At 47.4% G+C, this 71,524-nt stretch overlaps 4 protein-coding genes and 1 long non-coding RNA gene across 7 annotated transcripts in view; 4 read left to right on the plus strand and 1 right to left on the minus strand.

The window, feature by feature from the left end:
* Positions 1 to 733, plus strand: part of LOC125507762 (bidirectional sugar transporter SWEET17-like) — a 3,917-nt gene extending 3,184 nt beyond the window's left edge. Inside the window, exons 5-6 of the mRNA XM_048672254.1 lie at positions 126 to 245; positions 325 to 733. Coding sequence (XP_048528211.1) covers positions 126 to 245; positions 325 to 507 — 303 coding nt within the window. The 3' untranslated portion in view covers positions 508 to 733. The remainder of the gene's footprint in view (positions 1 to 125; positions 246 to 324) is intronic.
* A 4,579-nt stretch (positions 734 to 5,312) lies between these two features.
* LOC125555575 (peroxidase 2-like) lies at positions 5,313 to 6,965 on the plus strand. Its single transcript, XM_048718481.1, has 2 exons — positions 5,313 to 5,562; positions 5,998 to 6,965. Exons 1-2 carry the CDS (start codon positions 5,371 to 5,373, stop codon positions 6,826 to 6,828), a joined length of 1,023 nt encoding a protein of 340 aa, XP_048574438.1. The 5' UTR covers positions 5,313 to 5,370; the 3' UTR covers positions 6,829 to 6,965.
* A 17,905-nt stretch (positions 6,966 to 24,870) lies between these two features.
* Positions 24,871 to 27,731, plus strand: LOC125555576 (peroxidase 5-like). The gene is made up of 2 exons (XM_048718482.1): positions 24,871 to 25,102; positions 26,740 to 27,731. The coding sequence occupies exons 1-2, from the start codon at positions 24,911 to 24,913 to the stop codon at positions 27,568 to 27,570; spliced, it is 1,023 nt and encodes a 340-aa protein (XP_048574439.1). The 5' UTR covers positions 24,871 to 24,910; the 3' UTR covers positions 27,571 to 27,731.
* An 11,790-nt stretch (positions 27,732 to 39,521) lies between these two features.
* On the plus strand, positions 39,522 to 40,403 carry LOC125555577. Its single transcript, XR_007304764.1, has 3 exons — positions 39,522 to 39,626; positions 39,721 to 39,810; positions 40,157 to 40,403. It is a non-coding gene; the product is annotated as an uncharacterized LOC125555577 (long non-coding RNA).
* Positions 40,404 to 53,980: 13,577 nt separating this feature from the next.
* LOC125507763 (DNA-binding protein HEXBP-like) lies at positions 53,981 to 63,685 on the minus strand. 3 transcript variants are annotated; one of them, XR_007282973.1, is made up of 6 exons: positions 63,462 to 63,685; positions 60,847 to 62,492; positions 57,247 to 57,445; positions 57,015 to 57,096; positions 56,752 to 56,917; positions 53,981 to 56,662 (listed from the first exon to the last, which is right to left on the minus strand). XR_007282973.1 is itself a non-coding variant. In XM_048672255.1 (2 exons), exon 2 carries the CDS (start codon positions 62,471 to 62,473, stop codon positions 61,391 to 61,393), a length of 1,083 nt encoding a protein of 360 aa, XP_048528212.1. In that variant the 5' UTR covers positions 62,474 to 62,492; positions 63,462 to 63,685; the 3' UTR covers positions 60,745 to 61,390. The 3 variants fall into 3 exon arrangements, 1 of the variants encoding a protein (XP_048528212.1); XR_007282974.1 differs by lacking the exon at positions 57,015 to 57,096; XM_048672255.1 differs by lacking the exons at positions 53,981 to 56,662; positions 56,752 to 56,917; positions 57,015 to 57,096; positions 57,247 to 57,445 and having other exon boundaries at positions 60,745 to 62,492.
* Positions 63,686 to 71,524: the final 7,839 nt, after the last annotated feature.

Here is a 71,524-nt window from a genome sequence, read left to right on the forward strand (position 1 = left end):
TCGATTGAGAAGGCAGGCTGGCCGGCTGCTGTTTTCGTGGGCCTGATTGCCACGCCCTTTAGTTGCTGCTCCGCTAATTAGTTTCATGTTCCTGAACAACGTGTGTAAATTTGTGGCGGGAACAGAGAAGGGTGATCGCCTCGAGGAGCGTGGAGTACATGCCCTTCTTCCTCTCCTTCTTCCTCTTCCTCAACGGAGGCGTCTGGGCCATGTATGCCATACTCGACAAAGATGTCTTCCTCGGGGTAAGTCTTACACTTATTGGGGTTAATGAAAATGGAAGAGTGTTAGTGATCTTTAAGTGGGATGTTAATGAAAATGCAGGTCCCAAATGGGATAGGTTGCTTCTTGGGAGGTATCCAGCTGGTTATCTACGCGGTGTATAGGAACAGTAAGGTCGGCTGTCAGTCTCAGGGCACTCACGAAGCATCATACGATGCTTCGACATCTCTTCTGTCCTCCTATGCCGGCACACATGGCCAGAACGATGTATCCACTCATGTTTAGTGATTTCGAACGATGTGCCGAAATATTACTACTATAGTGATTGTGTAAAATTATGTAATTTTTCGTAGAGTGAAGTCCAATTTTTACCTCTACTTGATATTTGTAAAGCTAGCTAGGTAAGTTTTCATCTGAATACCCTATTTAACAAAAGTTTTGCAAGTTTGTATCCCAATTACCGAAAGTTTTCCCTGTTTTTGTCTCATTAAAGTTTATATTTTAAGAGTGATCTGCTATGTGGGCCTTAGCGGTTTGGTATATGGCGTGATAGATAGCGGTTTTCCTCCTTGTATATTTTCCCCGCGCATGGATCGATTCGCGTCCATAAGCTAAGTTGTACTCATTCCAAACACCCACATGCAACTATTTAGCGGAACCAATTGAACGATGCAGTGCGTTTGTACAGCTGACGACCATTAGAAAAAATCATGTCTGACTAAGCTATTCGGCTTGTTCGTGTGAAGAACATTGTTGTATAAAAAACGATGGCATGACATGTCACGCGTACATGGCAACAGGACACATGGTTGCTCTCAAAACATTATAAAGGATATAACTGGTAAAACTTTCCTTAAATGAGGTAATTCGGATGATACCAAATTAGCATAAAAATGTCAAAGTAGAGGGTAAAAATCAGAATCACTCTTTTTCTTTCATATGATCATGCATAAATTTTTTGAACATCTTTACTAATGCAACAAATAATGTACATAAAGATGTACATTGCAACATCTTTTTTAAAAAACCGGAATACTTCTCTATTCCATTAACCAGAACAACCAGCTAAATCGTTGGTAACCAGACTACAAGCGAAGTCCGGGACCCCATCCGCCCATACAGTTGAGGACGCAAGCTCTAGGCTAGCACCAAATGTGCTAAAGAATCAGCTACTTTATTACAAGCCCGTGGGCAACGCAAAATACTAAAACGAGCAAAATTCAAACTGGCAAAACATTTAATCTCCCTGAAAGTTGCACCATGTGCAGCTCGGTCATGTTTCTTACCCTGAACAGCTCGCAATAACAGCAAGGAATTGGTTTCCACTTGGATGGTGTTACATTGCAACATCTTTAGTACTCCCTCCATTTTTATATACAAGGCCACTATGGAATATACATTTTGCATCTATACAAGGCCACGAACAGTAATCGAGGCAAAGTTAATGATATTTTCTCGTACTAACAACATGTTTAATACTTGCATGCATGCAGTCATAATGATAGCCAACTACTTCCTCCACTCAGTTTCTTTGCATGCATGTGGAGTATTAATGATCCCAGTAAACAAGAAAAAAAGTTGACTTGTAAAGCAAACATTAAATTTTACATTGGTACTTGTAATCTGAGTTTGTGGCCTTGTATACAAAAATGGAGGGAGTAATGTTAATTTAACCACATTGTTTTTTTTTAGAATTGCCAATACTTTATTGATCAATGTGGATGTTCATGGGAATACAAGAGAAATTAGCCACAAGTGGCCACCCTGATCAAGCAAAGAGGAGTATTTAGCCACATTGTTTTTTTAGGAGTATTTAGCCACATTGTTGCATCTTGCTCTTTGCGAGCAATACACATCGCGGGCCTGAAGTCCTTCTCACCTAGTCCGGCACATTATAATGGAGGGGATATGACTCGCCTGCTGTGAGCTCAATGTAGCGCTCGCCTCAGACACCCCTAAGCAGGCCCACCCAGTTCGGGACCGCTGGTTCTGCAGGGCAGGGTCTTTTATTATTCTATTATTTAAACTTATATTGCTAAACTAGAAAAATATTTTTACAAATTTCAAAAAAAATGTTGATTGCATGTTCAATTTTTTTATATGATGACTGTTTGCATAATTTTAAAAAACGTCCATAGAATTAAAAATATATACATTATGTTTTAAAATGTTGACGTGTTTTGAAACAATGTTTGTGACATTTTAGAAAAACATTTTGTACCATTCAGAAAAATGTGCGTAACATTTAAAAATGATCATGTGTTTGGAAAAATCCTGATGACATTTTGAAAAATGTTACGATATAAAAAATGTTCACTTGTTCAAAATATGGTGCATACCATTCAATAAAATGTATGCATCATTTAAAATATGTTCACGTGATTTAAATATATTTTCTTGATTCATAAAATGGTTATATGATATAATTTTTTTTGACTTGGTTCTAAACAATGCTTCATGCCTTTAAAAAGATGTACGATGTTTTTTGAAAAATGTTTAACATGTCTTTTTAAAATATTTAAAATATATAATTGGAAAATATACATCTTGTATTATAAAAATGTTCAGAATGTAAAACAAATATGCATTGATAAAAGTAGACATTATTTGAAAAAGGGGAAAATAACCAAAAAAGAAACAAGAAAAGGTAGAAAAAATATGTAAACTACCCCAGCTAAGAACAAGGGGAAACGGAAGAAAAATAGAAAATATAAAATGAAAAAAAGAAAACAGAAAGTTCAAACAGAAAAAAGAATTAAGAAAAGAGAAAAAGGGAAACCTATGCATAGCACACCAAGCTGAAAGATACCGACACGCCAAAAATCAGAACGGCGTCACCTGCGCACAGGACAAATGCTTGCTGGGTTTGGCCGTTGCGGGATTGCTGAAGGCGAGACAGAGTTCTGTCCCGTGGTAATGATAAACAGTTCCGTGCTACTACGGTAGGCCTCCCTAAAATGAAATATTTCCCCTCGCAAAAAAAACAAAATGAAATAAGTCTCCCAGTTTTTAACAAGGGTTAGTTCAAAACTGCAACACTCATTATGGATAAGAGGTAGTACTACAGTCTACAGTAGGCATTTTTTCTAATTTTCTTTTGTCTCCCTTTTTCTCTATAATAGTCGAGTGCATTTGTTTTTCGTTTCTTACTTTTCCATTAAGTTTTGAACAATTAATTTACAAAAAATGATTTTTAATCTATATAGTAATTGTCTCTTCGAAAAAGATATCAACCTATTTGTTAAAAATGCATGAAAGCCTTTATTGAAGGTTTACGAAAAAATGTTCACCGCCTATTAATAATATGCGTGTTGTGTTTAGAAAAATTGTTTGTCACATATTATGGAAACGTTTGTCGCGCATTAAAATTAGTTGAGCCTGTTTAAAATAAGGTTCATTGTGTATTTAAAAAATTCATCACATGTTAATAAATTTCATCTGTATTGAAAATCAGTACATTGTGTTTTAAAAAAGTCACCGTGTACTAAAAAAGTGCTCACCTCGTAATAAAAAACTGTTCTTCATGTATATAAAAAACATTTAGTGTCTACTGCACAAAAAATGTTCACCTTGTACTGAGAAAGCTTCGTCGTGCATTTAAATAATATCAATCACATTAGAAAATGTTGAGTGCGTACTAATTTTTTTATCATGGTTCCAAAAAGGTTTTCGATGCATTTAAAAATGTGCATAACATATTTCAGAAAATGTTCTGCGTGTATTACCGAAAATGGTCATCGTGTGTTTTAAGAGCATTCCATTTTAGTTTTTACTTAAGAAAAATACATAAACCTTTCCTAAAATGTGTGATTATTTAAATCATGAATACTTTTTACAAATGCACAGAAAAATTATTTAATATAGTGAACTATTTTTCAACTCTATATGAACATTTTGTGAAGTGTGTAAACACATTATGAATTACCTGTATATTTCCAAATACCAGTCGTCAATTCTTATTACATGTTAAACATTTTTAGTAACATGCTGATTTTTAAATATATGATGAATATGTTTGAAATATATGGTGCACAATTTCGTAACATGTGACAATTTTTTAAATAGACGATGATTTTTTCTAAAGTGACACAAGGGAAAATTTTGAACTACAGGAGAAATATTTTCAGTATACCATAAAAAATACACCTGATAAATGTTTAGTGCACAACCAACATTTTTATATACACAATGAAATTTTAGAAAAACATGATGAATACTTTTTAAATACACAACACATATTTTTGAATATCCGATTAATAATTGTATAAAAGAATAACAGTTTTTAATAGACATGTATGCACCTTTCAGAAATATACATGACCATTTTTTATATCCGTGAACTTTTTCCACATGGCTAGAAGCGATGTATCCACTTTGAAAAAACATGTGTTATGGTTGCCTTGTGGCACTATTTGCGTTATTGTCATGCACATTTTTTTTAATTGTGTGCAACCCACCCCAATGGCACGCATTTTATGTGGCGTGTGCGATGATGCCCCCCTCCCCCGATCGCACATCAACCCGCGCCGATGGTTCGTTGAACCGTGGATGATGACCTAAACTAACTAGTGTAAGTTTGGATATGTCCAAGTCAGACATGTTCTGATACCTAACTAGCCTAATCCCTCCTCCAGTTCTATAAATATCATATAGTAGTACTCCCTCCTTAAATAAATATAAGACAGTGATCTAAACGTTCTTATATTTGTTTACAGAGGGAGTAATAGGCAACGTAGCTGCAGATATATATCGGACTCAGTTAGTTGCCTCCAACATGGCAGCGACTACTCACGTAACCGTTGCACATAATGGAAACTGCACCCCCAGCACGATCAATTAGAAAAACACGAAAGGCAAGCAAAATTCCTTGCAACTTGGCACTCCATTGACCAGTGTAGAGTAACGACACCACGCGTGCTGTAACCGGCCTGTATTTCCGGTCAAATGCCCTGCTTGCATCCAGCAGCAAGAACAAATAATGCCATCTTGCCGATCGATCTTCATGAGTGGATGCAAGCTAAGCATAGGAGCTAGAGTATTATACATGATCGTCGGTGCGCTGTGCTGCTATTTATACCCCTCCACCTTAAGCTATCTATAAGCACACGCACCACAGCAGCAGTTTATCTTAGCAAATATCGGATTAAGATGGCCAAGGTTAACGCCGGCGCCGCCCTGCTGTCTCTGTGCCTGCTGCTGGCCTGTTCTGCGGGAGGCACAAAGGCCGCCTACGTGGACGTGGAGGGCACCGTGAGGACAGAAGTAGAGAAGGCCATCAAGAGCAACCCCGGCATCGGCGCCGCCCTCGTCCGGCTGGTGTTCCACGACTGCTGGGTCAATGTAAGTTGCCATCAAAAGTTGATCGCCTAATTTGTGTGCCTGTTACTATTGCCTCATTTGATAAAAGAGTAAATTTTATACTAAATCAGTGACGGGTAATATGGATGAAAGGGAGTGCCATGCATGCGTAATGCATCCACTTTAAACATCATGTTACACATTGAAACATGTAAAGAAAACTAATGTAACACTTTAAAAGAATGGGATTGGCGGATTGCTAAATCTCAGTGGATGCTATATTTGTTAGATTTTTCGTGGAGATTATAATTTTCTCTTCTCCTTTATTGTATGTCGTATCACTAGAATGAGATTTGATTAAAAGAAGACAAAAAATCTCAAAATCAGAATCTCAAAGCAATGGACAGTGGATCCATGCACGGTACATATCAATTCTTCATTTTGACATGCATGCATGCACGTGTTAATGACGTGCAGGGTTGCGATGGATCGGTGCTCTTGGACAAGACGCCATACGGTACCAACACCGAGAAGAAGGCGATCAACAACATCGGCCTGGACGGCTTCAACCTCATCGACACCATCAAGTACAAGCTGGGCGACGGCGTCTCCTGCGCCGACATCGTCGTCTTCGCCGCGCGAGATGCGGCCAGGTACCTGAGTAATGGCAAGATCGCCTACTCCGTCCCCTCGGGGCGCAAGGACGGCATCAACTCGTCGGCCGCCGCCGCAGACGCCGTCCTCCCGCAATCCACCTTCGAGTTCCAGCAGCTCGTGGACAACTTCGACAAGAAGAAGTTCACCCCGAGGGAGCTCGTCATCCTCTCCGGCGCGCACTCCATCGGCGTCTCGCACCTCTCGTCCTTCCAAGACCGCCTCAACAAATCAACCGCGACCCCGATCGACGACAACTACAAACAGGCTCTTGTCGCAGACGTCGAGGCCCAGAAGAAGAGCCAAAATACACCAGATCCGATTGAGAAGAACAACATCCGCGACATGAGCTCGAGCTTCCAGACCACCGCCGGGTACGACCCCACAGGGGTGAACACCGCGGCCAAGGGCGCCCTGGACAACAGCTACTACCACGCCAACCTGCAGAACAGGGTGCTCTTCAAGTCCGACTGGGTTATGCGCACCGACACCGACGCCGGGAACGCTATGGCCGAGTACATGGATAACGCCACCAAGTGGAACAACGACTTCGCCGCCGCCATGGTCAAGCTCAGCAAGCTCCCGGCCGAGAGTAGTACCCGTTACGAGATAAGGAAGAACTGTAGAGTCACCAACCAGAACTACTATTACTAGAAGCAACGGCATCACCTACAGGTGCCATGGATGCAATGATTTGTATTTTGAAGGCTCTGTTCCATGCCTAATTTGTAATACCGCAATACTCACTGCAAAATAAAATGACAATAAAATAATACACATGCTTACATACATTTTCTTCTCGTCCTAGATTTCTAGTTAGATGCTGTTCTACTCCTGCTGAGAAAGATGCAGGGGGCCGATATCGTTAAATACACAGGAGTTCTTGGGTGCTCCATCCCCTAATGAATATCAATTTTAAATTAAGCATGGAATTTGAGGATCTCAAACATGGGTGTCCAATCTATTCCCGTGTGAAGTTTTGTGAAAAAGTACTATGAAATGTATCCATGGCAAAGAAAATAGTCCGACCTACAATCCATACAAACAGTTTTTCCCTTTCCATACATAGATTTTTTTTTGACTTTTTTGTGAGAATACATTTCCTGAGTTATTTTTATGAAACTTCACACGGGAGTAGTTCGGGCACCCAGATTTGATATCCCAAAATTTCAGTGTTTCTTGAATTTTTCTGGTTTGTTTTCTGAATTTAATACTCATATAGGGGGCGGAGCACCCGAGTGCTCCAAATCCTCTTCCACAAATATCTTGTTACTTTGCACATTTTATGTTTATGAACTAATGTCTTTCACCATGGTGAGAAAGTGTTCTTCTTATGGTGCAGTTATACATGAAATATCAATCCAGTTTCCATTTCCTGTAATTTCCGTCATGAGTTTAGGACCTTGAATGTTGAGGCTCATAGTCTTGCAAAACATGCTCTAGCTTTAGGGGTTGGCTGTCATGTGTGGTTAGGTCATCCTGGAAACCTTGCCTTCGCCCCGATCATGGTGATGCCTGAGTAATAGAGTTTGCATGTTTACCTAAAAAAAAGGAAATTCCGCACAATAACCTTGAAACAACACAAATTTTGACAAAAGAATAAACGGTGAGAAAATTTACTTCTACAATTTTTATACAATGGAAACAGCTTACATATAGCTAAAGTGAGTCCTAGCTATAAATGTTCTTTTCTAGAACGGAGGCTTGAGACGAACCTAACTTTGAATTTAAAAAGCCAACAACCAGCTAGAAATTACAACAAACAACACGCCACAATGAGCGAACCATACAAAGGGGCTGACTGGATAGCTTACAACGCATCGCACATTAAAAGCACCAAGGTAAAATTAAGATCAAAAGCACCAATGTAAAATTAAGAAAGGCGAGCACAACAAGCAAAGGAAGCAGGACGAGGATTAGCCATTGATACATAGACACAGTTGTTGAAAGTAACGTGGTGCCTTTTATCCTTAAAACATAGTACTAAGTAGTATCTTGCTAAAATCAAGGAATTGAGCTAGATTTCAGTCAGCTGAATTTTTGTTTTGTGGTCAATCGATTTTCTGGCCCTTGGATTGTGCTTTAAGATTTGTGTAGTTTTTCTTTTTTCGGTCATGTTTTGCTGGTGGTATTGGGCTGTTTGGATTCGATTGACACCTATTTTGCATCAGTCGATTTCGCTCTTGGGCTGAATATTGGTGTGTGCATGCTTTTTTCCCATGTGTTTGCTTTTGTTTTCTGCACGTGTAGAATTTTTTTTCAGTTCATTTTTTTTTCTTTACGTAAATTTTCGGATGTCGAGTGCGTGAAAATATATACATGCAAGTACTACATCTACAAATTACATTACAGTACGGAAACTTCACTCTTATATATTTATTCTACCTATTATAAAAAGTGCATTTTGTGCTAATTGTGTGGAAATTTTTGTTTTTTTATTTTCTTTATTCTTTAAGGGTAATACCAATGCTAATTGTTTTGTGCTTTTTTTTGTTAATTAAATACATTTTGCTATTATTATGTGTATGTATGCATGAAAGTACTATAAAATATGTTTGTAAATTATACTAGACTGCTAAAATTGCATTATTATATGTGTATTCGCTGCATATTACAAAAGGTGCAATTTCATTGCAAAGTTGTGTGGAAGTTTTTTCTTTATTTCTTTCTTCTTAAGAGTAATTCCAATGTCGTTAATTTATTCCCTCTTAGAAAACTTTATTAGTTTTATTATGTTTAGTTTTTAATTCATTTCCTGGTTTAAGGAAGATACCAATGCCATTTATTCGTTACTTGTTTAAAAACTTCATTTTTATGTACAATTCACTATTATATGTTTATTCTTAGATAACTAAAAAACCGCAATTTATGTGTAAATTGTGTGCAAATTGCATCATTATTATTTTTGAATTCCTTTCTTCTTAAAGGGTGGTACCAATGCCACTATACTTCACTTCTTATTAGAAAAAAATTGCTTTTATCTTTGTGTTTGTAAGTAAGTATACACACAAGTATGATACACCATGTGTGTAAATTATAGTAGAAAGCAAAAATTGCACTGTATATGCTTATTTTTGGCATATTAGAAAAGTGCAATTTTAGGGCATACTTGTGTGCAAGTTATTTTTTAGTTTTCTTTCTTCTTAAAGGGTTTCATTCTTCCATAGAAAACTTCATTATTTTGTTTTTTGGTTTTATTTTTGTTTATTATTTTCTTTCTTCTTAAAGGCTTTCATTCCTCCCTAGAAAACTTCATTATTTGTAACCATTAGATCTGCATCTAACGACTGTGAGGTAAATTGTGGTCTTTTTGCAACAATAGGTCACTTCTCTGCTTCAGTTTGCAGAAAACCCCTTAGTATCTTGAAACCAACCATATCTCTCCCTTACCTCATCAAAACAACCCGATGAATATATTTTGAGTGAAACATAATATATTTTTTGTGATATATGTATATCAAAACTACAGTGTTTTTTCTAAATTTGTGAACAAGTATTATTCTACTTTGAATCCGTTACAACACACGGGCACATTGTTAGTCCAACATTAATTAATCATGGGACTAGCTAGTGGTGCACGTACATGTATTACTATGCACCACTTACATGGGTTTCTCTTTTTTTAATTCTTTCTTTTAGTCTAAAACACATGACCTGGCGAAGTGACTCATGTAAACATACTCATCCAACTTTATAATTAATGGCGACAAAATTTCATCAAACACCTGGACGTCTCGGTTCTTCGGAAAAGCTCCCTCGCCTGTGTTAGACTGCATATATACGTAGTCTGTGTATTAATATTGTAACATTGTATTGTACCTCTTGATACCTCTATATAATGAAAGAGCCACACCCCATTTAGGGTGTCGAGCAAATTCCCAACATATTATGTTTTACATGGTATCAGACTAGGGTTTCGATGTCTTCCGCTGCTCCCGCCGCCGCCGCCACCGGTGCGCCGTATTCCGTCGCTGCCACCGCCGTCGCGCCGACCCTCGCTCCTATGTCACCGTTCCTCGCTTCTCGGCCCCTTGCGTCGGCCTACGGAGCCCTGCCGCCGACCGAGTCCCCGATCGGATCGAATCCGTCGGCCAACTCCTCTGCTGAGTTCGCTGCGCCGCCGTCTCATGGCGTTGCCATGCAGCCGCCCTACGGCGTCGTCGCGCAGACGCCCAGTGGCGTCAGTCCTGCCTTGTATGGTGCGCCGCCGGCGGCCCAGGGCTCCCTTCAGCCGCCGCAGTCCTCCTGGCCCGTGGCGTCCTACGCGGCGCCGCATCATCACCAACCCTATGCGGCTCTCTCGTCACATCACCACGGGCCACCGTTGGCGCCGATCTACTCCGCGCTGCCACCGCAGCAGCACTTCCTGGCGCAGCCACCGTAGCCCTATGCGCCGTCACCGCGCCAATCCTACCCCGCGCCGTCCGGGTTCGTGGCCGTCTACTCGAACTGCGGAGCCGACGCCCTCGTTCCCGGTGCTCCTGGCGTCTACTCGACGGGTGCTCCTCGTCTCGAGACAGCCCCGTCGATGGGTCTCTACGCGCCACCGATGCATGCTCACGCCACTCAGGTCACGGCGCCATCACCGTTTTACTTCTCGCATCTGCTGCCGGTGAAGCTCACGCCGGACAACTACCTGTCCTGGCGTGCCCAGGTGTTGTCGCTTCTGCGCAGTCTCTATCTGGAGGGCTATGTTGACGGATCCATCCCGTGTCCGCCCACTCATCACCCGGCGTATCATACATGGGTGGCCCAGGATCAGGCCATTCTCTCTGCCATCCAGTCCTCGCTCACTCTGAGTGTCTCGTCGCTGGTCATCTTCGCTGCTACATCCCGGGAGACATGGGCGGCGCTTCACACCAGCTTCGCCTCGCAGTCTCAGGCGCGTGCTCATTCTATACGCACCGAGATTGGTGAGACCAAGCTTGGTGACCTCAGCATCACGGACTACTTCAACAAGATGTGGGGTCTCGCCGACACATTGGCCTCGGTTGGCCAGTCTCTGCAGGATGAGGAGTTCACCACTTTCGTTCTTAATAGGCTCGACGATGATTATGACAATCTCGTTGAGAACGTTCATGGCCGTGACGATCCACTTCCACCTCGCGAGCTGTATGCCCGACTCCTTGGCCGTGAACAGCGCATCAAGGCCCGCCGTGTCTCACCGGGCTTCGCCTCCGCCAACGCCGCGACTCGCGGCAAACCTCAGCGGCCTTCATCTTCAGGGGGCAAGCAGGCACCATCTTCACAGCCGGCCCCACGTGGCAATGCGCCATCCATCACAGGTGGCAACCGGACGGTTGCTTGCTGCTCCTCCTGCGGTGCCCCGCATGCTTGCCAGCTGTGTGGCCTGGAGCGCCACATTGCATCTCGCTGTCATCGTCGCTACAAGCAAGATTTTCTGGGCCTTGGCAACAATGGCAAAGGAAACGACAAGCAGGCTGCCGCCGCCGTGACTAGTCATGATCATGGTCGCACTCCGTCCTACTCCATTGATCCAACATGGTATATGGACACCGGCGCTACTAACCACCTCACCGGCGAGATGGGCAAGCTCTCTACTCAGGAGCCATATCGTGGTCATGATCAGGTGCACACTGCCAGCGGAGCAGGTATGCGCATCTCTCATGTTGGTCAGGCTTCTCTCCTTGCACACAATTTTCGCAAACTACATCTTTCCAATGTCCTTCGTGTTCCCTCTGCTACGCGTAGTTTGTTGTCTATTCCTCAACTTACACGTGATAATAATGTCCATGCTGAGTTTCACCCTTCTCGTTTCTTTATCAAGGATCGGGACACGAGGGTCGTTCTGCTTAGCGGTCGTCTTCGCCATGGCTTGTACGCACTTGATGTACCGAGCACACCATCCATGCAGTCTTCTCCTCAGGCGTTCAGTGGTGTTCGTGTGTCGCCTACGCACTGGCATGCGCGCCTTGGTCATCCTGCGGCTCCTATAGTTCATCATGTGTTGCATCGTCATGAACTACCAGTTGTGTCCAATAAATCTGCTGAAACCGTTTATGATGCCTGTCAGCAGGGCAAGAGTCACCAACTTCCGTTTTCAGAGTCTAGTCGTGTTGTGAAACATCCTCTTGAGCTTGTGTTTTCTGATGTATGGGGTCATGCCCAAATGTCTGTTAGTGGCCACAATTATTATGTCAGTTTTATTGATGCTTATAGTCGGTTTACTTGGCTGTATCTTATTAAGCGCAAGTCTGATGTGTTTGATGTTTTTATCCAGTTTCAAGCACATGTTGAGCGTCTCCTTAAGCAGAAAATCATCCATGTTCAATCTGACTGGGGGGAGGTGAATACCACAACCTCAACTCTTTTTTAACAAACTTGGGATTTCGCATCGTGTGTCTTGTCCTCGTACACATCAGCAAAATGGAACTGCCGAACGTAAGCATCGTCATCTTGTTGAAACTGGCCTAACCTTGCTCGCTCATGCATCCGTTCCGTTTCGGTTTTGGAGTGATGCTTTCTCCACAGCTTGTTTTCTCATAAATAGGCTTCCCTCACGACTCCTGAAAATGCAAACTCCGCTTGAACTCTTGCTCAAAGAGACTCCAGACTACACTTTTTTAAGGTGTTCGGGTGTGCATGTTGGCCTCACCTTCGCCCATATAACAAGCGTAAGTTAGAGTTTCGGTCTAAGAAGTGCGTCTTCCTGGGGTACAGTTCTCTTCAGAAAGGGTACAAATGCCTCCATGTTCCTACCAATCGCGTTTACATCTCTCGTGACGTGGTGTTTGATGAAAACATGTTTCCTTTTCGCGCACTTCCGACCAACTCTACCACTTCCTCACAACCGGTGCACATGTCCATACCTTTGCCTGATCAATTTGTGGATGTTGCATATGCCCCTGCATTGTTGCCTAATCATGCTGCAGGTATTGGACGTGGCGCTCGTCTTGAGCTTCTTGATGAACAGGAAACCGACACGGCAGCTCCTGCTCGGGATGTGGATGTGCCATGCATATCGGGTTCGACCCGTGTACCCACCCCTACATCGCCACTGGAGGCTGCCGTGCGGGCGCCGGTCTCGCCTGGCCCACGGGTGGCCTCGCCTGGCCCGCCACTGGACTCGCCCAGTCCTTCGGCCGGCGCCCCGCCTGGCCCTCGGATGGCCTCGCCTGGCGTGCCGCTGGCCTTGCCTGGTCCATTAGCCGGCGCTCCGCCTGACCCAGGAGGGGTCACGCCCGACCTAGGGGCATCTTCGCCTCGGCCGGCGGTTGCTTCGACCGGCCTGGAGCTGGACCCGGTCAGTCCCGCCTCGGTTGCTAGTGGGCTGGCCTCGCCTGGCTCATCGTCGTCAGGGAGCCCTAGTGCGAGCTCTCCCGATGCTGCAGCTTTGTCTCCATCACCGGTTGCGTCGGTATCGCCGGCACGGTATGTGGTCCCTCTTCGTCCTCGTACACGGAGTCAGTCGGGTATTTTCTGTCCGAAGGAACGCAAGGACGGGACTGTGGCATGGCTAGCCGCGTGCATGGATCACACTGCTGCTGATCCCACTGCCGAGCCTCGACACTTCCAGACTGCACTGAGTATTCCTCACTGGCACGCTGCTATGGAACATGAGTTTCAGGCTCTCCAGAAAAATGACACTTGGCAGCTTGTTCCTCCAGTATCTGGTGTCAATGTTATTGATTCCAAGTGGGTTTTCAAAGTCAAGAGACATGCTGATGGTTCCATCGAACGCTACAAGGCATGGCTTGTTGCCAAGGGCTTCAAACAGAGGTATGGTCTTGATTATGAAGACACGTTCAGTCCAGTCATCAAGCCTACTACCATTCGCTTGCTGTTGTCTCTTGCTGTCACTCATGGATGGTCTCTTCGTCAGCTTGATGTGCAGAACGCTTTCCTCCATGGAATTTTGGAGGAGGAGGTTTATATGCGCCAGCCACCTGGATTTGTTGATCCTGCACGCCCTCGTCATCTCTGTCGTCTGACTAAGGCGCTATATGGACTGAAACAGGCTCCTCGTGCATGGCATGTTCGTCTTGGCTCCGTTCTCCGAGCACTTAGGTTTACTCCCTCCAGTGCAGACACATCGATGTTCCTTCTTCAGCGTCCTGAGGTTACGATGTATCTTCTGGTTTATGTTGATGATATCATTCTCATCAGTTCATCCCATGCTGCTGCTGATCATCTTGTGGTTGCACTCAGTGGTGACTTTGCTGTCAAGGATTTGGGTGCCTTGAATTTTTTCCTTGGTCTGGAAGCTTCATGTTCTTCTGCTGGTTTGACTCTTACACAGAAGAAGTACTCCTTGGACTTGCTGCGTCGTGCTGGTATGCTGAAGTGCAAACATGCTATTACTCCGATGTCTGCCACTGATCGGTTATCTGCCCTTGATGGAGATTCTCTTTCACCTGAGGATGCTACTGAGTATCGCAGTCTCGTTGGTGGTCTGCAATACCTTACTATTACCAGGCCTGATATCTCCTATGCAGTCAACCGTGTCTGTCAGTTTCTTCATGCACCCAGGACATCTCATTGGTCAGCTGTGAAACGTATTTTGCGTTACATATGTCTTACTGTCTCCTATGGTTTGTTTCTTCAGCCTGCGCCATCATGTGAGCTCTCAGCTTTCTCAGATGCAGATTGGGCTGGCAGTCCTGATGACAGGCGATCCATGGGGGGATATGCGGTATTTCTGGGTTCTAACTTGATCGCCTGGAATGCTCGAAAGCAGGCCACAGTGTCTCGCAGTAGTACTGAAGCTGAGTACAAAGCAGTTGCTGATGTCACTGTTGAGATCATATGGGTACAGTCTCTGTTGAGAGAGTTGAGAGTTGCTTCAGCTCATCCTCCGGTTCTGTGGTGTGATAACATTGGTGCTACATATCTTTCATCTAATCTAGTGTTTCACGCTAGGACGAAGCACATTGGGGTTGACTATCATTTTGTTCGGGAACGTGTTGCACAGAAGCTACTTTGTATCAAGTTCATTTCGTCGAAGGATCAACTTGCTGACATCTTCACGAAGCTTCTTCCACAACCACAGTTTGTAGGTTGTAGGCGCAATCTTAACTTGCTTTGTACTTCAGGCCACAGTTAAGATTGAGGAAGGGTGTTAGACTGTATATATACGTAGTTTGTGTATTAATATTGTAACATTGTATTGTACCTCTTGGTACCTCTATATAATGAAAGAGCCACACCCCGTTTAGGGTGTCGAGCAAGTTCCCAACATATTATGTTTTACAGCCTGCCCGACCTTCTTGTAGTTGTACCTCATGCTGAACCACTCATTGGAGCGGCCAATTTTGTTAAAGCCCTCTCGGGGATGCAATCCTCGTCGGAATGACAACGAGAAGTGGCTGCCGTCCATGGAGGTTATTTGCCTCATCAGGATGTCGCGGCGCGTGATAGAGAATGTGATGGGAAGGTACATGGAGAGATGGTGTTGGCACGCCGCCTTACCGTTGTCGGTGCCCAAGCACGCCATCATACAAAGCTGCTGTAACGCCCCGAGACCGATGCTCGATAAGACTTTCATATATTCCGGGTTTCGCCTTTTGTTTCATTTGTGCTTGCCCTTTTATTTTTGCTTTGCATCATGTCATCATGCCATCATGTCATTTCTTTTTTTAACTCAACTAAATAAATGGCATGGATCTTTGATCCATTTAAACCGAGGGAATTCACTTGGTGATTCTCTTTATAACATATCCTCCCGATATTAGGGAGCTATATTAAATATTCCATTTTCGGAATCACCTATAACACACTTGCAATTTATCACATGCCCCTTTCCGCTTCAAGCTTGGTCCCCAAACTTTTCCTGTAATTTCTTTCGTCACTTCCCCAAGCTCCACCTAAATTCTCAACATTTCTGGGCACTTCAAAACCCTAGCCCTAGTTCAAACCATTTGATTAAATTCAAATGAGTTTGAATTCATATCTTCCGATCTTGCCACTTCTAATTTTCTCGAACCATGAATATTTTTATGAGTCCGTGAAAATTATCCCCATGCCCAGATTCCATCCCTAACTTCTCTTTCTTTTCTTTCTTTTTTTATGTTTTGTTTTTTTAATGGAAAAAGAGATTTTAGAGAAAGAGAGAGAGGAAGAGAAAAACCAGCAGGCCCGCAGCCTTCTAAGGCCCAGCCGGCGCCCTCCCCACTGGGCCGGCCTCCAGGCCCATCTAATCCTAACCTAGCACCAGGAGACCCCATCCCCTCGATTCCCCTTGTCCTCCCCCCGAGCGCCGCCTTCGCTCGATCCCATCTCCCTCTCCCTTCGTTCTCCTCCTGCGCCGCCACACATGCACAGGGCTTCGCCCTCGATCCCCCCACTCTCCCTTGTCTCTCCACTCCTCCTCCCTCTCGCTCCTCTGCACGATCCCGTCCCCTGCTCTCCTCCACCATCACCGCGAGGGCCGAGCTCGCCGCCCTGCCGCGTCGCCAGGGACGCCGGGCACGACAGCCTGCTGGGCCTCCCCTGCATCTTCCTCGCTGGACCTGCTCCATCCTCCGCCCTCTACCTCCTCGCTGCCTCCTCATCTACACGGCGCCACCGGCTCGTCAGCTCCGTCGCCAGGGGAGGAGCCCCTCGACCCGTCCCCTTCTGCCCCGACTCCGGCGAGTGTCGCCCCGTCGACCCTCCTGCTGGCCCCTGCTGAGGCATGGCCGCCTCATCAGCAAGCTGGCCTCCGCCCCTCCTGCGCTGTGCCCCTGCCGGCCTCGCCGGAATACATCAAGTTAAGCACCGCCGCACCCTCTGACCTCCCTTGTTACCCGCGCCATCGCCGTTCGTCTTCAACCGTGGGACCACTACTTCGTCATCCACCTCGGCTCTGGCCACCATGGACGCCTCATGCCCAAGATCTTCCTCCTATGTGGTGTAGAGCTACACCACCACCACCTCGAGGCCCCTTGTAGTCTTCGTTTCGGAACGCCAAGGAGAAGATGGCACTAGGGTGCGCTAAGTTCCACTAATGTTGACCCCGGACATCTACGATACGTGGACCTCTACGATCGATGTGGAACCGTCAAGTACAGCTACTCTACGTTGATACGGGAATCACTACCGTCGCAAGAACCGAGACCGGCAAGTCCGAAGACCCCAAGAACCACGACATTTGACGCATAGTACCACTAATTTTGCCGTGTACATGTACCGTCGCCGGTGATCCATGTAGCACAAACGCGAGATGTGTACCACTACTTCCCCTATCGCCGTGAGTACCTCTACCGACCCCGACCATCAGAGCATGCACGACTACCGTCACGAAGACCGGTGGACCATACCACGTCAAGTTCCACTACCGTCACGAGTACCACTACCGTCGACCCTCGAAGCCTCCGTGGACGTCAAGTTCCTCGCCGTGACCCCGAACATCTACGGAAAATTGTGCGAATAAGAACGTGAACCACTACCATCGCTGATGAACGATAGGACGACTACTTCGACTACCGTCGCGTGAACCACTACTTCCCTCAACGTCCAAGAACGTCTACTTCCACTACTTCCTCTACGCTGACTCGAACCGCTCCGATAATGCATGCTTCAAAGGTATAACCGCCGAGACGACCGTCCGTGAAGTAATGCATGTGTGATGTATGAGATGCTCGTGCTTACTCCATGCTCAAATTGTTGGTGCACGTTGCCCCTCTTTTGCCTTGTTACCGTCGTCTCGTGGGACACCCGGAATCCGGGAGCGCCCCACCATCTTTTGCATGCATCCGCACACTTCTCCTTTGCATCGGTATCTCAATCGAGTTACTGGAACCGGGACGTTGCCGTGGCACCGTTTTCGGTATCGTTTCCGTCGCACCCCTTTCTTTCCGCCACGATGACAAATGCCTCATATCTTATCATGTCAACTTTTTCATAAATTTTGCATATAAACTTGCAATGTCATCCACATCATGATAACAACATCAAGAATGTTTAAAATTGTTGTTTACATTAAATTACTAATGCATATGGGGATTTACCGGATGCGTTGTTTGTTATATCCGGCCCCATTTAAATTGTTTAGATGGTATAGTTTTGTTATGTTTCACCTCTTGACATGCTTAACAACATTTAATATTGTTGAGTACATAAACGAGATCGAACTAAATAACTTGAATGTGGTGTTTCGTCAATATGCAACGGAGTTGCATATTGAGCTCCACTTAATTTGTAGTTTTGTTTGTGCACTTTGTCATGCCATGCCTCATTAAACCGGACATGCATCATACTTGTTTGCGCACCGTGCCATGCTTATGTGGTGGTTGTTTACCATGATTGTTTGCTCCTTTCCGGTGTTGCTTCTTCGGGTTGGTTCCGATAACGTCGCGTTTGTGAGGACCCGTTCGACTACGTCCGTTTGTCTTCTTCATGGACTCGTTCTTCTTCCTTGCGGGATCTCAGGCAAAATGACCATACCCTCGAAATCACTTCTATCTTTGCTTGCTAGTTGCTCGCTCTTTTGCTATGCCTATGCTGCGATACCTACCACTTACTTATCATGCCTCCCATATTGTGAACCAAGCCTCTAACCCACCTTGTCCTAGCAAACCGTTGTTTGGCTATGTTACCGCTTTGCTCAGCCCCTCTTATAGCGTTGTTAGTTGCAGGTGAAGATTGAAGTTTGTTCCTTGTTGGAACATGGAGATGTTGTTCCTTGTTGGAACATGTTTACTTGTTGGGATATCACAACATATCTTATTTAATTAATGCATCTATATACTTGGTAAAGGGTGGAAGGCTCGGCCTTATGCCTGGTGTTTTGTTCCACTCTTGCCGCCCTAGTTTCCGTCATATCGGTGTTATGTTCCCGGATTTTGCGTTCCTTATGCGGTTGGGTTATAATGGGAACCCCTTGACAGTTCGCCTTGAGTAAAACTCCTCCAGCAATGCCCAACATTGGTTTTACCATTTGCCACCTAGCCTTTTCTTTCCCTTGGGTTCTGCAGAGTCAAGGTTCATCATTATTTTAACCCCCCCGGGCCAGTGCTCCTCTGAGTGTTGGTCCACCTGTCAGCTGCCGGTGGCCACCAGGGGCAACTCTGGGCTGGCCTACCCGTACCTAAGACAATCTGAGTGTGCTCTGAGAAAGAGATATGTGCAGCTCCTATCGGGATTTGTCGGCACATTCGGGCGGTGTTGCTGGATTTGTTTTAGCTTGTCGAAGTGTCTTGTAGACCCCATCCTCCCGCAATCCACCTTCGAGTTCCAGCAGCTCAAGGACAACTTCGCCAAGAAGAACTTCACCCAGGAGGAGCTCGTCATCCTCTCCGGCGCGCACTCCATCGGCGTCTCCCACCTCTCGTCTTTCCAGGATCGCCTCAACGATACAACCGCGACGCCGATCAACGACAGCTACAAACAAGCGCTCGTGGCAGACATCGAGGCCCAGAAAAATAGCCAAAATACGCAGGATCCCATTGAGAAGAATAACATCCGCGACATGAGCCTGAAGTTCCAGAACGACTCCGGCTACGACACTACGGGGGTGAACACCGCGGCGAAGGGCGCCCTGGACAACAGCTACTACCACGCCAACCTCCAGAACAGGGTGCTTTTCAAGTCCGACTGGGTTATGCGCACGGACATCAAAGCCGGGGGCGACATGGCCGAGTACATGAACAATGCCACCAAGTGGAACAATGACTTCGCCGCCACCATGGTCAAGCTCAGCAAGCTCCCGGCCGAGGGTAGTACCCATTACGAGATAAGGAAGAACTGCAGAGTCACCAACCAGAACCAAGGTTTTTAATTTTGGAGCTCACTGAAATATGTGAAATTTCGGAAATTTCGCATATTATTTCGGATTTTGATATTTCAAATTTCACTTAATTTTAATTGATTTTAACATAATTTTAATTTATTTCAAAATCAGTTTGAATCTACATTGAAATTTCGGGGTTAAAAATATTTCGGACCTCACTGAAATATGCGAAATTTCATAAATTCATTGAAATTTTGTTGAATTTGTTGGAACATGGAGATGTTGTTCCTTGTTGGAACATGTTTACTTGTTGGGATATCACGATATATCTTATTTAATTAATGCATCTATATACTTGGTAAAGGATGGAAGGCTCGGCCTTATGCCTGGTGTTTTGTTCCACTCTTGCCGCCCTAATTTCCGTCATATCGGTGTTATGTTCCCGGATTTTGCGTTCCTTACGCGGTTGGGTTATAATGGGAACCCCTTGACAGTTCGCCTTGAGTAAAACTCCTCCAGCAATGCCCAACATTGGTTTTACCATTTGCCACCTAGCCTTTTCTTTCCCTTGGGTTCTGCAGACTCAAGGGTCATCGTTATTTTAACCCCCCCGGGCCAGTGCTCCTCTGAGTGTTGGTCCACCTGTCAGCTGCCGGTGGCCACCAGGGGCAACTCTGGGCTGGCCTACCCGTACCTAAGACAATCTGAGTGTGCCCTGAGAAAGAGATATGTGCAGCTCCTATCGGGATTTGTCGGCACATTCGGGCGGTGTTGCTGGATTTGTTTTAACTTGTCGAAGTGTCTTGTAGAACCGAGATACCGAGTCTGATCAGAACGTCTCGGGAGGAGGTCTATTCCTTCGTTGACCGTGAGAGCTTGTGATGGGCTAAGTTGGGACACCCCTGCAGGGATTTGAACTTTCAAAAGCCGTGCCCGTGGTTATGGGCAGATGGGGATTTGTTAACGTCCGGTTGTAGAAAACCTGAAGTTGACCGTAATTAAAATGAATCAACCGCGTGTGTAACCGTGATGGTCTCTTTCCGGCGGAGTCTGGGAAGTGAACACGGTGTTGGAGTTATGCTTGACATAGGTTGTTCTAGGATCACTTCTTGATCATAGTTTTTCGACCGTTCTTTGCCTTCTCTTCTCGCTCTCATTTGCGTATGTTAGCCACCATATATGCTAGTCGCTTGCTGCAGCTCCACCTCATACCTTTACCTTACCCATAAGCTTAAATAGTCTTGATCGCGAGGGTGTGAGATTGCTGAGTCCCCGTGACTCACAGATACTTCCAAAACCAGCTTGCAGGTGCCGATAAGTCCGTGCAGATGACGCAACCAAGCTCAGGAGGAGCTCGATGAAGATCTTGTCCTTTGTGTTGTTTCATTCTAGTTGATCAGTAGTGGAGCCCAGTCGGGACGATCGGGGATCTGTGTAGCATTTGGGGTAGTCTTCTTTTATTTTGGCTCCGTAGTCAGGCCTTGTTTGTAACTGGTGATGTAATGCTTTATTTATGTATTTGTGTGAAGTGGCGATTGTAAGCCAACTATGTATCTCTTTCCCTTATGTATTACATGGGTTGTGTGAAGATTACCTCACTTGCGACATTGCTTTCAATGCGGTTATGCCTCTAAGTCGTGCTTCGACACGTGGGAGATATAGCCGCATCGAGGGCGTTACAGCTGCCCTGTTGACGCTCTCCACATGCCGTTGGCTGATAGTGTCATCTCGCTCAGCCCAGCATGCTTCACCGCCATTTCTCGATCCTCCCACGGCGGCACAGCACGGAACACGGCCGACACCAGCACGACCGCCTTGCCGTCCAGTCCGCTCGTCGTCCAACACCGGATGGCTTGCATCGGGATGACAGAATCCGTGAATGCCCTGTTCGTCGTGTTCATGAACGGTCCTAGTCGACTGCAGAACTCGTCGGTGGAGTCGCAGTTCCAGTTGGGGACGACGGCAAGCACGTCGTGTTGATGTGGCAGAAAGAGACATCTGTGTGTAGTTCCCTAGCACATCCACCGGTGACGTCGCCGTCGCCGTCGCCATCACATAGCTGGGGAAGCTTGCTGCACCTAGCCATCACCTCCTGCTCTGGCCGGAACCGGTAACCGGCATATGGGCCGCCAAACTGTGAAACCAGCCGGACAGTGTCGAAGTAGAAATTGTTTGACTTGGCGCTCGTGCACCGCTCGGGTAGTCAATGTCTGCACTTTTGTGTATCGTAGAATGAGCAATATGTTGCCATCGTCAACGACCGGTGGCTCCAAGTTGTTGCCGCCATCGCCGGTATTCTTGGCCCAGTCCCATGGGCCGTCGGTGCTGTTGCCGCCGCCGCGCATGCGGAGGAGAGAATCCCCGACCATGCACATCACCCTCTCGCCACCACCATCATCAGTAGTCTCTATGTTGACGCCTTCCAACACTCGACTGAGCTTGGCAACACAAGGAAGGAGCTTGAACTCCAGCGCCCGACACCGGCCGTGGTGTGGATCATCTATCATCTCGGACTTGTCGTCCGAGCTGCAGCGGTTGCGCATGATGGTCAAGCTGAGTACCCCGCTGACTTTGAGGGAGCGGCATCGTTGCGCCGTGTCGGCGTGCGTGAGCGTGAAGGTGGCAAGTGGGGTGGCTCGCTCAAGTAGCTCGGGATCGGGACCGGCACCATGAGACGGCATCAGCGGCGCGTGGCCGGCGTCCTGGTGCCAGTCGCCATTGGCGAAGTGCAGATCATGGACCACGAGGCCGTCAGCCATTAGCTGTGCGGCCGAGGAGAGCACGGAGCGGCACTGCCACCTCATGTCCGCGGCCCGGAGGTGGTCATGAGGAACCACCGGGAGTCTAAGGCCCTGTTTGGTTTCAATAAGTCACCTGACTTATAAGTCAGGTGACTTAAAACCAGTGACTTATAAGTCACGTCTGTTTGGTTGTCATCTGACTTATAAGTCACCTAAGCACACCTTTTTCTATATTGTTTTTTATGTAAAAGTGTTGGGACCCATGCAAAAGGAGGTGACTTATAAGTTTTAAGTTGGGGTGGAGCAACTTATGACTTATAAGTTGGGGTGACTTATAAGTTGGGTCTGTTTGGCAAAATAAGTCACTTTTTTCACTTTCGCCTTATAAGTTGGTGACTTATTTGAAACCAAACAGGCTCTAAATGACCACAGGAGCGGTTGGGCCGCCGACGATGACGAGGTGACGCAGCAGAGACAGAGCCAGAGCCAGAACACGCCGAGACGACTAATGCACCGCCACGAGCCGGGATCCTCTTTCCGATCTCCATTGACCCGCACTTCATTTTTGGCGCATGCTGTCACGAAGCCGCAGGGTATATGCATCAGCCTACTCATAGTGGAGAGTATCATATACTACTATCATGCATATAATACTAGTGTATGATACTACATTTGTAGTGCATGGTACCATAGAGTAGTATCATATATGATCTTATTTATTATTGACACGCATGACACAAAGTAGCAAAGTATTAATTATGTTACGGTATCTACCTATGTTTTTTTGAAAGAAAGACTGTAAGGGAACCCCTACAGTATAATTGGTGCAACAAACCCAAATTGCAAGTACCATGCCTTGAACCTGGGTGGGTGGGAAGGCATCAACCCCTTCCCACCACTAGGCTATGCCTTAGTCCGCGGTATCTACCTATGTTACTCTAGCCCCCCCTCTCTTGTTTAAATCGTTGCCGCATCAGCGTGTTTGCTATTGCCGAGTGCATGATACCGACTATGATATTACCACTATGGACAGCCTCAAGAAGCAAGGCAAACAACAAGGTTTGGCTGCTCGCTAATCAGAGGTGTTGACTTGGAGGCAGAAGCCTCGCAAAGCCAGTATGTCAATACAGTCGTTGCTTGGTATCATGCATGCATGCAAGCATGGTGTCGCCGGCCGGGCCGAATCAAACTTAGAATAAGAAGGCCAGATCGAGACAACAAGAGTTGGCTCGCATGCCTTGAAGTGAATCGGGTGACTTCTTGATAAAAATAACAGGGGTTAAACATTATTGAAGATGGCAGTTGACAAAACTTAAACATCAGTTGACATGGAATGACCGACGGTAATAGCATATAAGTGCAAACTATTGGCTGGCACTATAAGCTGGTAGCAACAAGCTGATAATTAAAGTCAGAGCAAATTGATGCCAGAGATTCTAGTCTGGAACAGATCACATGCGCTGGTCATGAAGATGGATTGTCTTTTAGCGTATTAATAAAAAAATATAACACACTGAACAAATAAAACAATAAAAAAATTATAACACACTGAACAGGGTTAAAAATAGATAAGCATACATACCTTGACAAAGGCCATTGTTGCTGATCGAGGGCCACATTTGCCGAGAGAGGGGCTCCAAGCGAGAAGGAGGGGTTGAGGGCACGGGTGATGTGACTCTTCGTCGCTTGCACACATGTCGTATTACAAGAAGAAACCGACTCAAACAATTGCACCAAAGCACTCGTACTTTAAACCTGTAGATGGGGTCCATGAGCTTCGGCTAAAGCCCCGATGCACCAGCAGCTCTCAATTCCTGGAAGCTTAGGAAATGTATTGATTTATTTTGTGTGGGGCCGTTGAGATATAACCATCGTACACGCTATTTCATTGATAAATGAATTCCTAATTTTACGGAGACCAAAAAATATATGGTTTTGTAGCCAACAAAAAAGTTTTGTAAACCTTTTAAGTAATAAAATCGTCTGTGTATGCATGATGACCTAAACTAAGTTTGGATATGTCAGAGTCAGACAAGTTGTGATACCTAACTAGCCCAATGCCTCCTCCAGTTGTATAAATATCACATAGTAGTACTCTAATAGGCAACGCAGATATATATTCGACTCAGTTAGTTTCCTCCAACATGGCAGCGGCTGCTAACGTAACCGTTGCACATGGATGCAAGCTAAGCATAGGAGATATATTATCCATGATCGTTGGTGCGCTGTGATCCTATATATACCCCTCCACCTTAAGCTACCTAAGCACACAGACCACAGCAGCAGTTTATCTTAGCAAACTAGCTAGCAGAGGCATCGAATTAAGATGGCCAAGGTTAATACCGGCGCCGCCTTGTTGTCTCTGTGCCTGTTGCTGGCCTGTTCTGCCGGAGGCACAACGGCCGCCTATGTGGACGTGGAGGGCACCGTGAGGACAGAAGTAGAGAATGCCATCAAGAGCAACCCTGGCGTCGGCGCTGCCCTCATCCGGCTGGTGTTCCACGACTGCTGGGTTAATGTAAGTTGCCATCATTTGATTTTGAAGGGTTTTTTTTACCTGAAATCTTCAAAGTGCATTTGCATTTTTTCTAGGAACGGGCGGCCGGCTTATTACTCACATGTGTGTCTCTTTTTATCAGCTAGTGGATGTTTTTTGTTAACATTAAATGCGTACAGACTAATCTGAAAAACAGATTCACGCACATTTATTTTGGCCTCTTAAATTTTTAAAAATTCATATATTTTAAACCACACGTCAGAATTCAGATCCGTTTTCATCGTTCGATAAATCGCGACGAGATTTTGGAAACTAGATCCCCGCATGGGTATGTTTCAACGAAATTTTTTTGATGCCAATTTTAGTGTTATATGGTGCAATTAAAGTACTGCATTGTGCAACTTTAGTACTACATGATGCAACTTTTTTTAAAACCAACTTTGAAGCTACATGATCTAACTTCATATGAGGTTGCAACCTATCAACCATAACAACTTGATGTGCAACTAGTCTACTACCCCGGCCAACTATCTAGTAGTGGATTGCAAGCCTACTACCCCGACCAACTATCTACTAGTTACATATATATGCTCAGTTGGCGTGGCAATGCAGTCTAGTTGCACACATTGATGTTTAGTTGGCAGGACTATTGGCACACATATATGCTTAGTTGGTGCGGCAATATAGTCTAGTTGCACACACATTAATGTTTAGTTGGCAGAAGGACTATTGGCACACACATATGCTCGGTTGGCGCGGCATGTAGTCTAGTTGCACACATATTGATGTTTATTTGACAGGAAGACTAGTTCGTCGAAACATCCGCATGTGAAATCTACTTTTGAAGAGCACGTTGCGAGGGTTTCAACGGTGAAAACAGATCTGAATTTCGACACGAGGATTGAAAGTTATGCCTTTTTAAAATTTTAAAATCACAAAATAAATGCGAATAAACACATGCATGCACAGGAGGAGATGCATATGATAGCATTTAATACGTAGCAGGAAAAGGGACTACTAGATGACTATTCTAATTAAAAGGGGAGACAAAAAATTACCTAAAGTGACGGGCCGCTCGCTAAGCATCCCAGGCGGCCGTGCGCTGGCTTGACGCGTCCTTTTTTTATGGAATTGAGAGATGAGAATGGTATCATACACTATGTTATGGTATCATAGCACGTAAAACTATAGATATTTTTCTGTGAGAAAACTTTCAATCTATTCATCAAATACCATGAAAGAACAAAAAACACATGAAGCAATACAAATTACATCCATATCTAGGTATTTCAATGACAAGTCAATCGTGTACACATATTTGTATTGGAGTTCTACCAACAAATAAATAAGATGTGTCCCCTAACAAAAAAAGTGCGAGTATGACACTACTATATGATGCTATGCATTACAGGGCTAGTATCATACATGAGTATCATACATGTATGCAAGTATCTGATGTCACCCTTTATTTATAAGAGGAAAAAGACTCTTAGCACTAAAATCAAGCCAAAAAAAATTTCTCACACAAAAACACATGAAATTATACAATCCACTGAAAATGCATATGATATACTCCTTTTCAATGCATTGATATTGCCCTTAGTCTGGCTCATTTGATTGATGATGAATGCATGCATGCACGTGTTAATAACGTGCAGGGCTGCGATGGATCGGTGCTCTTGGACCAGACGCCATCCGGCAGCAATACCGAGAAGAAGGCGATCAACAACATCGGCCTAGACGGCTTCGGCCTCGTCGACACCATCAAGTCCAAACTGGGCAACAGCGTCTCGTGCGCCGACATAGTCGTCTTCGCCGGGCGTGACGCGGCCAGATACCTAAGCGGCGGCAAAATCGCCTACTCTGTTCCCTCAGGGCGCAAGGACGGCATTGTCTCATCGGCCGCCGCCGCAGACGCCATCCTCCCGCAATCCACCTTCGAGTTCCAGCAGCTCAAGGACAACTTCGCCAAGAAGAACTTCACCCAGGAGGAGCTCGTCATCCTCTCCGGCGCGCACTCCATCGGCGTCTCCCACCTCTCGTCTTTCCAGGATCGCCTCAACGATACAACCGCGACGCCGATCAACGACAGCTACAAACAAGCGCTCGTGGCAGACATCGAGGCCCAGAAAAATAGCCAAAATACGCAGGATCCCATTGAGAAGAATAACATCCGCGACATGAGCCTGAAGTTCCAGAACGACTCCGGCTACGACACTACGGGGGTGAACACCGCGGCGAAGGGCGCCCTGGACAACAGCTACTACCACGCCAACCTCCAGAACAGGGTGCTTTTCAAGTCCGACTGGGTTATGCGCACGGACATCAAAGCCGGGGGCGACATGGCCGAGTACATGAACAATGCCACCAAGTGGAACAATGACTTCGCCGCCACCATGGTCAAGCTCAGCAAGCTCCCGGCCGAGGGTAGTACCCATTACGAGATAAGGAAGAACTGCAGAGTCACCAACCAGAACCAAGGTTTTTAATTTTGGAGCTCACTGAAATATGTGAAATTTCGGAAATTTCGCATATTATTTCGGATTTTGATATTTCAAATTTCACTTAATTTTAATTGATTTTAACATAATTTTAATTTATTTCAAAATCAGTTTGAATCTACATTGAAATTTCGGGGTTAAAAATATTTCGGACCTCACTGAAATATGCGAAATTTCATAAATTCATTGAAATTTTGTTGAAATTTTTAACCTATTACTAGCTGGAAGCGCGCCTAAATTGATGGCATCACCTATAGGTGTCATGGATGTGATGATTTGTCTTTTGATGGTTCTATTCCATGCCTCGTTTGTATTACTCCAATACCCACTAAAATAAAAGAATAGTAACATTGTCTTTATTTTGTGCAAAGGCCAAAGGTCGTGTATAATAAGTAGCATAGACCCTTGCAAAAACACCCGTACAAAAATTAAAATACACATCCAAATCCTTGGAGGTGTCAAAGCTCGTTGCATTCATTGACGGCACAACATGAACAAAGCTCGTTGCCGCCTCACCGCCTCTATCTCAGCGGTGCAAACTTGCTGAAACTTAGGAGCTTGTAGAAGCAGTGGTCTGAAAGTCATCAACGTAGACGAGGAGATGCCGATGGCACAATCTGTGTAGCACATCACCGCTCCCGACAATTAGGTGCCGAAGTGAGTCTGTGGAATGCCCTAGGTTTAATGGTCTACACTTTGTCTCTATGTATTTTGGCACACGTGAAGGACTGAACTTAATGAAGGAGAATTTTCTCGAGCTACCACGCATATACCTCTTTCGTCACATCGGTCCGGTGATCTGGTCCAAGTGAGAAAACTTCAAAAGGTATCAAGCTGCCCATCAGGCTGAACAGGTCTCCTCCCATGTCCCCTCCGTAACCCTAGCCGCCGCCGCTGGAAAGGCCTCCTCCACCCACCCCCCGCTATGTCGCTGCCGGAGAGCCGGCCAGCGAAGCCGGGCCGCGCTTCGGGATGGTGGCGGCGGGGCGGATTCATCCCTCTCGCTCCCATCCTCGCGGCCTCGATCCAGCCATGGCGCGCCGCGGGCGCCACCCACAACCGCCCTCCCAGCTGCTGCCCACCTCCTGCTCGTCTGGCGGCGGACCTGGCGTGTCCTAGCCGCGGCCATGGCCGCCCTTTCCAGCAGCCATCCCCTCCACCGCCGGGGGCGCATCCCAGACTGCTGCCGGTGCTGCTGCTTGCTATGGTCGGGCGCGGGTGCTGCGGCTGGTTGCGGGGGCGCACGCGGCCCGCCTTGTGCAGCCCCCCCCCCCCCCCCCCCCCCCCCCCCCCCCCCCCCCCCCCCCCCCCCCCCCCCCCCCCTCCGGCGGGCCTTCCTCCACCTCGAGTAGCGGTGGCGGTTCTTGGGCGGCGGTGAAGAGGAAATAGTGGTAGTGGCAGGCGCGGGGCACCTACCGTCGGGGTCCTTGCTGGCGTTGCTCCAGGCCTGGTGGCCTCAGACTCGCGTTCTCCGGTATCTCTGGGCTGCTGGTGTGCTCTGCCGGGCGGCTTTGGCCTTGGCGACCAGCAGCTGCATTCATTCCGGCTTGCTTGGTTCGCTGATGTCCAGGCGGCTACGGCCACGACAACTCGAATATGCGTCCCTCTAGTCCTAGCTTGCCGGCGTTGCAGGTCGTCGTCGCCTCCCCCTTGCGGCGGTCTTCGCTTCATCGTCGGCCCTATCCTGTATACCTTAAAGCCTCCCCCTTTTTGCCCGATCCAAAGCTCATGGGTCCGAAGGCGATGCCACCCTCCGGCGGCAGGTGCAGCCACACCAACCCCCTCTGACGCGGCGGCTCCAACCGGCATTGCTCCCTCATCATCGATCCCACTTTCAGCGGCTATGGGATTGCTCAGCCTCAGGCCACGGAAAAACCCCTACTCGGCTTGCCGGCGGTGGCAGCGGCGACGCCTGCGGGTGTCGTTTTCCTTCTTGGAGGCACTGCCATGGCCTTTAGTTGCGCCCCTCTTTGAGCTCGGGGGAAACCCTAGGTCTGGATCCTCCGGACCGGATGGCGACGACATCTCGACGCTATCTTCCTTCTTGAAGGCGCTATCTTGCTCGCTCGCGGTGTCCCCGGAGTTGGATTTGGCTATGTTGGAATTATTGCTGGTTTGGTGTTGCCGCTCTTGGTTTGGGCTTGATAGGTTTAGTTGTGTTGTACACGCCAGCCTGCGTTTGTGTCATGTGTTGTACACGCCAGCATGCGTTTGTATCATGTGTTGTACCCATCGCTGTACTCATTCTATTCCTCTTATCAATGAAATGATACGCAAACTTTGCGTATTCACGAAAAGGAAAACTTTAAAAAGTGTGGTTTTGTGTTGTACTTGCTTTATTTGATTTGTTTATGTGTAATTCACACCACATTTTTTGTATGTGTTTCCATAATATTACTGAAAAGGAGATTTCACATAATTGAATTCTGTATAAAACCAATTAAAGATATTGTCCACAAAATTGTGCGGACTACTTGTTTCCAAAAAATAACAATTTATCAGTTTTGTTTGAGGGGAAACAATTTATCAGTTGGATGGGAACGAACATGAAATTGAACCATAGTTACACATTGAAGTCGTCGTTTTCGTTTCCTGTCTCTGGTCTTGTTCTTCAGTACACGTGCTGCAGCTTATACTTCTCTTTGCCTACTACTTGTAGTATCTTGTAGTTCCAGCGCTGCTGCACGTAGACCAAGAGCGCGAGCACCACCGCCATGACCGGCACCACCACGCCACCAACCTTGGAGTACAAGTCCATGGCGCCGTCTTGGGCCTCCTCAGGGGCAGGGTACATGCCAACCGCGGGAGGCGGGCGGAGGAACCCATAGACGTGTGGCAGCAGCGACATGCCCGTGATTCCGGCGTAGTAGCTCTTCCTCAGAGGCCGGCAGTTGACGCGCCACACGGCGTTGCCCATGACCTGCGGCAGCAGGAACCATTCCCTTACCAGGCCGATGCACCGCTCCACCATGGCGGCCATATTATACGAGGGCCGGCTATAGGATCCCCCCTGGCCCTGTGCTTGTAGGGTGTACACCACATGCGGCGGCGGCGGCTTGGTCGACGCACCGCCGTACGTGGCCAGAAGCCCGTGCATGGCGAGGACGAACAGGAGGCCGCCAAGGTGCAGCCCGGCCATGTCGCTCGGGACGCGTCCCGGCTCAAGCGGCGCCCGCGCCCGAGCGCGGACCCTTGACCGCCGCACCTTGCGTGCCAAGCACAGCGTGAGGAGGAGCGCCGCGAGGGCGAGGGCTTTCACGGAGTAGTTGCCGTCGCCGTCGTACATCCTCGGCCACGCGGGTAGGATCCTGGCGTCCGTGACCAGCACCGCGCCGTAGCAGAGCGCCTGGGCGCCGAGCATGGCGAGGGAGATGTACGGCACAACGTCCGGGTGGGAATCCATGTAGCGCAGCTGGCTGAATGCGGCGACGATGGTGGCCGACAACATGGCGAGGCAGACGACCCCCTCCACGTTCTGCCCCACGAATCCGTCAAACCTCGTCCTGGGGTAAAAGGATTGCAGCGCCGGGAGCTCGGTCCGGTTGAAGTGCAGCGGGTCGCCGGCCGCCCTCGTGCTGGACATGTAAACCTTGGCCGACGGGCTGAACAGCCACCGCATCTTTGTCGGCGGATACTCCACTTGCAGCTCGATGGAGCAGTCCTTCCCGCTTACAAGGTCGCTCATCTTTGACATGACCTGCCATGGGGCTTCGACGTCTCGGCACCCCACCAGGTGCATCCGCCCGTCCTCCGGGTTGTACACGCCCTCCAGCGACATCACCGGGCGCCATCCAAAGACCCCGCCGGACTCCGTGAGCACGGCCGACACGTTCACTAGTTCCTGCCGCTGCTCCACGCCATCTTGATCTTGCCATCTCTCTTGCTGCTGGCGGGGCACGTAGCTGACGACCGGGCCAATCGAGAATATCTGCAGCTCAAAGAAGCGCTCAGAGGATTGTCCCTTGATGATCCATTCTGGTACAGGGTGAAGCTTTGGCACGACCCGGAATCGGAGTTGGAGATCTTGGGAGAGGATCGCCGTGTCACCATGGGCACGTTTCCTTGGGTAGCTAATCAGAGACATGGCGGCAAGGTTGCTGGAGATCCTGGAGGGCTTGGTCCTCCAGAGAAGTTCCATGGCCTGCTCCACCTTGTTGTAGCTGTACGTCATGCGCACCCACTCGTCGGAGCCGCCAGCCTTATTCCAGGCCTGTCTGGGATGCAATGCTCGGTGGAACGACAGCGGGAAATGACTGCCATCCATGGAGGTTATCTGCCCCATGAGGATGCCGCGGCGGGTGATGGAGAATTTGGTGGGGATGTACAAGGAGACGCGGTGCTGGCACGCAGCCTTGCCGGTGCCGGTGCCCAGGCAGGCCGTCATGCAAAGCCGCCCGGTCGACGCTCTCCACACGCCCTCCGCCGACAGCGTCATGCCGCTCAGCCCAGCACGCTTCGCCGCCGTTTCCTGGTCCTCCCACGGCGGCATGGCGCGGAACACGGCCGACACCAGAACGGCCGCCTTGCCGTCCAGTCCGCTCGTCGGCTCGCACCGAACGCCTTGCATCACGATGGCAAAACCCGTGAACGCCCTGTCCGTCGTGTTCACAAAGGGTCCCAGTCGACCGCAGAACTCGTCGGTGGAGTCACAGTTCCAGTTGGGGACGACGGCGAGCACACCGTGCTCATTGGCACGAAGGATGTCGCAGAAAGGGACGTCTTCGTGCAGGTCCCCTGCACAGCCACCGGCGACGTCGTCGTCGCAGAAGAACAAGGGCGACGTGCTGCACCCACTTGTGTCTTCCTCTTCCGGCCGGAACCGGTAACTGGCGTATGGGCCGCCGAACTGCGAAACCAGCCGGACAGTGTCGAAGTACACGCTGTCCGACTTGGCGCTCGTGCTCGTCATCTCGCCGTGCACCGCCCGGGTTGTCAATGTCTGCGCCTTTGGGTACCGTAGAATGAGCACTATATTGTCATCGGCGACGACCGGCAGCTCGAAGTTGTTGCTGCCATCGCCGATATTCTTGGCCCAGTCCCACGGCCCCTCCGTGGTGTTGCCGCCGCCACGCATGGGGAGGAGAGCATTCCCGACCATGCACAGCACCCTCTCGCCACCACCAGCCTCCGTGTAGACGCCTTCCAGCAGTATCTTGAGCTTGGCAATACGAGGAAGGAGCTTGAACTCCGGTGACGGACGCCGGCCACTGTGTGGATCCATCATCTCAGACTTGTCGTCGGAACAGCAGCAGTTGCGGTTGATGGTCAAGGTGAGCACCCCGCTGACATTGAGGGAGCTACTCACGCGCTGCCGCTCCACAGTGTCGGCGTGCGTGAGCATGAAGGTCGCCAGAGGGGTAGCCTCTTGAAGCAACTCGGGACCGGCACCAATGTCGCCGCTGCTGGTGCCAGGGAACGGCATCAGCGGCTCGTGGCCGGCGTCCTGGCGCCAGTCGCCGTTGGCAAAGTGTAGATCATGAACCACGGGGCCGTCAGCCGTAAGCTCGGCCGCCGAGGAGAGCACGGACCGGCACTGCCGCGCCACGTCGGCGGCCCGGAGGTAGTCATGGGGAACGGCGGGACGTCCGAACAACGTCGGGAGCTCGCCTAGGCGGGACGGCTGGGCCGCGGACGAGGCGACGCAGCAGAGACAGAGACAGAAGACGCCGAGACGACTAATCCGCCATGAGGCGGGGATCCTCTTGCCGATCTCCATCGACATGCACCAGGTCACGGTTGGTTTTAGCAACCGTTGGCACGAACCATGCTTGCTTGCTTCCTTCCTTCCATGTCACCTTGAGAGCTTGATCGTGGAAGATCAGAGGCGTTGACTTGGAGGCAACAGGGTACTAGTGTTGGTCAGTACGGATGAGTTGGTTCCGAGAAGCCACATTATTCCCGTATAAGTCTAGCAAAACCTCGTGCGATCATGTGCTTCGAGCGTCCCAACGGCCGGCCGGGTCGAATCAAACTTAGAATAAGAGGGCCATATCGCGACAATGACAATGCCTTGAACTGAACCGGATGATTAAAAATAGAGAAAAGTATGTTTTTGTCCTCAAATTTATAAAAAGTTGACATATGACCCCTCATCATTTTTTGACCGACATTTAGTCCTCTATGTGTTGAAAAACCAAGGGTATTAGGTCCAAAACTAGAAATGTGAAAGAAAAAAAATACTGACGCATCACTGGTTTCCTCTCATACGGCAACCCCATTTTCTTGAGCACCTTGTGTGCATTCGTCCAACACACCCACGACGACTTCGTCTAGCTCTAATGCTTGTAGTCGTCGTCAGATGATCCATGGACATGGTTGTAATTTTTATTACCTCTGTCGTTCTTTGTACCGCCATGATTGAAGATGAATAGATTGACAGTTTCTCGCAAATAAAGAAAACTTCGCGAGGCTCCTGCCGCCGCACCTGTACTATTGTCGTGAAATTCCCGCGGCAGTAGGAAAGAGACTATAAATGGTCCAGAATAGTACCAGTACATTACAAACTAGAAAACATTCCAGAATATGTTTCTGAAATGTCACAATAAAAACCATTAAGAATGTATCCCGCGTCTGCATGTGATATTTTACTTTAACACAATTTTTTTTGACAAAGAGCAATTTATTACTTAAAAGATTTACAACATTTCTTTGATGACTACAAAATCATGTACAATGGTTTTACTTTTGTGGCGCCACACAGGATAAATCAATCCAGAAATAAGAGATGGAAGTCCCTACAAGCCTCCTCAGATATCAGCGATTCTGGGCCGTCGGATCGGTTCCCTTGATGCGTTTTCGTCTGTTGGATCGACATCTGAAGAAATCTGGGCCGTTGGATCTGGGATCGGCACTGCTGGAATGAATAGTAATGGCAACAAAATGTAAATACCATGCCCCCATCAGGGCATTTTGGTCATTTCGCGTGGTGGGGGTATAAAAGGGCCGGCTACCCTAGCCTCCTCCTCTCCCCGCACTTGCGCCTCCTCCCTCGCCCGCCCCGCCTCGCCCGCCCGCCCTGCCCCGCCCCGTCGTCGCGCTCGCCGTGGCCGTGGCCGATGACCACGACCCCGCCGTCCCGCCTCGCTCGTCCCGCTCGCAGTGGCCGATGCCCCGCGGCCTCGCCAGCCCCGCCCCGTCCGTCCCGCTCGCCGTGGTCGATGCCCTGCCGCCCCGCCCCGCCCCGCCGGTCCCGCGTCGTGGCCGATGACCACGCCACCAGGGACCGCGGCCACGAGCTCGACGGGGGAGCAACGGGCTGCCCCGCCCGTCTCGCTCGCCGTGGCCTTCGCCGATGACCGCGGCCCCGCGCAGCACAGCGTCGAGCTCGTCTCGCTCCGCTGCGTCCTCTCCTCCTGCCGGATTCACCGCTCACCCGCGACCCTGCCTCGTGGTTAGGGTTTCGGGTGTTGGCTCCAACACCGGCGGCCATGGGGCTGCGCCTCCTCTCTGCCTCTGGTCGGTTCATCCCCATCCCCTCCCCCTCCTTCCTCCTCCTCCTCCCCCTCTTCCTCTCTATCTCTTTCTAATCCCTCTCTTCTTTTGTAGCAGCAGAGGAGAGGAGAGGGGATTGAGCCTGCAGCTCCACATGTGCTTCAATTCGATTTGGAGTAGAGTAATTGATGTGCTCCTACAGCTGCTGTAGAAGATAGGATGGACGAGAGCACATCACACAATTCTCCACCTGCGATGAACACCGGGCGACATCTCCGCTCTGTGGTCGACCATGGTGTTATGGCAAGTGATGATCTGATGTCGTTGGTTTCGGTTTATCTTTGCTTGAGAAATGATCAATTTGGGTCTGAAGAATAGTTGTACTATTAGTGATAGACATGGAATGGGGATCAATTTGGCCGGCATCTCTCTCTCTCTCTCTCTCTCCACTGTTGATCCCCTTTTTGTAGCTCAGTATGCTAGGGAACGGATTCACAGTCACAATGGAGTACTGGGTGTGACATCCAGCCGCGGGTTGGTATTCTACCCCTCTGAGATGTAATCTTGTGTGCTGCAGTCTACCTTGAGGAGAGGGATTAGCAATTTTTGTTTTCTTCTTGTGGAGGAGATTCTCAGATTTAGCTAGGTTCCAAAGAAGAGATTTTTCTTTGTCTTTCTTGATTTGTTTGTACCTTGCTGCCAAGGAAGGCCTTGGATCTAGCTAAATATTTACAGAGCACATGTTTGTTGCCTTGCTTGGCTTGTTGGCCGTATTCTGCTCTATGTCTGTGTATGCGTAGAGGTGCTAGCTAAGATACATCTATATGCATATATGTGTGTGTTTTCTTTGCTTCGGCTGAAGATGTACTGATTTTGCCCCAAAAGAAGCCATGAATATTGCAATTTGCTTGATTCCCACTTGTGTTATTGTTAAGCATGGTTTCTTTTTTTTCAGGAGCCTATGTGATGTGTACCTATGTTGGTGCCTTGCCTTTACAGAGATCCATTATGCCTTCCTCTTGATAAGCACGACAAGCTTTTACTTGTACCCTGAAACATGGAGCGGCTCGACGCGCTAGCCACGTGCGCCGAGGAGCCGGCTGCTAGCAAGGTGAGCCCCCTTTGCTTAGACCTGCCTATGCTAGATCTGTCCAGGATTTATGCGATTGGATCTGTCTTTGATATACGCCATGTGATTTGTAGTTGAATAATCCTTTTAGCCATGTAGATGCTTGCTATGTAGTCCACTGTGCATCAGATTGTTTAGATCTAATGAATAGCCGTTTTTACCCTGTCCATGCTTGCTATATGGTCCGCCATGTATCAGACTGTTTAGATTTTTTTGAGTGTCTGCTTGCCTTTGCTAATTGTAGTCAACCCATAGCACGGTTGATGTTTGTATGGCAAGAACGTGCCCTGCCTTCTTTAAACGCAGGTTTTCTGTTGTCTCATTCAGCTAGGCTTTTAGAGATTAAATGATAACATATATATTCGTAGCAGGACGACAACTGTGCAAATTTGTTCTTTGGTAAATAGTCAGGAATATCTGATAACTGAGAACAATATACAAGGCGGCCAGGCCCGAGATCGCCTCCCTTTGTGCGCATCTTGAAGAAGAGAACCACTTCTATCCCCACGGTTTGTACCCCCAATTGAGCTTCTGCTTCTTTGATTATTAATTACATAGGCAAGAAGATATGACTTGATCTGCCCTGCACTGTAGTTTCTGCTCACAAGCCTTCTTGCTTTTCTACCCCTCTGCTATGAGGATCTCTGGTTGGATTTAGGTAATCAAGCCCCAGGATATGTGTTCCTATTTTGAGATGAACTATGCATGGCTAGCTTGATTTAGTTTCCAGGAGTAGATCTTTATTGATTTATTTTTTAATTTGTACCATAGTTTTTAATTTGTGTAATTTGTGCAAGATGTGCTGCATGCAGGAGTGAGAGGCAGAGCGTGGTCATTGTGGCAGGCGGCGTGCTACCAGCGCCACAGCAAGATGGGATGCACACAGGAGGGAGCGGCGGGGCAAGGTGATAATGGCTTTCTCGAGTCAGCGTCAGCAGCTGACCATTGACGGTGACACAAGGGGTTACACGCTCTATGATGCTGCCGTCATATGCCGCCATCTGTAGTCACAGCTCCACCGGGTAAACATCCATCCCTTCTTCCCCTGTCCATCTCCTATGATATATTTGTGCAATTCATGCACTAATTTGTACCCAGTTGGTATGGAATGTGCTTGATGTTGCACACCATTTGTGGTTACATCTTACCGATTATTGAGCATTTTTCCGTGTTTCTTTTTTTTATATGAAGGTTCTAATGTTGCTTACAAAATGCTTCTTCATTTATATATATATATATATATATATATATATATATATATGATGTTGCTTCTGAAATATTTCAATTAAGAAGGTTTTCCAAGGAAATGTAGTTTCGTAGTTTCAAACTATATCCTTGTATTTTTATTTGTTTGCTACATGATTCATGCGTGTCAAATCCAGAAGATGCCTTATAAATGTGGTGTACTACTGAAATATGTTCCTTTTCCATCCACTACTAGAAAAAGGGCTGCTAGTGGCGCACCTATTTTCGCTACTAATTTTTCAAAAAAATTCAAATTTTTTTTTCGTTTTTTTCTTAATCTCAGGTCATTATGTCTTAATCTCAAGTCAATATGCTTAATCTCAAGTCAAATTGCACTCCGTGGTCAAACTTCCCGAAAGGTCACCCATCCTCACACTACTCCAGCCCAAGCACGCTGACTTCAGAGTTCTATCCAACCCCAGCAACAGCTCACTTCACAGGCACTTGTTGATATATCTAGCATATCAATCCTATTATACCTTGTTGATGTCTAGGACTTTGTTCATATTCATGACTATGATGAAATTTTGAAAAATATTTCAAACTTCCCGGTCATAATTAAAAAAAATTCAAAACCTTTTTTTTGAATTTTTTTGCCTCTAGATCTTGAAAGCCCCGTAAATTTTTTGTGTTAGGTTTTTGGGGATTTTGAAAATGTTTAATGGGGTTTCCCTGTTAAATTCAGATGTAACTTTTCGAGTAGATGATTTTTCATATATAAAACTTTTTAATCCGAGTTCGTATGCAAAAGTTATGCCCATTTTACAAATTTTCAGAGAGATTTCGCAAATAAAGTCAAAATTTATATTTGTAAATTTTCCCAACAACTAGACCACATATCACATGGCAAACTTATTTTCTTTTATTTTTTGACATTTATTTATTTATTTTTTAACTGAAAAGGCGGTCCACGAGGGGGGGTGCATTCGGTGGAAGCCGGGCAAACTAGTAATGCCGCACCGTGGGGTGGTGCACCATTAGTAGTTAAACTAGTAATGGCGCACCACACCCACAGTGCGCCATTACTAGTTTTGAAAAAAAATATAAAAAAATTTGAATTTTTTTTGAATTTTTTTTGAAAAAAACTTAGTAATAGCGCACTGTCCACTGGTGCGCCATTACTAACAAATTTTTTTTATTTTTTTTATTTTTTTTTCAAAACTTCTAGCACCGTCGGTGTGGTGCGTCATTACTATGTCAACTAGTAATGGCGCACCACACCCACGGTGCGCCATTAGTAACAAATTTTGTTTTTTTTTTCAAAACTTCTAATGGCGCACCGCACACCAGGTGCGTCATTAGTAATATATTACTAATGACGTACCTGTATGTGGTGCGCCATTGCTATATTCTAATGGCGCACCACACACGTGGTGCGCCATTAGTGACCATTTCATCTATAGTCGTTTTTCTAGTAGTGATCACTCAATATGAAACTACTTCATAACCAGATGTCGGCGACCCGCCCCATCGGACAACGCCAGACCTGGTGCAGGGCATGTGCACAACGCTCGAGGACCTCCGTGACGCTGTTGGTGCTGGGAAGGATGAGAGGCTCAAGGCAAACCTGAAACTAATTAGGTTGGTGGGTGTTTTAGTTTGCTAGATGGATGCGCTTCAGTTATACGAGAGCTTGCCTTGTATGTTTTATGTCAATTCATGGTTTCATGTCAAATAGCAATTTACAGAGTTCCAGTCCACAATATCGTTCCCTACTGTTGCTATACATACACCTATATAAATCCTCCGTGATTACCCAGCACCATGGTTTAAACGGGACTACCATGCTTCTATGTGGTCCCTTAAAGTCAGAACCCTCAAAGAATTTAGATAGAAGGTGCACACAATTCTTGTTTGTCGGTTTAGCATTTTATCATGTTTCTTATTTTATCCGTGTTTCTCTTTGATCCATAAAGGTTGCTTCTGTGGTCCGCTGCTGGTGGTCCTTTATATGGATTCAACATTTGTTTCTTACTCTTCGTTGCTCAAGAAACCATTAGATGTTGTTCTTAGGATTCATTGCCTGTCAGCTGTGCTATGACTTCCATAAGTTAGCATCATTTATATGTCAGTATTTTGCTGTTAGTAACTTTAATAAAATTGTGAACCTATATTTGCTGGACAGGGGGCAACATCGGACCAGTGATATTGAGGTGCCGTTGGCCATGGGCGCATATGTCCATAGCTAGGAGTAGGATTGTTAGTTTGTTACAACATACGGATGATATGCACACGGAAGGTGCTCTAATAATCCCCACTATTATTTATTTGTATCATCTGCTAACGGTTTTGTATTTGAAAAATAATATCATGGTTGTTTCTTATATACGCAGGGTGATTTAAACAAGCCAGAATTGTTTCTGCTATGATCCGCAGCATAGATGGGGGATTTTAAAATGTCAGACAAGAAAGTTATCGGCCTGGTAGGTTCAAATTCAGTTCTTTTTTTTCATTTTCTTTTCTATTACAAAATCATTTTTTGTCAAAATCTTATCGAGGTCTTGACTGACTATGCAACATAATCTTGAGTATGATTCATATAGTTTGGTATTTATATTGTGTTTAATGCTCAAGTCTTTTCACCAGACAATATTATTAATTGATCGAATTAATCTAAGCCCAATCATCTTACATGAGATTTTTGTCTTGCCTCAGTGACACAACCAAAACTACTTTTTTGCTGGTGTTATAATCATGATACTTGTGCATTACGAGCTTTTAACTTTGGTGGTTTGTTAACACGATTATTTGACATATTCACTTACACAGGTACTATGACATGAGTAAATCATTCGCGCGTCGTTTGTATAATCATGACTTCGGGCTGTCTGTTTCGATCTATGGTTGCTTCTTTCGATCCAACATTGAGGTCATTCGTGAGCGAGATTGGACGGCACCATGGCACCACTACTGCTCCGCCGGATGCATGGTCTGATTCTTGTTTTTGTATTGGTTAGATTACTTGCTTATGTCTTTGTAACACCCTCGATGCGACTATATCTCCCACGTGTCGAGGCACGACTTAGAGGCATAATCGCATTGAAGGCATATGTCGCAAGTGAGGTAATCTTCACACAACCCATGTAATATATAAAGGAAAGAGATACATAGTTGGCTTACAATCGTCACTTCACACAATTACATGAATAAAGCATTACATCAACCAAAATCAAACAGGGTCCGACTACGGAACCAAAATAAAAGAAGAACCCCAAATGCGACAAAGGTCCCCGATCGACCCCAACTGGGCTCCACTACTGATCAACTAGAACGGAAACAACACAGAGGACAAGATCTTCAACGAGCTCCTCCTGAGCTTGGTTGCGTCATCTGCACGGACTCATCGGCACCTGCAAGCTGGTTTTGGAAGTAATTGTGAGCCACGGGGACTCAGCAATCTCGCACCCTCGCGATCAAGACTATTTAAGCTTATGGGTAAGGTAAAGGTATGAGGTGGAGTTGCAGCAAGCGACTAGCATATATGGTGGCTAACATGCGCAAATGAGAGCGAGAAGAGAAGGCAAAGCACGGTCGATAAAACTATGATCAAGAAGTGATCCTATAGCAACCTACGTCAAGCATAACTCCAACAACTGTGTTCACTTCCCGGACACCGCCGGAAAGAGACCATCACGGTTACACACGCGGTTGATTCATTTTAATTAAGGTCAAGTTCAGGTTTTCTACAACCGGACGTTAACAAATTCTCATCTGCCCATAACCGTGGGCACGGCTTTCGAAAGTTCAAATCCCTGCAGGGGTGTCCCAACTTAGCCCATGACAAGCTCTCACGGTCAACGAAGGAATAGACCTCCACCCGAGACGTTCCGATCAGGCTCGGTATCCCGGTACAACAAGACATTTCAACAGGGTAAAACTAAACCAGCAACACCGCCCGAATGTGCCGACAAATCCCGATAGGAGCTGCACATATCTCTTTCTCAGGGCACACTCAGATGAGCCAGACGTCGGGTAAGCCAGCCCAGAGTTGCCCCTGGTAGCCTCGGACATCGCTCAGTTGGACCAACACTCAGAGGAGCACTGGCCCGGGGGGGTAAAATAATGATGACCCTCAGGAGCGCGACTCCCAAGGGAAAAGAAAAGGCTAGGTGGCAAATGGTAAAACCAATGTTGGGCATTGCTGGAGGAGCTTTACTTAAGGCGAACTGTCAAGGGGTTCCCATAATAGCCCAACCGCGTAAGGGACGCAAAATCCGGGAACATAACACCGATATGACGGAAACTAGGGCGGCAAGAGTGGAACAAAACACCAGGCATAAGGCCGAGCCTTCCACCCTTTACCAAGTATATAGATGCATTAATTAAATAAGATATATCGTGATATCCCAACAAGTAAATAAATACCCCAACAAGGAACGGCCTCCAATCTTCACCTGCAACTAGCAACGCTATAAGAGGGGCTGAGCAAAGCGGTAACATAGCCAATCAACGGTTTGCTAGGACAAGGTGGGTTAGAGGTTTGACATGGCAATTGGGAGGCTGGCAAGCAAAAGGTAGGCATCGTAGCATTGGCATAGCAAAAGAGCGAGCATCTAGCAAAGCAAAGATAGTAGTGATTTCGAGGGTATGATCATCTTGCCTGAAATCCCGCAAGGAAGAAGAACGAGTCCATGAAGAAGACAAACGGAACGTAGACGAACGGGTCCTCACAAACTCGACGTTAACGGAACCAACCCGAAGAAGCAACACCGGAAAGAAGCAAACAATCACGGTAAACAACCATCACATAATCATGGCATGACGCATAATCAAGTATGATGCATGTCCGTTTAAGTATGCATGGCATGGCAAAGTGCACAAACAATCCTACAAATTAAGTGGAGCTCAATATGCATCGGGATGCATATTGACAAAACACCACATCAATTATTTAGTTCTCTCGTTTATGTACCTCAACAATATCAAATGTTGATTAACATGGCAAGAGGTGAAGCAAATGAAAACTACCTATCTAGTCAAGGTTAAATGAGGCCGGAAGCAACGAACAACAATTCCGGAAACTCCTCATATGCATAATTTAAGGTTTGGTACTGTTCTGCCCATTATTTTAGAGTTGTTTAACATGCAAAGTAAGGCCATCATGTTAAACTAGGCATTTTTCTACCCCAATTACATATAAAGATTATTAAAATCGGAGTTACGGTTATTTAGTTATGAATTAAATCATTTTAACATGGCATAGGAGCAAATTAATGCAAACAACATTTTTAACATTTCAAACATAGATGAAAGTTGGATATTATTAATCTACACAAAATTCTGAGCAAGTTTCATATATAAAACATTTTAATCCGATGCACGGTTAGTGAGTTATTAAATGCATGAACTAGGAGGACTTAACTGCAAAACAGGCAAACTCTGGATAAATAGGAAATCTCAGAACGAAAAAAAAACGTGACATGGGCTGAATCTGGCTGGCCCAACCGCATGAAAAAAAATAGAGGCGGGGCGCTGGGGGGCTGCTCACCCTGGGCCTGGCCCGGTTCGGTGGGAGGAGGGAGGCCGAGGCGGGAGCGGCTCGCTGGGCCGGACTCGGGCCGGCTGGAGCTGGGCCCATGCGGGGAGGAGGCGGAGGCAGGCCGAGGCGGGGGCGCTGCGCTGGGCCGGACTCGGGCGCGGCCCACGCGGCAGGTCAACGGAGCCGGGGAGGGACCGGCTAGATCGGGCTCCTCCTGATCCATGGCGGCGGCGGCGCTAGAAGATTCCGGCGGGGACTACAGGAACCGAGGCGGCGGCGCCGGATCTTGGGGCGGACGGCACCGAGGCTCCTCCCTTGGGCGGATCGAGGCAGAGGCGCCCCTGGACGGCGGCTGGGAGCGAAGGGGCGACGGGGCGGACTCCGACGAGGGTCGGTGGTGACCGGAGCCAAGTCCGGCGCGGCACTGCGGCGACGGGGACGAAGGGGAGGCGCGGCGGGAGACTCGGTCGGGGTGCGAGGCGCTCGGGCCCAGGACGGCTCGGGCGGGCCTCTCGCGGGCCACGGCGGCGCCGGTGGGGAGAGAGGGAGGCAGTGACAAGTGGCGGCGTCTGTGTGGAGGAGAGGGGCGGCGGAGCTGACGTGGCGCGCCCCCATTGGTCGGAGGGACGTGGCAGCGGGCGGCGGACATTGTCCGGGCGCGGGGTGGACGCGTCCAGTGGCGCGAGGGGGACGAAGTTAGGGTTTCGGGTAGGAAGGAGATCCGAATTTCGGGGGGGGGGGAGTGTTTAAATAGGCATAGAGTGAGCTAGGAGAGTCTAAATGAGGTGCGATTTTCGGCCACGCGATCGTGATCGAACGACCGAGACGATGGAGCAGAGTTAGGTGGGTTTTGGGCCAAAATGGAAGGGTGTTGGGCTGCAACACACACGAGGCCTTCTCGGTCCCTCGGTTAACCGTTGGAGTATCAAACGAAGTCCAAATGGTACGAAACTTGACAGGCGGTCTACCGGTAGTAAACCAAGGCCGCTTGGCAAGTCTCGGTCCAATCCGGAAATGTTTAATCCCCACACATGAAAGAAAGGTAGAAAGGACCACCGGAGAAGAACGGAACGCCGGATTGCAAAACGGACAACGGGGAAAATGTTCGGATGCGTGAGACGAACACGTATGCAAATGAAATGCACATGATGACATGATATGCAATGCATGACACGCAGCAATGACAAGGCAACAACAATGAATAACTGAATGACACCTGGCACATCGGTCTCGGGGCGTTACAAGTCTTGATGAAGAGAGTTTATTTCCTGGCCCTAGAACTCTTATGTTTGGTTAATTATTTTGATTTTGTTCCTTAGGTTAATAGAATCTTATTGCAGTTTTTTGTACAGATGTTCCATTTTACCTAGGGATAAAAAGTGCAATATAAAGGTTCAGTAAAGGATCTGAACTTATATCTGATCATTTAGGTGCTGAATTTGTCTATCTGAACTTTATTGGCACTGAAATTATCTCGATGACTGATATTATCTGATGTAACATACATTGGGATAAATAATACTATACAAGTGGATATGAGGGATAAATAATATAATAGATGAGGGCGTGCTTAAGATTTTTTTAGAAGTGTTTCTAATCATTACTAAATTCTCTCAAAGCAAGGGAACGATTTAAAGTTCTGTCCTGCATATAAAGCAGTGATTCATTTCCCTTTGAGTGGCTAAACATATAGTGGAAGAAGGGCTTCTATGTCACATCCATGGGTTCATATTTAGTTCCATGATAGCATTAGTAATAGAAGAGAAAGCATACTTGCTTCTCTGTGTTTTATATATGGTTTAAAAGTGTCTTCTGGGTTATTCTTTCATTATTTTACAGGAATGTTTGTTGTACATTGGTCCTACATGCCTCTGTCTGAGGCTGTTACGAGCTACTATCAGTTCCATTCCATTCTTATGTTTGAGAGATGGCGCCTGATTGCTCTGTCCTTGGAGGGGTTTAGACTGATGTTTTTGTTAGTGATGGAGGCGTTCAGTCACAGATACATTTTTTCTGGGGCGGTTCTTTCGATGGTTTTTTGTGTGTGGAAGTTCTTTCGATGGTTTTGATGGTGGTTGTTCATTGTATGGCCAGGCAGTTTCCAGGAAATTCAGGAAATTCCAGGAAGTTCTTTAGACTGATGATATGCTTTCTATCTGTCCTGATGTAATTCAGGAAATTTCTTTGCAAGGAAAAATATTATCTATAGTTAAAAGATACAATTCTTATTATGGAGATCAACATGTTCTTGTTATATCATTTTCTGCAGTAGCTACCTCTTGAAATACAAATGTAGTAGGGTCAATAAATTTTGGATGAGAAGTGTATGTTTAGAGTTCCTAAATAAGTTTACATACCATCGACTCTTCATAAATCAAGTGTATTGTTCCTTGATTTACTAGAAGAAAATACAGTATATGTCATGGAGTCATCTTATTGAGACTTTTCTTCCGCGGATACTACAGATGCTTTGTGAGAGGATGCTTCTGCTGGAGACCTTGATCCAGTCCAATGATTTATCCGACAAGGAGGTGAGCTCACATGTAAACATGTGTTTGTTTAAGACACTAAGAAAAAACACACGTCTTCTGAAATGCTTTACTCTATTGTCGTAATTGAAGGAAAAATCTAATGTATTTCTAGACTTCTTTATGCACGTATTGTCTGAAAAAGAATTTGTTAATGTGATCAAAATTATGAATAGGAAGTATATTGTGTCATTATTATAGAATGGAGCTCTGATTTTAATATACAAGGTAAGCTCATGGAAAGGTAAAAAATAATTCAACATTCAAATTCTTCATGCCAACCTGAAACTTGGAACACAACAGAATTCAGTGAACTCGCTCTAAACAAATTTTGTGATGGTGTCCGCATTCACTGGTCGCACAATGCAGGAGAAGCATTGTTGGGGTCCTCATTGTCACCAAGGGGATGCAACCTACATCAATCGTGTAGAGAGCTACTGATGTGTCCGTGCCCATGTTGTGCTACACCGAGCTTCAGGAAAAATAATATATTTCTGGGATTAGTCCTCAACGGGCAAGAAGAAGTGCCATCACTGGTATGAAACTCATGCCAGGGGAAGGGATTCCATCACTGCCTTTTGATCAGCAAGTGTAATCTCCGTTGATGATCGTCCCTGTTCAGCATTCATCAACAGAATGCCATCTTCAGGCACCTCTCTAGGCCCTCACTCTGAATTCTTTCGGTTTTAAGTAAGGAAACAATCTAGATCTTGGATGATCTGCATCTAAACAATTTTTTTCCAATTTATTGCTGCTCTGCTATGCCACTGTTTCTAGATCTTGTTCATAGTGTTCGAGTTTACATAGTCTCAATGTTCACTGAATAATATGAGAGGATTGATTGATGCTATATATACAGCCAAGTTTCTACACACTTGCATCAGTTTGCAGATATTTCCAGTTAAAAGATTGTACTCTGCTCTGCTCTGAGCTGGGCATTCTATTTCTCTGTAAAAAATTGCTTGCTTTGTTTGTCAATCCTTGCTTATTTACTTTTTGTACGTTTTGGATGCAGTAGGTGCCCTCCCTCCATGGACGAGGAGGACATTGACCTGGACCTTGACGACGACGTCGTCCACCCCACACAAGGTCGTTGCCACCCAATAAACTTCTTTTCTTCTTCCATTCCAAGTTACCTCTGCTCTGTTTCTGCAATCGACTCATTGTTCACTAGCTATAGATCCCTATGCTGCTGTTGGTGGTGGTTGGTGAGGTGACGCTGGAAGGCGCGGAGGCGTCGTCGATGAAAGAGAAAAAGAAGAGGACATACCGTACAGCTGCCCACCGCTGCTCACCTCGATGGCTCGACCACCTCTGTTGTGCCGCCGCCGACACAGGGGGAGGCCGAGGTGATCATCGACGGTGCTCACCCCGACCCCCTTGGGATCTAGGGGAAGGGGCTATGGCGGCGGCACTGGGAGAGGCGGCGGCGACAGCGGCGCTCGGAGAGGAGGCACCTACTTTATTTCTACTTCTACTTTTCTTCTGCACCTATAGTTTCAATGCTTTATCTGCTCGTGGAGCTATGCTTCTGTTGCATTGGGCTAAGGTTTGATTGCTTGAAGGTGTATGTCAAGGTGTAAGTGCAGCCTCATTGTTGATGATGAATACCGTGGAGTAAGAATGATCTGGCTCAGCAATTTTCTGGTTCAGGTCGTAGACATATTCGGGTTCTAGGTCACATAAATAAAATTTAGAGTTAATTGATCTGGCTCAGCAATTTTCTGCATTAGACATCTTTTTATGCTTAGTTTTTTTGGTGAATTCTACAATTTGTAGCTTTGTGCTAAACTAACATTTTTTAGTCACCTACATTCCAGGATGTTTTCAAACTGATAATATTTTCGTAAGTTTAGGTTCGCACTTGGCTTTATGTAACACCCCGGATGTAATTTACTTTATATGTATCCCAACTCTTGCCGTTTCCGGCACTAAATTATTTTATTTTCCTCGGGTCCGGGATTTTTTGTCTCCGTGTGTTGTTGCCTTTGTCATGCATCTCATATCATGTCATCATGTGCATTGCATTTGCATTCGTGTTCGTCTCATGCATCCGAGCATTTTCCCCGTCGTCCGTTTTGCATTCCGGCGCTCCTATCTCCTCCGGTGGTCCTTTCTACCTCTTTTCGTGTATGGCGGTTAAACATTTCCGGATTGGACCGAGACTTGCCATGCGGCCTTGGTTTACTACCGGTAGACCGCCTGTCAAGTTTCGTGCCATTTGGACTTCGTTCGATACTCCAACGGTTAACCGAAAAGGCCTCGTGTGTGTTGCAGCCCAACACCCTTTCAATTTGGCCCAAACCCACCTAAACCCTCTTCATCATCTAGAGCGTTCGATCACGATCGCGTGGCCGAAAACCGCACTCCATATGGAGCTTCCTAGCTCCCTCTATGCCTATATATAGATCCCTTTCCCGAAATCCGGACGAAACCCTAGTCCCCTCCCTCTCCACGCGCCGCCGGACACTTTTCCATCCGGTCGGACACGTCCGAATCCACCGCCGCCGCCATGTGTCGCAGCGGGATTGGCCGCCGCCCGGTCCCCAGTTCGTCGCGCCGCCAGGGCCCGGGAAGCCCATCGCCGGCCCCCGCGGCCCATCCCGAGAGCGCCGCCCCCCGCTTCGTCTGCCCGCGATCCGCCGTCTCCTTCCACCGGCCCCACCGCCAGGGTCGCCGCGCCGGCCACCGCACCAAATCCTGCGTGCCGCCCCGACCGGCTGTCGCGTCCCTCCACCGCCCGCTCCGGCCGGCACCAAGTCCGCCCTCGCCGCGCCGCCGCGGGTCCTCGCCGGCTTCCTCCCCTCCAACCTCTCCTAGCTCCTTTCGGCGACCTCGGAAAGTCCGGCCACTGCCGGCGCCATTCCCGTCGAACCTCGTTGGGCGTGCAAGCTAAAGTGGATCCAGATCTGGAACTTCACCCGATTGACTTTTCCCCTGAAAACCCTAATTATTTTGCAAACTTTGGCATGTCGTAACTCTGCATCCGTAGCTCGAATTTGCGCGTGTAGCATATCAAAATGTTCGTCTCAGAGAATACATCATTTCATCTCATTGCATTATTTTCATTTGAGCTCATCTTGATGCCCGAAATGCTGTTGGAAGAGGGCTATGTAATAAAATTGCCAGATCTGTTTCATCAAATAGATATTTGTCATTTTTGCCATGATTAATGTGTGCATGATATGCTCCTGAGCTCTACATGAGTTTTGTTATATGCCATGCCATCTTTACAGAGGTGCTTACCATGTATTTTTGTGATATGTGTGGTGACTAGCACAAGCTTGCAAAGTAGCATACTCGGTAATGCTGTTTTCAAGGACTTAGAATTTCACTAAGTCCTTGTTCTGATTTTGTCATTATGCCATATGTTCATGTTGTTTCCTAGTGATCCGTGCCTTTTTTGAGGATGATCAGTAAGGATGATTTGTTAACATTGTGGTGCTCTATCCATCCATGTCTTTGTTTGCATTTATGGAGCACCCTAGCTTGAGTCAATCGAACTCTACTTTTGCTATTTCGCGAATCCTGGCAGATTGTTGACTTGTTAGCGATTTTGCCGAGGATGTTGCTATTGATCCGTGCATGCTATGTTGTTGTTCTTGCCATGTCTAGCTTCCATGACATGTATTCTTGATGGGTGTATGCTTAGTTTGTCATGCCATGCTCTGTAGTGAGTGCATCGAGCTCGTGAACATGCCTACTCGCTAACTGATTTGCATGCTTCAGTTTTTTACTAAGTCTGTAATGTGATTATGTTTTTGCCATGTTCACATACTTGCAATTGGATTTTCTGATCCCTTTTGGCTCAAGGTCACTAAGGAATTTTTGTTAAGTGCTTTGAGTAGCTTCATGTCATGCCTTACTTTGCCATGTTAAGTTCCTGTAGCATGTAGTTTTCATGCTCTAAAGTGTGCTACCTGATGTTAAAATTCCAGACTTGTGTTAATTTCACTAAGTCTGAAACCTGTTATCATTTGCATTTTTGCCATGCTTGTTTGAACCTGTTAATGGATGAATTAGCCGTAGCTCAGTGTTCATCTTTTGTCAAGCATCATGAGTGGATCCCTGCCATGTATTTTGTTGTCATGTTTGAGTGTTGTAGCATATTTATCTTGATGCATTTAGATGGCTACTTGCTGATTATCGCAGACCGGTGCCATATTTGTTTTGCTTGCCATTTCCAAACCGTGCATCCGATTTCGGTGATCTTTATATCGATTTCAACCGAAATCACCTTATCTTTCCAGTGGCACTCTTGGATTTCCAAGTTGAGGCCAGGTTCAATCATTCCTTCTCAAATCTTGCATATGCATCACATATCGCATCTCGCATAGCATACCATGTTTACATCATGTTGTTCGAGCATTGCACGTGGTTCATTGTGTTCCTTTTGCTTGTTTGTCTTGTTTGGGTAGAGCCGGGAGACAAGTTCGCTAACGAGGAGCCCGCTGAGTTTGCTCACGAGGATCAAGTCAACTTTGACAACTTTGCAGGCAAGATGATCATACCCACGAAATCACTTCTATCTTTGTTTGCTAGATGCTCGCTCTTTTGCTATGCCTATGCTACGATGCCTACCACTTGCTTATCATGCCTCCCAAATTGCCATGTCAAACCTCTAACCCACCATGTCCTAGCAAACCGTTGATTGGCTATGTTACTGCTTTGCTCAGCCCCTCTTATAGCGTTGCTAGTTGCAGGTGAAGATTGGAGATCGTTCCTTGTTGGAACATTGTTTATTGTTAGGATATCACCATATTATCTTGTTTATCATAATGTGCCTATATACTTGGTAAAGGATGGAAGGCTCGGCCTTTTACCTAGTGTTTTGTTCCACTCTTGCCGCCCTAGTTTCTGTCATATCGGTGTTATGTTCTCGAATTTTGCGTTCCTTACACGGTTGGGTGATAATAGGAACCCCTTGACAGTTCGCCTTGAATAAAACTCCTCCAGCAATGCCTAACCTTGGTTTTACCATTTGCCGCCTAGCCTCTTTTTCCCTTGGGTTTCCGAAACCTAAGGATTATCTTTATTTTAACCCCCCCCCCCTCGGGCCAGTGCTCCTCTGAGTGTTGGTCCACCTCGTCAGCCGCCGGTGGCCACCAAGGGCAACTCTGGGCTGGCCTACCAAAAATTTGAACAATCTGAGTGTGCCCTGAGAACGAGATATGTGCAGCTCCTATCGGGATTTGTCGGCACATTCGGGCGATGGTGCTGGACTTGTTTTACCATTGTCGAGGATGTCTTGTAGAACCGGGATGCCGAGTCTGATCGGAATGTCTCGGGAGAAGGAATATCCTTCGTTGACCGTGAGAGCTTGTGATGGGCTAAGTTGGGACTCCCCTGTAGGGATTTGAACTTTCGAAAACCGTGCCCGCGGTTATGGGCAGATGGGAATTTGTTAATGTCCGGTCGTAGATAACATGAAACTTAACTTAATTAAAATGAATCAACCGCGTGTGTAACCGTAATGTTATTCATGTATTTGGGTGACGTGGCGACTGTAAACCAACTATATATCCTTTCCCTTTTTATATATTTACATGAGTTGTTGTGAAGATTACCTTACTTGCGACATTGCTTTCAATGCGGTTATACCTCTAAGTCGTGCTTCGACACATAGAAGATATAGCCGCATTGAGGGCGTTACACTTTATTAGAATTAGAATATAGAAAATGTGTTGGAGAAGTGCCTATTTTGAAGATTTATTGCTTTAACCATTTGTTTTTATGAAATAATATATGGTCAGTTTAAAATTATTTTCATGTAGATTGGATTTTGTTATAGGAACACTCAAAGAAACTAAAGTTTGATCATGGAAAGGTCCAACTTAAATTTATTTATTTATATTAACAAACTTTTCAATGATCATAATTTAATAGCACATGCTAAACCTGAATTACTACTAACTTAGTATTACCTGCTTGATCAAAACGTTGAGACCGGCACCCTCGCGCCATGGCGCGATCCCAATCTAGTATAGTTACTAAGCTCCCAGGAATTGGGAGCTCCTGGTGCGCTCCTGGTGCATCGGGGCTTTGGTCAACGCTCATGGCCCCATCTACAGGTGTGACTGATGATAGCTTTGGTGCAACTGTTTGAGTCGGTTTCTTCCCGTAATACAACTGTGCGAGCGACGAAGAGCCACATGACCTCGTGCCCCCGACCCCTCCGAGCCCCTCTCTTTCTCGCAAATGTGGCCATGGAGGCGATGAAACCGCTGCCGGTGGGGACGGAGAGACAGTGCAACCGGCGTAGACGGAGCTAGCATCCTCCTCCCACTCCCCCACACCTCCCCCTCCTCCAACCACTGAGAGTGCATCCACCTGCAGCTCGGTGATGACCCGGAGAAGCCGCGGCGTGAATTTGGTGGCGACCGTAGCAAACCCATCATTGATGCCCCTCTTCACAGAGGGTGGACCGGTAATCCTCCCCTCCTCCTCTTCAATCCCTTCTCACCCCTCATATTTTTTTAGGGTTCATTAATTTTTAGGCATCAATTTGGTCCGGATTTAATTCTCAGCTTGTTAGTACCAGCTTACAGTGCCAGCCAACAGTTTGTATATGCTATTGCCGGTGGTCGTTCCATGTCAACTGATGTTTAAGTATTGTCAACTTCTATCTCCAATGATGGATCTTTAACCCTGGTTATTTTTATCAAGACAAGAGGTCACCCGATTCACAGTTCAAGGCAATGGGCATGCGAGCGAACTCTTGTTGTCTTGATCCGGCCTTCTTATTCTAAGTTTGATTCGACCGTACCCGGCGACATCATGCTTGCATGCATGAGCATGATTCAAGCAGACGACAGTTGGCTTCCTGACACCAAGCAACGACTCCGTACTGACACCTCTGGTTAGAAGCCAAACTCCAAGTCAACACCTCTGGTTAGCAGCCAAACTTTGTTGTTTGGCCTGCTTGATGCATATATTGATATCAGCAATGCGTGCATTAGTCGTCTCGGCGTGTTCTGGCTCTGTCTGTGTCTCTGCTACGTCACCTTGTTGGCGGCCCAACCGCTCCTGAGGTCCTTCAGACTCCCGGTGGTTCCTCATGACCACCTCCGGCCCGTGGACGTGAGGCGGCAGTGCCGGTCCGTGCTCTCTTTGGCCGCCCAGCTAACGGCTGAGGGCCCCATGGTCCATGATCTGCACTTCGCCAATGGCGACTGGCACCATGACACCGGCCATGCGCCGCTAATGCCGTCTCCTGGCGTCGCCGGTCCCCATCCCGAGCTACTCCAGCAATCCACCCCTCTCGCGACCTTCACGCTCACGCACGCCGACGACACTGCACAATGACATCGTGCGAGACGCTCCTTCAAAGTCAGCGGGGTCCTCAGCTTGACCATCACCCGCAACCGCAGCAGCTCGGGCGACAAGTCCGAGATGATGGATGATCCACACCACGACCTGTGTCGATCGCCGGAGTTCAATCTCCTTCCTTGTGTTGCCAAGCTCAGTGTGGTGTTGGAAGGCATCTACACAGAGACTGGCGATGATGGCGGTTGTGGCGAGAGGGTGATGTGCATGGTCGGGGATGCTCTCCTCCCCATGCGCGGCGGCGGCAACAGCACCAGCACCGGCAGCCCGTGGGACTAGGCCAAGAATATCGGCGATGGCAGCAGCAACTTGGAGCCGCCAGTCACTGACAATGGCAACATATTGCTCATTCTACGATACCCAAAAGTGCAGACGTTGACTACCCGAGCGGTGCACGGCAAGATGATGAGCACGAGCACCAAGTCGGACGACGTCTACTTCGACACTGTCCGGCTAGTTTCACAGTTCGGCGGCCCATATGCTAGTTACCGGTTCCGGCACAATAGGAGGTCACAGCTGGGTGCAGCAAGCTTCCCCTGCTATGTGATGACGACGATGACGACGGCGGCGGCGTCACGGGTGGATGTGCTGGGGAACTGCACGAAGACGTCCCTTTTCTGTGACATCCTTAGTGCAAACTGGAACTACGACTCCATCGAAGAGTTCTGCAGTGAACTAGGACCGTTCGTCATGAACACAACGAACAGGGCATTCACGGATTTTGCCATCCTGATGCAAGCCCTCCTGTGCGGGACGACAAGCGGACTGGACGGCAAGGCGGTCGTGCTGGTGACGGCCGTGTTACGCGCCGTGCCGCCGTGGGAGGATCGGGAAATGGCGGTGAAGCGTGCTGGTCTGAGCGAGATGACACTGTCAGCCGAGGGCATGTGGAGTGCGTCAACGGGGCGGCTTTGCATGACGCCGTGCTTGGGCACCGGCACCGACAAGGCAGCGTGCCAGCACCATGTCTCCATTACGTTCCCACCACGTTCTCCATCACCCGTCACGACATCCTGATGGGGCAGATAACCTCCATGGACGGCAGCTACTTCCCGCTGTCATTCCGACGAGGATTGCATCCTCGAGAGGGCTTTAACAAAATTGACTCGAGAGAGATACTGCATGTGTAGCAGCAGCAAAGATCAAAATCGCGGGAGATTACATTTCGCGGCAGCTCATCTCTAACGCTACAGCAGCTAAGTCATTTAGCGGGAATTACTACAGGGCATTTTCAGCAGAAAAACAGGTGATTTTCGTCAGGAAAACAGATTTACTCGAACTGAAAAAGGGTAAAGCACAAGAAGTGAACAAGTGAAGAACTCAAGATTGACATGGGGATGTACTTGCTAATGGTACTGCATCCACAAATGGACAGAGAACGCTTGCCTATACTTGCTGGGAGTTGGAGAAGACGTCGCGGACTCGTCGCCTTGCCGCCTCGCCCGTCACCTCTGGCTTGTCGCCGTCGGCGCCTCACCCATCACAGCTTCATGCTTGTCGCCGCCTTGCCCATCATTGCCTCTCTCTGGCTTGCCGCCTGGATCCCTATTCACCGTCTTGTCGCCTCGCCCATCACTGCCTCCAGCCTGCGGTGAAGCAGCCGCCGGCCTGCCGGAAACTCCTCAGATGCGAGGGACTGAACGGAGCGATGCTAGGTTTCCTGGAGGTCCTGCTCTGCCGTGGCAAATTTTGGTCCCAGATGGACCTCTGTTTCGGCCCGCTGAAGCCGTTCCAACGAAATTCCAGCGACCTCGAGGTAGCACCGTTTCGCGCGGTGATCGTGGCCTTCGAGCCAGATCCGGCAAATTTGGCATCGCGCCGCGGTAGTCTCCCAGCGGCAATTGGCTGCTGTTTCGCCGGCGTGGAATTTGCGTCGAGGGATTGCGCCCTGGCTCTTAAATAGGCGAAGCGAGACGTCGAGAAAACTCCTCGGTTTCTCTAGAGTACACGCGTGGCATTCAACAGACAAGATGAATACCCCAGAAGGCCTACGTCAAAGCGGCAACCGACCTAAAAATTACACGTGCGATCAAACCTAGTCAAAGCGGTGGAGGTGCAGAAAGCTTGACCGGTAAAAAGAACATTGCACAGGAACTCCCCCATACACGCGTCAATCAAAGAAACACGGTAAAAAAATTCCAGAAAAAACAGAAAAATGGAACCCTTACAGGCCTAGACTTCTTAGTATGTCTCCGATAAGCTATCGGAGGAAACGCGCCGGCCATGGTGACATGGCGAGCCTCTGTGAAGATCTGCACCTCCATTTCCGGGCCGGGCCAGAATGGATCATGAAGGGAGGACAATCCTCTGAGCGCTTCTTTGAGTTGCAAATATTCTCGATTGGTCCGCTCACAGGCTACGTGCCCCAGCCAAGCATGTCGGTAGCACAAGATCAAGATGGTATGGGCGACCATGGCGTGGAGCGGCAGGAACTTCTAAACGTGTCAGCTGCGTTCACGGTGTCCGACAGTTTCTTTGGGCCGCGTTCGGTGATGTCGCTGGAGGGCGTGTACAACCCGGAGGATGGGCGGATGCACCTGGTCGGCTGCCAAGGCGTCGAGGCCCCATGGAAGATCATGTCAAAGATGAGAGGCCTTCGAAGCGGGATGGACAGCTCCATCGAGTTGGAGGTGCAGTACCCGCCGACGAGGATGCGGTGGCTCTTCAGCCCGTCAGCGAAGGTCCACCTGTCCAGCACAAGGGCCACCGGCGACCCGCTGTACTTCAACAGGACTGAGCTCCTAGAGCACCCCTCCTATTATGCCCGGGAGATGTCAAACCGATTCATGGAGCAGAAGGGGGTCGTCTGCCTCGCCATGCCATCGGCCACCATCGCCGCCGCCTTCAGGCAGCTGCGCTACATGGAGTCCCACCCAGACACCGTGCCGTACATCTCCCTCGGGATGCTCGGCGTCCAGGCGCTCGGCTACGGCACGGCGCTGGTCACCGACGCCAGTATCCTACTCGCGTGGCCAAGGACGTTCGACGGCGACGACAACTACAGGATGCAGGTCCGGGGCTTTGCACTGGGACATGGACTACTTCGTGAAAGCTCTCGCCCTCCTCCTCACGCTGCGCCTGGCGCACAAGGTGCGGCGGTCGAGGGTCCGCGCTCGGGCGCGGGCGCCGCTCGAGCCAGGACGCGTCCCGAGCGACATGGCCAGGCTGCACCTTGTCGGTCTCCTGTTCGTCCTCGCCGTGCACTGGCTCCTGGCCACGTACGGCGGTGCGTCGACCAAGCCGCCACCGCATGTGGTGTACACCCTACAAGCACAGGGCCAGGGGGAATCCTATAGCCGGCCCTCGTATAATATGGCCGCCATGGTGGAGCGGTGCATCGGCCTGGTAAGGGAATGGTTCCTGCTGCCGCAGGTCATGGGCAACGCCGTGTGGCGCGTCAACTGCCGGCCTCTGAGGAAGAGCTACTACGCCGGAATCACGGGCATGACGCTGCTGCCACACGTCTATGGGTTCCTCCGCCCGCCTCCCGCGGTTGGCATGTACCCTGCCCCTGAGGAGGCCCAAGACGGCGCCATGGACTTGTACTCCAAGGTTGGTGGCGTGGTGGTGCCGGTCATGGCGGTGGTGCTCGCGCTCTTGGTCTACGTGCAGCAGCGCTGGAACCACTACAGGATCCTAGGGTGGGCCGTTGTAGACAAGGAGAAGAATAATTAAGCTGCAGCACGTGTACTGAAGGGCTAGCTGCTTGGAACAAGACCAAGAGACAGATAGAAAACGGAAGGAAACGTCAACGCAAATTGTGCTTTCTCAGATTGAGTTTTACTAGTTCAATAAAATTTACTCATCTTGTGGTGGGTGACAAATAAGAATAAGACGGGCAAAGTACGTACCGGCCATCTGTGATGCGGATTTTGCGTCTCTGTTCGTGAGCGCCACCAGGAGGCAACACGTTGCCAAGGACATTGATTAATCAAATGGCATCTGAACAAAATGTGAAAGTGTGAAACTATTAGTTGTTTGTTGCTGCTTGGATGAGCTATGATGTGAAACAGGTCTATACTTTGCATAACCTCGGTTCTCTATCTTCTTCTCCTGGCTTGCTCTTGCGACTTTTGGGAGGCACCTAACCATGACATAGACAGACACCACTGCCTTGGTACGTGCAGGAAGCCGATTATGTACAAGGTTACATAACCTCAAGGAATCAGCTACAGAATAATCTGGAGGTTACATGACCTGAAAAAAGGGTGAAACAAAATTAGAGGAAAAAAACTGTGCGTACAAAGAAATGAGCAAGATCATTGGCCTAATAGACAAGATTAGATCGTTTCACCAGAAGAAAATTTTCTTTGCTCAGAGAGTGTTGGTAAAAACAGATCTCTGGTGGATACAAACAACACGGAAGAGCTTCGCTCCTAGCAGATTTGAATTGAAACACATTCAGTTTGTGGTTTTCTTAACATACTACATACTAGCACTGGAACACATAACTAAAACAAACAACAGAGCTCTAGTATCTACTGAAATCCATTTTTCCTCTCAGAGAAGATTGTGAACAGACACACCTTCGAGGACAGCCTTTAGCTTGTCAAACACCCATGCATACTTGAATGACCTGTTGTTCATCTCAGCAGCTTCCTTCTTGGACCTCTCGATCACACGCTTGTCAATACCTCCAAGCTTGTAGATCAGATGCCCAGTGATGGTTGACATGGCCAGTGACCACGATGTTCATGTGAGTCTTGTCCTTACCAATTGCTGAAACTGCAAGATCAAAGTAGTTGTCGAGCGATGGGTTAAATCAGATAATGAGACACACAAGCCAATCAAACTGCAGGCACTAGTTAGATACACATAACAGAGAATGCAGGCACAAATGCTTTTGTTATGGCTGGTTTAGCTAGGCCCACCGGGCAATCTTAGCCCACAAGTTATCTTAGGTTAATTCTTCTGCAAGTTATCTAGGTTATAAATATAGGCTGTAAGACTCTTTTTGGAATTAAGCAATAAGAAGATTATTATCTCTATTGCCCGGCTCCCAGAGGAGCCGGAACCCTAGCCGCCTTTAACCCTAGCCGCCGCCGCCATCTCCCTCCTCTTCCGCGACGGCGCTCAACCGCCGGCGCGGCCGCTCATCGCCTCGCCCAGCTCCCTCCTTCCCCTACTGCTTACGCCCCAGGCCTGGTAGGGTACAAGTTCCTACCAATTTGGTAATCAGAGACCAAGTTCTGATCATGTCCCTGCCACCACCACCACCGGCGCTTTCCAGCGGATCCACCGCGCCGATGACGACGGCGCCGTCCCTCACCGCGCCGATGCTGCCGGCACCGTCCCTCACCGCGCCGACGACGTCCGCCGCCGGATCAACCACGCTGGCGGGCCCCGTCTCCACCGCGACCCCGGCCGCGCCGTCCTCCACAATTCCTCCTGCGCCGCCGCCGTCCGCCGTCTTCACATCGGAGCAGGTCACGGCCACCCTGCGGGACCTCATCACCGCCGTCCAGAGCCTCTACTTGCAACAGCAGCAGTACACGACCGGGCCCTACATGCCCCTGCCGACGGCGCCCCCTGCCGCCTACGGCCACACGCCGTGGCCGCTCCAGGGCATCTCTCCGTACGGCGCGCCCCTCTGGCCCTTGGCGCCGACGCCGTCCTCGGGCCCCTGGCCGCTACAGCAGATGCCGCAGGCGGCGGCCACCGGACCGCTGCAGCCGTTCTCCGTGCCGACCTGCACTGGGCAGCCCCTGCTGCCGTTTCCAGCGGGACACCCCGGCGGGACTACGCCGGCCGCGGCCCCTCTGTGGTACTTGCAGCCACCCCCTCCCGCGGCCACCGACGCCCCCGTGCACCCCCCGCCACCGACGCTCCAACCACCGGCACCGACCCTGCCTAGCTCAGGGGCACCCTCACCGACCGGCCTCCCGATTCATCAGTTCCGGTTCCCGCCCTCCCCGTCGCCACTTCCAGCGTGGGCGGCTGGGTCTTCGCCATCGCCGGTCTACACCACGGCTCCGGAGCAACCGACCCCGTTTCGGCAGTTCGGCGGGCCATCCAGCTCCGCGGGTCCCTACCCGGAGTACTCCGACCAGGCGCCACCCGCCTCGCTGCTTCGCACCTCTGAGCCAGCTCGACACGGCGCTCCGACCCAGACACCGCCACGGTTTGCCAAGATCGACTTCGCCACCTATGACGGCACGGAGGACCCCCTCAACTGGCTCAACCAATGCGACCAGTTCTTTCGCGGGCAGCGCACTCTCGCATCGGAGCGTACCTGGCTCGCCTCGTATCACCTCCGCGGCGCGGCACAGACCTGGTATTACGCCCTCGAGCAGGACGAGGGCGCCATGCCCCCTTGGGAGCGCTTCCGCGAGCTCTGCCTCCTTCGCTTTGGGCCTCCGGTTCGCGGGAGCCGCCTAGCGGAGCTCGGCCGCCTTCCCTTCACCTCCACGGTGCAGGACTACGCCGACCGTTTCCAGGCCCTGGTATGCCATGCGTCGGGTGTGACGGCGCAGCAGCGGGCCGACCTCTTTGTCGGTGGACTTCCGGATCACATCCGCGTGGACGTGGAGCTTCGGGGACCCCAGGATCTCCAGTCGGCCATGTACTACGCCCGCGCTTTCGAGCGCCGCGCGGTGGCCATCCAGCAGGAATCACCATCCCGGACCGCTGGGTCGCTACCCGGGCCGGATTCCGCACAGGGTCGGCCTGCACAGGCTACTGCGGCACTCCTCGCCATGACCGCGGCGCGCCCGTTCCGCCGGCTCACCTCAGCCGAGCTACTCGAGCGTCGCCGCCAAGGGTTGTGCTTCAACTGCGACGAGCCCTACACGCCCGGCCATGCTTGCCCGCGACTCTTCTACCTGGAGGTTGCAGACTACATTCCGGAGGACGCCGTCACCACCGACCTGGCCGCCCCAGCTGTCGAGAAGGTGTTTGACGCTGGTTGATCACCTAAAGGAGTTCCGCAAGCGCTTCCCCACCTTACAGCTCGAGGACGAGCTGTTTGTGCAGGCGGGGAGAAGTGTTATGGCCGGTTTAGCTAGGCCCACCGGGCAATCTTAGCCCACAAGTTATCTTAGGTTAATTCTTCTGCAAGTTATCTAGGTTATAAATATAGGCTGTAAGACTCTTTTTGGAATTAAGCAATAAGAAGATTATTATCTCTATTGCCCGGCTCCCAGAGGAGCCGGAACCCTAGCCGCCTTTAACCCTAGCCGCCGCCGCCATCTCCCTCCTCTTCCGCGACGGCGCTCAACCGCCGGCGCGGCCGCTCATCGCCTCGTCCAGCTCCCTCCTTCCCCTACTGCTTACGCCCCAGGCCTGGTAGGGTACAAGTTCCTACCAGCTTTTAATTCTACTCAGGACTCACAGATCCTAGAACCAAACAGAAGTAAAACATAAGTCTTTTTTTAATAAAGAGGGCAAGTAAAACATAAATCTGACTAACGATAAATCCAAAAGCTTGCGGATGAGCATGAGCACCGAAACCAACCAGAGATATCCTACATGGGCATGAGCAACTCCTTTAAGTTACGGCCAAAAACAACTTGCATCAGCGCATAAGAGAATCTGAAAGTTTCAGATTTGCAGCTACTAGAAGCAAGCATCACCACTCCGGTTATGGCTAGGGTCTATACAAATGTAAAATGAAGAGACGAAGTTTAATCTATATGGATGTAAATGTAGAGATGAGGTTTTGTTTATAGAACCCTGATTCCCCACAATTTGTTTTCTCGCCAACTTAATAAATTTTCTTTGCTCAGACAGGGTTGCTAATAACAGATCTCCGGTGGACACAAACAACACAGAAAAGCTTCCGTTCATAGCATTGAATTAAAACACATTCAGTATGAGGTTTTCTTAGCATACTAGCACTGGAAACTCACAACTAAAACAAACAACATATTTTTAGTATCCCCTGAAATGCATTTGCCAAGTAGTTGTTCCTGTTTTCTGTCTAGTCTTTTGCTTTCTTCTTTTGGTTGGGGCATCCCCTGTTATGGGAAATAAACATGTTGATTCTAGGTTAGATCACCCGTGGTGGAACTAATTGCTATCTTTTCTTTACCTCAAAACATACCTCTTTATTCATTCATAAACAGGGTTACATCATTAATAAGAGGTACAATATAGGGGGGGGGGGGGGGGGGGGGGGGTCATCTAACCATGTACGAGAATCATGAATTTCTGGCAAGAACGACAATTTGTGAGCTACAGTATTTGGTTCTCTGTTTTCATGGACAAATTCCACCTTGGCAAATTCTCTTGAGACGAAGTAACAATCTCTGAAGATTGCCGCTGCAACCCCTGCTGAATGGACCTCATCTTGCATCGTCGTAATGACATTCATGCTATCTGACGGTGATCCTGGTGCAGCCCAGGGGTTCAGCAAAACAGCAATCCTTCTTGTAATTGCTATAATGCTTCCGTCGACAAACCATCAAGCACCGAGTCTACTTTGAAATTTTTTGCTGCCATGAACCTTCCTTTGTTATCTCGGATCACTACCCTAGTAGTGCCAGTAAAACGATCTTCATCGAAGGAGGCGTCCACATTGATTTTGACAACATATACCCATTGTGCTAAGGTCATCTTTTACCTGTGTATCCACTTCTTGGTTAAGCAACGGCTAGGTTAGATCACCCGTAAGAAAAATGTAACGACATGTATAGTGTGTATCACTGTTTGCTTAACCGATAGCTTTTGGTATTAACGCTTCTGGAGCTTCTGAGGGCATTTCTTGGCTTTGTGGCCTTCTTCATTGCATAAGGAGCATATAAACACTCGTGTTGGACAGCTCCTGGCCCGGTGGCCTTCTTCATTGCATAAGGAGCATATAAACACTCGTGTTGGACAGCTCCTGGCCCTGTGCCCTCCCTGACCACAGCTAACACATCGAAGAACCGATGCCGGTTTCATTTTTGATGATTGTTTAGCACTAGCAGTACCAGGGTCCCGTTCTTCTAATTCTTTGGACAGGTTGGAGGATTTAGCTATGGTGCTGCTCTCTTCAAATTCTTTGGATAGGTCGGGCAATATTGATCTTCTTTTCTGAGGACAGTAAAAGGCAACATGACCTTCTTCACGGCATGTAAAGCATATCCTTGGCCTTAAGTTGTATGCCCTGGCTATTGGACTGACTTGATGGCAGGTCCGTTTAGATAATGTGTTGACTTGTTTTGATAGTGCAAGCCACAGAGCAGCTTGGAAGTTCTCTCTTTGATCCTGAAACGCTGCATTCAATACCCAATTCAAGGGGCACTGAGCAGGATAATGATCCTGACTTTCACAAATAAAGCATTTAACTTTGCTCAATCGACACTCTCCATGCGGATGATATTCGTCACAGCTTGAGCAACTGAGGAGACCATGTGTACTAGTACTATGCCCTATCTCTCCACAGCGGGTGCAAGCGCGATTCTCCGACTTGTTCTGCTGGCAACACGATATGCTCCAGTGGCCATTTTTGCTACAGAGTGTGCAAATGACTTTGTGCTCCTGATCCTTGAAAGGGTAGTCACAACTGTAATGTCCTTCCTTGCCACAAACCAAACAAGTGATTATCCCATTCATTTTGTCCTGATGCTCTGTTCTACCGCCTTCCCATGGACTTTCACGTTGGTTGCAAAAGCGGAAATCTTTATGGCTCCCTAGCGAGGTAGTGAGCGAACCATCATTCCATGGATTTTCATGTTGATTACTGCAAAAGCGGCGGCTGAGGTCTGTGGTAGTCTCCCACTTCCTTTTTGACCCGATTTCCTGAGTCTTGAGAGATAACCCATTGGTTTCCATTTGAATTGTTTCTGACCAGCTGGGATAACAGATCGGAGGGGAAAACATGAGACAAGGCAGAATCTAGTTTGAGGAGTAGGATAAAAATGATATTGTAGAAGTCACTGTGTATATGCAACAGAATATAGCCCAAACAGCTAAACAGCATCCACTGATGTACATGCATACAAGGCCTCAACTATACAGGTGCAAACAATGCCTCAACTATATCATTTCTGTTTGAGCAGAGGTGTCAATATGCTCCTACTGCCGATGTGAAAATCTAACATGTGAAGAGAGGAGCTAATCAGGTCGCAGACATACTGCTAAGAGAGAGAGAGAGATTGCAGCAAACATAAGAGAGGGGCTAATTCTGTGATGTACAAAGGTCTGTCCGTTGAGAAGAAATAAAAGAATATTAACAGGGCAATTGCTTCAAGCTGCAGCAAACTTTGCTTCTTTTGTGCTGGCAGCGGCTACTGCAAACTGCTTATCAATGAGCAGTGCAAAGTACTTATTTGATATGGTATGCATAAGAGGAAAAACCAATATCGACATACTGCCCAGAGAGAGAGAGAGAGATTATAACTTTGTGATGTACAAAGCTGAAAGATCCCTTCTTTGAAAAGAAAGAAAATACGTACTAAAGAGGGCAATGGTTGAGCTGCAGCCAATTGCTTAATGAGCGGTGTGATATATTACCTCCGTCCCGAATTAATTGTCTTAGATTTGTGATTTGTCTAGATACGGACGGTAATTCGGGACATAGGGAGTATTTGATATGATATGCATATAAGAAGAAGAAAAAAGTAACTGATGAACACATGGTAGGTAGGATTGAAGGCTCGCCTAATCACGACGCAGAAGAAAGAGGGTTCAGTACTTCAGTGGGATTGCTCTGCTATGTAGGCTCAGAATTCACTATCTGTTTCCACCCCACGCACGCACCGAATCAGCTACCAATTCCGAGGATCTAAACGGAAGATGGGTGAGATCCACGGTGAGATACCTGAGGGGCGTGAGCAGCGGTGAGCAGGACAAGGGGACCCGGCGGCGGCGGCGGCGGCGACGACGATGGTGATACAGCAGCAAGCTCGGGCGGCGCGGTCAACAACCGGAGTTCTGGTTCGGTTCTGAACTTTTGTTGGGAAAGGGGAAAATAGAAGCAGCAACGAGTAGGGATGAGGAACAAGAACACTGTTTTTTTTTTCTTTTTGAGCGGTACAAGAACACTGCTATACACACGACAGGCCAATGCAAAGTAGAGTAGAGACTAGAGTGGGCTTCAACCTTCCTTCCCTTTTTTTTAGGTTCCTTCCCTTTTCTTATTACTACCAAAAACGGCTCGTGCATTGCAACAAGAGAAAAAAAAATATAATCTTCAATGGCCATGACCACATTTCGCTACATCACCGAGATATAAAATCACTTTTTTTTAAATCGTGAACATTTTTACAGGTTTTCAAACATCTTCTAAAATCATGAATATTTTTAGAATTCATGGACTTTTATACTATTTGCAAACTTTTTTATTGTAAACATTTTTTAAAATATTTTTCTTGAATAGGCGAACATTTCTAGAACATACGAACTTTTTTTTGGAAATTGTTTGGTGGAACAATTTTCTAAAATTCATGAATATTTTTTTTACTCAAAGAAAAAATTAAATGCATGATGATTTTTTGAATTTCATGAACATTTTTTGAATTGGTGATTTTTTTTCAATTTAATTAACATTTTTAATACACAAACTTTTTTAAAATACCATGACATTTTTTTATTTCCTGAATATTTTTTGATATGCAAACATTTTTTAAAAACCATGAACATTTCTGGATCCATAAACATTTATGAAATATTAAACATTTCATTTCAAAATTCACATGTTTATAATTTTTTAATCTTTTTTAATTCCCAAATTATTGAAAGTAGAAGAAAAACGAAAACGAAAAATAAAAACGAAATTTTAAAAATAGGCTGTCCGGATTTTATTTTATTTTTGAAAAGGAGGTTATCTCCCGGCCTCTGCATCCGATAGATGCATGCAGCCATATTATTAGTTCAGCAAAACACAAAGTCTGAAATCCGGAGTACATCTCACAAAGGGAGCACAAATGAAAAAAGGCTAAGAAAATAAATCATAGCCACAACCAGCTGGATGGGAGGACATTAAGGACCTATCCTATTATGTGACTGTCATCTAAATCGGTTGAAAATAGCCCGTACTACCATCTCCCATCGATTGCACCCAGTAGCCCTAGAGCCCATAGGAGAGTGTAGCAACCACGTACAGACCCATGTCGTAGCTCTGATAATAATCTGCAAGAAGTTTAAAATATGTAATCTATTAAAAATCATATTATTCTTGCACTTCCATATAGCCTAGAGAAATGCACATATCCAATCTGAATACTTGACGCAACCTCGGGGTGTAACTCATTTAACCACGTCCCAAACAACACATCTATGCTATCCGGCGGCATGATGTTAAATGCTATATGTATAGATCGCCAAAGTAATTTCGCTAGAGGACAATCAATAAATAAATGTTGGATTATTTCGTCATGAACACAAAAACAACATCGTAGACTTCCGACCCATCGTCACTTTAGTAAGTTATCTTTGATTAAAAAAACACCTGTTTGTGGACAAACCACATGAAAATTTTAATGCGCAAGGGGACCTTTACTTTCCAAATGTCTATCGATCTTGGGATTGGACCAGAATTAATAAGGTCTGAGTACATAGATTTAACTAAAAACACTTTGTTCGTTGTCAGTTCCCACTTCATGGTGTCTGCTTGGTCGAAGAGGTGAACGTCCATCAACCTCCGTACCAGGTGAAACCATGAGTCCCATCGTTCCCCTACTAAAGCCCTCCGAAACTGGATATTCAAAGGTACCGTCTGCAATACTGTTGCTACATAATCCTCCTTACGTTGCACAATATTATACAGGGTAGGATACTGCAGGGCTAATGGCGTCTCGCCTAACCAAGTATCCTCCCAAAACCTTGTTATCGTTTCGTCCCCGACAACGAAACTCACCCTATGGAAGAAAGTCTCTTTCGTTCTTATGAGCCCCTTCCAAAATGGTGAATCATTAGGTCTTACAGTAACCTGAGCCAGAGTTTTAGAGTGTAGGTATTTATTTCATAGAATTGATTCCAAAGATAACCTATATAGCCATTTGCTCAACACGCACTTGTTTTTAATCTCGAGGTTCTCAATCCCAAGACCCCCCCTGGTCTTTGGGTCGACAAATTATATCCCATCTTGCCAAGCGGTATTTTGTCTTAACCTCGTCTGTCTGCCAGAAAAATCAAGATCGATAGAAGTCTAGTCTCTTTCATACCCCTTTAGGTATTTCAAAGAAAGATAGTGGGAACATGGGCATACTAGTCAGTACTGAATTAATCAGCACTAGCCTTCTCCCATATGACATAAGTTTACCCTTCCAGCAGCTTAGATTTTCTTCAAATCGATCTTCAATACATTTCCACTCTTTATTAGTTAATTTGTGGTGTGTTGGAATGCCTAGATAGCTGAAGGGCAGAGATCCCAGTTCACAACCGAACAATTGTCTGTAGTTATTTTGTTCTTCCTTGGCTCGCCCAAAGCAGAACAATTCACTCATATGAAAGTTAATTTTCAGCCCGAACAATTGTTCAAAAAGGCATAACATTGATTTCATATTCCTCGCTTTTGCAAGGTCATGCTCCATGAATTGGATAGTGTCGTCAGCATATTGTAGGATAGAAACACCATCATCCACCAAATGGGGAACAAGACCACCTACCAGGCCTTTTTCCTTGGCCCGACCGATGAGCACTGTCAACATGTCTACCACAATGTTGAACAGAATAGGAGACATCGGGTCACCTTGTCGTAGGCCTTTATGCGTCTGGAAATAATGACCAATGTCATCATTCACCTTAGTACCGACACTATCTTTTTGGACAAAAGAATCCACCTGATCCCTTCATGCCCCAGTGAAACCCTTCATATGCATGGCCTGCTACAGGAATGACTATTTGACCTTATCATATGCCTTCTCAAAATTCACTTTGAAGATGTATAGAAGGTTCCTATTTTATAGAAGGTTCCTATTGTATGGGCCGGCCCAGGTGGGGATTCCCGTGTGTGATACATGTTTTTTATCACTTATAGATGGCATCGATGGGTAATATTTTACAACTTTATGGACAATTTCATACCACCAGAAGTAATATTTTATAAAAAGCTAGTATTATTAGGTGTGGACTAAAAGAAAAGTCATCGACCTGATAATTATTACTATTAAGGAGTCAGTAAAATACAAAGACGGTTGGATGTACAACGACTACTAAAGAATATAATTACATTAAAAATCATTCTAGCTTTCTACTTTCTTTGATTGTACGCAGCAGTAAAGTGCAAAGAGAATTGAATGTAGAACCAACGCTCAACGAAAGGGTCACCTTCAAACACTCTTTCCGTACCAGGCTTTAAAGATTGCAATAGTCACTCACTGTTTAAAAAGAGGTCTATAAGTCGCTGAAAAAATATTGGTTGGAACATCACTCGCGTAGCACCTTGCAATGCATCACCACCGTCCAAAGAGTTGGAGAAACTTGACCATCATGCAGAACAGCGTGAAAAAAAATGTGTCCAAGTCGCCGCACCAATAGTCAGTCAATTCCTCTCGTTCATAGACACATTAACTGCCAAGATCTGAAAAGAGCCCACATATCTAGCGACACAAATTCTCCTTCATCGACGCCAAGTCAGATGTCATGTAGGTAGGGAAATGCTCGAGAGACCTTATTCCAACATGGCACTACTAGGAAAAACCTTATACACAGAATTTTAGCAGCAGTGCGTTACAAAAACAGGCGCTACTGCTAATTTTCAGTAGCGCGTGTTCGAGACAGGCGCTACTGCTACCAAGTTAGCAGTAGTGCGGCCTAGTGGAAACGCGCGCTGCTAGTAAAATCAACCAACAGTACCCACCAACCTAAGTTTAGCAGCAGCGCACCGACGCGACCCGCGCTACTTGCTAATATAATAGTAGTAGCGCGCTTTTTTCTCTGGTCGCTTCTGCTAATTTTGAAACTGACCACATGGCGGCCCCGCTTATCAGTAGTGCGTGTGCAGAAAGCTCGTTGTTGCTACTCTCTTAGCAGTAGCGCGCTTTGCAGCCCGCGCTACTGCTAAGACACAGCATAATGCCACATTTTCCCCTCCCCTCCTCCCCTCTCCCCCATCTCCTCTCTTCCTCACTTTCCCCTACCTCCCCCCTCCTCTCTCCCTCATTTTGCTTCTTCCTCAATACTTCTCCCTCCATTACTTTCCGTCTTGTACCTACATTTCTCTCTCTTTATTACTCCTAGCTAACTCCACCACCTCCATTAATGCATCTTCTTTCTCTTTTTCCTTCCCCCTCCACTAGTTGAAGTTGTCTCCTCCCAAATTAGCTAGCTAGGTAGATGTAGCATTTAGTGAAGTGACCTATGTGCCCCTAACTAGATCTAGCTTTGTCAAGAAGAGCTTTGTCCACTTTTGATCTCCTTACATCATCATCTCCACCATGTGCTCGATCTCGAGACGATAGGTGATTAAAAATTCATGCTTTTGGAAGAATGGAAATATGTGTATGTGTTTGCGATATGATAATTGGGCGATATGATGGAAATTGTGTGTGTGGCATGAGTTGACGCCGAATTGTGCTTTTGAGTTGCCTATGTTTTGCCGAAATGTCGATTTATTTCCATTTCGGCGAATTCCGGGCAAACTCTAGATCTATATGTCCTATTGTTATGGAAGGTCATGCTGAATTTTTGTATGACTTTGATGCATGCACGCATTTTTATAATCAATTTGTTTATTATTACCGTGCAGACGTTCATGATGGTCAGTGGAACGATGGTGGACGGGTGGTTGCGGTCGGCGGTGTAGGACATGAAAGAAAATAACCTGACAGAGGTTTTATGTCCGTGTCGAAAATGCAAAGGAATAGTTTGGCTCGACCCCTATGACGATGGTCGTGTCGAAGCGCACCTGCTCATGACTGGTTTCATGGATGGTAATACTCGGTGGATAATTGAAGATGAGGATGATGATGTTGAGGACGCCGATGGGGCAGGCAATGACGACACGGGGCAAGACGAAGAGATGATCGATAATGGCGGCGGGGAAGAGGACGGACATGGCGGCGGAGAAGGGGCCGGATATGGCGGAGGAGAAGGGGCCGGACATGGCGGCGGAGAGAACGTGGACTCCACGCAGCAGAGTTCGTCGATACTAAGTTCAGTTGTGCGGGACCCTCATGTTCAAGCACTGCTTCACAAGGAGACGAGTACTGAGAGAGCTGCTTCTATAGAGAAGGCTAAGCTGCAGCAACTGGTGGTAGACTCGAACACTCCATTGTACGATGGTTGCAATCCTGAGGTGACCCGCTTGAGTTTCACGCTCCAACTCCTGAAGATGAAGGCTAAAAACAAATGGACCGACACTAGCCTCGATGAGCATCTCAAGTACCTAAAGGATGTTCTTCCCGCGGGGAATCTATGTCCTACTTGTGTGGATGAGGCCAAGAAGATCGTGTCCCTCTTGATCTGCTGCACGTTAGATACCATGCATGCATCAACGATTGCATAATTTATCGGAAGGAGCATGCGGATAAAAACAAGCTGTCCGGTGTGCAATGCTTCTCGATACAAAAAGGCCAGGAAGAAATGTCCCCAGAAAGTTGTATGGTACTTACCGATCACTCCCCGTCTCCAGCGGTATTTTTTTGACTATTTACTGCAAGGCAATAGCCTCCCAGTCCTTTATTAAAAACAATAAGGGAAAAGGTTACAAGTTTAAGAGTTTACAGAAGAGAGAAAAGATACTTACAAGAAAAGGCTAAGAAAGGTTAGCTATCCAAGACAAAAAACTATCTTCATATTTACATCTAATCCTGTGAGACAGAAGAGAGATGTCATGAATAAAGTTTCTTCTCCAAGCTCTAAATGAGGGTTGTTCATTTCTGAAGATCTTCCCATTTCGTTGTATCCAAATATTCCAGGTAGCAGTGAAGACAACCTCAGAGAAAAAAGGGTGACCAAAATCCTTCCTAACTGCTTGTGCCATTTCATATGTGGTTTGGTTCGGTTGAACTGTCCAAGAAATCCCAAGATAGTTCCAAACCCTTTGGCTAAAGTTGCAAGCAAAGAAAAGATGAGCCCGATCCTCATGTTGTGCAAGGTTGCATAGCACACACGTGTTATCCTAGATGATCCACTGTCGACGTTGCATCATATCCCTAGTATTCAAGCGATCCATTAACAGTAGCCAACCAAACACTTTTAGCTTTAACGTGCATGCACACTTCCAAATCCACCGGAATATGGGATCAACCACTAGGTGTGAGAAGCAAGAGTCATAATATATCTTTAACATAAAGACTCCAGACTTTGAAGGCCACTTCCAAATGTCCTTGCTCTCACCATCCAGATTGGTCAAAGGCAGGAGGGCCTCTAATTGTGTGAATTCAGAGAAGGCCTCCTGTGATAGAGGCAAATGGAAATGATCCAAGATATCTGGCTGCTCCATAAAGTCCTTGACTGTGATTGCATCATCCACAACAAATGAATGTAGCCTCGGGAAACAGTCCTGCAAAAGAACAACACGATTTCCCAGCTGCCAACGGTCAAGCCAAAAAAGCACCGTGTCACCAGCATTAACTTGTGGAACAACAAGCTTGCAGAACTTGGGATATAAGCGCATGATATCACGCCACCAAAATGAACCACAGATCTGTGTGCTTTGGGGTGGTGATGCTGCATAATAAGTGTCCCAAATTAAAGATACCCAAGGCACGTCCACTTTATTGAAGAACTTGAAGAGATGCTTTAGTAGTAAAGCCTCATTTTGGATGGCCAAGTTAAGAACACCCAAACCTCCAAAACTCTTAGGGCGACAGACTAAATCCCAAGCAGCTAGTGATTGACGTGGATTATCCGTGTTGCCTCTCCACAGACACTGTCTCATGATTCGCTCTAACTATTGCAAAATGCCCTTTGGGAGAGATAATGTGCACAAAAAGTATATTGGCATGGAGCACAACACTGACTGAAGAAGTTGTAGTCGGCTCCCTTGGTTTAGTAAGCATGAGGAGGCAGATAAGTGGCGCTCGACTCGATCAACCAGAGGCAGCAGATCATAGATTGTAGGCCTAGAAGTTCCCATTGGCAAACCTAGATACGTGAAAGGCATCGTCCCAACATCGCATCTAAGCAGAGAGGCCACTCTAGCACCTTCCTCATCAGACATGTTTTATAGGAATGAGAGAGGACTTACTAAAGTTAACCCGCAAACCAGTTGACTCAGCAAAAGTGACCAGCATTTCCTTGAAAGCAATGAGTTGCTCATCGATCGGAGGCAGAACAATTAAAGTGTCGTCAACATATTATACGATCGGATAATCATTGGAGTTGGTTGGGATTGGCAGAGAGAGAATATTCCTGGAGCACATCTCATTGTCTCCAGCGGTATTTCATAGATCCCAAGGAAGCAAAGCTAATGCACTGGCACGCGGAGAGGAAGAAGCCTGGCGATGGAGATGATCCGAAGCTGAGACACGTCAAGGATGGAAGCCAGTGGAGAGCGTTGAATGGCTTCTATCGGTATTTCGAATGTGATGCAAGGAACATCGTGCTTGGCGTGTGTACCAATGGCATGAATCTGTTTGGCAACCAGAACACCAATCATAACACATGGCCCGTGTTTGTATGGATGTACAACCTCCCCCCTGGTTGTGCATGAAGTCGAAGTACATTCACATGAGCATGCTGATTCAAGGGCCAAAACAACCAGGAAATAATATTAATCTGTATCTGGAGCTACTTCAAGAGGAGTTAGACACGTTATGGAAAACACCAGCCAAGACATGGGACGCCAGCAAAGGCGAGTATTTCTACATGAGAGCCGCGCTGATCACGATGGTGCACGACTATCTCGGTTACGGATATGTCACAGGCCAGGTGTGCCATGGATATTGCGGATGCACGCGGTGCATGGATGATACGACGTCTCAGCAGCTAACGTCA

The sequence above is a fragment of the Triticum urartu genome, chromosome 5 (assembly GCF_003073215.2).
Source record: "Triticum urartu cultivar G1812 chromosome 5, Tu2.1, whole genome shotgun sequence".
NCBI classification, from domain to species: domain Eukaryota; kingdom Viridiplantae; phylum Streptophyta; class Magnoliopsida; order Poales; family Poaceae; genus Triticum; species Triticum urartu.

Bases quoted from the DNA above. Each gene is read 5' to 3' on its own strand.
- LOC125555575 (XM_048718481.1), top strand. From the start codon at position 5,371: ATGGCCAAGGTTAACGCCGGCGCCGCCCTGCTGTCTCTGTGCCTGCTG. The intron at 5,563-5,997 runs GTAAGTTGCCAT...AATGACGTGCAG, and splicing joins TCCACGACTGCTGGGTCAAT to GGTTGCGATGGATCGGTGCT.
- LOC125555576 (XM_048718482.1), top strand. From the start codon at position 24,911: ATGGCCAAGGTTAATACCGGCGCCGCCTTGTTGTCTCTGTGCCTGTTG. The intron at 25,103-26,739 runs GTAAGTTGCCAT...AATAACGTGCAG, and splicing joins TCCACGACTGCTGGGTTAAT to GGCTGCGATGGATCGGTGCT.
- LOC125507763 (XM_048672255.1), bottom strand. From the start codon at position 62,473: ATGGAAACCAATGGGTTATCTCTCAAGACTCAGGAAATCGGGTCAAAA.